The following is a 69,798-nucleotide window of genomic DNA, read 5'->3' as shown; positions in this document are numbered from 1 at the left end:
AGTGGAGCTCAGGACACGGCCGAGGTCTTGAAACACAGCCTTTGATCCCAGACCCACCAGCAACCCTGTCCAAAATCCACTGGGAATTTTGTGTTTCTGGAAGTGATCTTGGAGCTGTAGCTTCCTAGGTGGGGGATTGTAGGGATGTGAAGGAGCTTTAAACAAAATTGCTGGTGCTGGTGGGATGTAAATGGAGCGTGAGCACCAGAAGAATTTGGATCAGGCAGAGCTTCAGAACAATGCCTCATTCCTAAAGTCTCCCTGATCCACAGGTATTAGTTTTTCCTGGGCTGAAATTTAGTGATTTAAGACCAAGCTATGCAGGGTTCTCTGTTCCAAAAGTAGATAAAAGTAGATAAAAGTAGATAAAAGTAGATAAAAGTAGATAAAAGCCCTTTCTTCTGACTTCAGGTGAGCCTGGAGTAACCAGTGTGGTCTGGAGGAGAGAAGAGGGAATGTCCTGCAGGACAGGAGCAGAGGCCAGGTTCTGTAATTTCCCAGTCCCAGGAGTTCCACCTTGTTTATGGTGCCAATCCCCCCTCTCACCCTGGTTTATAAGTGTCACACCTCAAATGAGAGCACGGGGAGGTGTCCCACCTGACCCTGCTGGGGGTGCTGCTCCTGGCAGTGCGATGGCAGAGCCCTGCAAGGGCAGGGAGGGCTGGCAGAGCCTGGGAAGGGCCCACCTGCCTCCTGGAGCACAGGCTCACACTTACAGGTGACCATGGAAGAGCTGCTTAATCCAGAGGGGTCCCCAGCACATCCACCGCAGGCTGCAGGCCATAAAACACTTCCCAACACCCTATAACAAATTTAAGACCCTCAGTACAAAGGACCAAAAGCCACAAAACCTTGAACGTGCAGGAGAGATCAAGGGCATTGCCAGTGTCCTGGGTCCCAGCAGTAGCAGGGAAATTGTGAGGTGAAAATGTCCAGACCATCTTAGGAAGTGGACCATGGCCCACCCTACAGAGGAAAAGCAAGAAAACCCCATCAGTCCCTGCCAAATCTGACCCGAGGGGAAATTCTTTCCTGAATACAGGCCAAAACACAAAGTAATTGCATATGTACTCTTTAAAAATGGATTTTATTTAGGAGAAACACATTGTCATCATCATCCTGTAAACTGCTCCAAATGTGTGCTGAGGACTTGCCATGGAAGGAGGACTGGAAAGGCTGCAGAGCTTTGCAGAGATGCTGGGATGAGTGAGGGACCTCCATCCTCCTCAGCCTGGCTGCTGCTGGAGGGAGAACCCCTGCAACACCCCAGGTTTTTTTGGAAAATGAGGTTGGACTTTGCTGTAGCTGCTTTTTTCCCTTGCAGAAGTCCCCCACCAGCTGTGGTGCCTTGGATTGATGGCTTAGAACCAAAGTCAGCCTCCTGGGAGTGAGACAAGGCTTTGGAAGGGATCCCTCGAGGTCCCGGCCTGAGGAACCTCGCTCAGGGCTGCACATCCATCGTGGCTGGCTGAGCACAAAGCAGCCACTCTGTGCTCTGCTGAAAGCCTCTCTGCTGCACAGGGCTTGTAAAGCCCCGAGCACCACTTCAGCCTGCCTAAGGAGCCTGAAGGACTTGTTCTTAAGGTGAATTTGCTCCTGTTTCCTGCAGTCCCAGGCCCGTTTCTCTCTTTCCCACCCTTTGATTGCACTCCCTGCTCTCAGCTCAGGCAGCAGTGGCAGTCAGAGCTATCTCAGGCTGCAGTTCCACCGTGTCTGTGGAAGCAGATGGATTTTAGAGCATTTGCCAGAAAGATTTATCCAAATTAGAGCTTCCAGCCTTGCTGAAGCAGCCAGCTCTGTGCTCTGGATAGAATTAACAGGGGCTGGGAGGGAATGGATAGAGGCTGTTTTGCTCTCTTCCTGTCCTTTTGCAGAGCTGTGTGATGCTCAAATTCCTGGTTTTCAGAGAGGATGAGCTCACCAGGAAATCTCGAAGCACTTTTCCCACACAAATGGTACCACAAAAGACATCAGACTACTCTGTCATTTTACAGATAGGTTCACAACTGTTAAAAAAAGGGCTCAAAATCACACAGAGGTGCTGGAATTTTCTGTCAGAGACCCTGAAATATTGCCTTTCCTAGGAAGGGAATCAGGGCTGACATGGCTGGATGCTGATTTGGGGAGCTCTGGAAGTGTGGGATGTGCTGCTGGCCCTGAGGACACACGTGTAATAAGGACATCATGCACTAGGGACTGCACAGACACCACTGATCCATTTGGGAATCTGCATTTGGGATGAGCAGCAGCTCTTGCACCCAGAGCTTCCCAGACTGTCTGAAATGTGGGGATTTGCATCCCACTGAAACTGAAGCGGACACCAAATCTTGATGTTTTCTCACAGCTGTGTCCTGACACTGGTGACACCTGCAGAGAACTGACATGTTCAGCTCTGTATTTTCAGCTCTGTGGGACATGGACAAAAATTTGGGGCAGGATGATCCTGGCTGCAGACTTCCTTAGGGTGAGGTCTTGGCCCTGCAGCCGCGGGGTTTGCCATGGGGAGATCTGTCCTGGCTGTCCATCCCTGGGACCTCAGGGAGCTGAGGAGCCTCTCTGGCCACAGGAGGTGTCTCACAGGCAGCTGGGGCAGCAGCTGAGCTCTGGAATCCCATCTGCCCTGGAGCCTGGTGGCAGGAAAGCTTTGGCAGAGGGAGGGCTGGGACCAGCACGGTGTGCAGCATCCCTGCCTGTCCAGCAGTGACATCCAGGGCAGGCACCTGGCCCAGGCAGCTGCAGCTTCACAGCCCTGCCTGCCCCCAGATCTGCTCTGGGTGGGCACCCCCACTCTGAATTCCCTCTCAGGCTGATTTCTGAGCGTGCTGAGCCTGGCCTTGCTGCAGGCTCCCTTCTGGTGCCAGGAGCAGCAACAGCAGACCCGGCAGACCCAGCTCTCACTGGGCATTCCCAAATCAGCCTTCTCTCACCCAGCAGCTGCAGAAAATACAGCAACAGGATCTAATGCCAGCTCACCTGGTAAAGCTGGAGAGCCAAGTGTTGTGGAGAGAGTGTTGGCATTTATTTTTAGGTTTTTTTAATAGGAGGGTTTAATTTCTGTGTATCTGGAAAGAGCAGGTTAAAAGCACAAGTCAATGTTAAGTTAAAGCGTGCATACAAGAAATAAAAATAGCCCCTGCTGGGCTTCGTGGAGAGAAGGAGATCTTGCACCATTTCCATTAAAAATGACATTTAAGTGGAAGGTGAGCTTGAGACTTTGACAGGACCATGTCCATCCCCTTTGGAGCCTGCTCCTGCAGAGCCAGGGTAGAGCAGCTTTCCCTGCTGATGATCCCTCACTGATTTTTGTGTCCCTTTTGAGTGTGAGGAAGGTCCACTGAAAAGAAAAATAACCAGATTTTTTTTCCTGAAATACCCCTATCAAAATCTCCTCCTACAGACAAACAACTCTCCTGCTGGAGATCTCATTTAGGAATAATTGATGTGCTCCTCTTTCCTCCTTTCTGTGATGGAAAAGGGCATTAAAGGCTGTGCTCAGGTGCCATCCTCAGTCTGAAGATGACACGGGATATTTGGGCTTTAGTAAAACTCAGTTCCTGCATTTTCCAGCACCTGCTGAGCCTCAAGGCCGGGCCTGGGACATTGTCTGGGATGTGAGTCCCAAGTCCCCAGGGTGGCTCTGAGATTTGGCCTTGCCCACTCAAGGGACATCAAGGGAAATCAGACCAAAAAAGTCATGGAAAGGAAAAAGGCATGAAAAGAAAGACAAATAAACAACAACAAAAAAACCCACACCAAAATGACTGAAAAACCCTGTAAGTCCACACCTCCCTTCCTGTTCTCCATGGTTTGGAGGGGATGGTTTGGGGGGTGGGAGATCTGTTTTCACTCAAGAGCGGGGCCATCCTGCCGTGCTGGGTCCATCCCCACGGGCCCTGCACCCCTCTGGGCTGAGGTGGCTGCACCCCAGGGGCTGGGCAAGGCCTGGGCAGGCACCAATAACCCTGGGCAAGGTTCACCCTGCTCTGCCCAGAGCCGAGCTCCCAGCCCCGGCAGTTGTAGGGGTCAAGCTAATGCTGACACTGGGGCCTTTGATTGCGTTTGATTCATGTCCCAACACCACTGGTAGGTCAGATGGGCTGTTAATCCAGATTCCCTTCCCCCTTCCACAGAGGAAAAAAAAAAGGAAAATGAGAAATAAGTTTAGTGGGTGACTTCCTAGCTTGCTTCAAGGCTTGTGGTGCCAACTGGCTGCAAGCTCTGGGTGCTCAGAAATGCATTTCCTCCTCCTCAGTTTGTTTGGCTGGGTTTTTTTGTTTGTTTTGGTTTTGTTGTTTTTTGTTTTCGGCTTTTGGGTTTTTTTTCATATTGGTGTTTTTTGTTTGTTTGTTTATTTTCTTCTTTTGTTGTTTTGTTTGGTTGTTTTTTTTTTTTTAGTAGCCTGCTGACTAAAATGCATTGGAAGGAACAAAAAAAAATCTCAGCTGATGTGTGGAGAAGAATCTGGTGGTGAGGTGGTTGTAGCCTGTTTCAGGGGGACCTGGGCTGCCTGGGAGGCTGTGGTAGAAATGGGGTCTCTCTGCTTTGCAGCTTGCATTTAATCCCAGGGATTCCATTTCCATCTAATCTTGGCAGCTGGAGGCTGGAGGAGGAAGGTTCGCTGCAGAGCTCAGCATCACCACCCGTTTTCTGTCTGTGCAGAGCTTTTGTCTGCTTGAATGTGCTTTTGCATGTGATAGGGTTTTTTTTTCCCCAGCTGATAAAATGTATTTGTGTGATAAAATGTACTTGGTGTCGCTAAAAGGCCGGATAATCAGACTGTGGGTGTGCTCAGCCGGGACACGCAGGGTGGTCAGGGCACAGCCACCCCGGCGGGCGGTCCCGGGGCGATGCTGTGCGGCAGCCGGCCTCTGTCATTCCCGGGATGCGGGATTTGGGATTTCCCCGGTTTCCCCGGCCGTGCGGGCGGCTGGGAGCGAGCAGGAGCTGCCGCCGTGGATTTGGGAAGGAAGAGGCCGGGGAGCAGCAGCCCAGGGGGTACCTGGGGCGCGACACCCCCGCTGGAGGCTGAAAATAGCGCCGGGAGGGCCCTGGGCTGGGGACGGCTGCTGCGGGCAAATGACCAATTAGGGAATCTTTGTCAGATTCGGGAAAGCCGAGATAAGTCCCTTTTATCAGCCTATAAAAATACCACTTTCACTTATCTGGAGCTACCTACGCCGCCCAGCTGCGGGAGCCGGGCGGGGGGAGCGGAGCCGCTCCGCAGACAGAGGAGGAGTTTCGGATGCGCCTGACAGCCAGGGGGGTTTGGAAAACCCTTTTCTGCCGCAGAACGAGCCCTCTCCCCTCAGCTCTCTTCCCCCCGGCTCTCCTAGCCGCACTCTGCCTGCGTGGGGAACACAAAATTTCCCTTTTCCTCTTATTTTCTCCCGTTTTTTCCGGTGTGATGGCTCGGCCAGGGGGCAGAGGAGCCGAGGAGTTCCTGGGGCAATGAGGAGTGAAGAAGGGGCACCCAGGGGCACGGGGGAACCGCGGGCTGCTGGGTGGGTGGGAGCAGCTCCAGTCCCCCTAGTGCACTGAAATTCCCGTATTTACATGGAAACGCTCAGATCCACGGGGATCCATCCTCCCCGCGAGGCCGTGCGTGGGGCTGGGTGTTTTCTGGGCACCCCAAAAGTCTCCCCCTGCATCTGTGCCTGTGCATCTGAAGGCGTCTCCGCCCGGATCCCCACACGCGAGCGGAGGATCAAGACGTGGAGAGAGTGCTAACATGAATTCCTACTGTGGGAAAACATGCTGCACTTTGATTATTTTTTCTGTGGTTTCCAGGCTGTTTGGGCTGTAGCAAAACGAGCAGATAGAGCGTGGAGGGGGAAAAGAAACCCATCAGGCAACCCAGCTCGCAGCGCTGCTTTCTAGGTTTTTGAGAGGCTGCTGGGGAAGAGAAAAATGCGGAGAAAATATGGTTTTCGTTAAAAAAAAAAGCCAAGCAGATTTGCTGGGTTGGAAAGAGGGCAGAGAGGCAGCTGTTCCCCCCTCGCCCTTCATCCCCCGGATCCAGGCCCGCAGCACTCCCTCCTATTATTGTTTTTTGGGCAGAACAAGCAAATCTGGCTGGCACCGAGTGAGAGCCTTGGCCGGCGTGGGGTGAAGTCGCCTCTCTTGGGGCTTGGGGAGGCAAAACTTTGAGCTGGGCTTTTTGTGGAGCGGTTTCTCTTTCGAGGAATAACCTCGGGCAGGGAGAGGAGCAGGACGCTGCCTGCTCAGCAGCGGTGCCGCGGGGCGTGGGGCGACCCTTGGGGGGGCTCGGGGAAGGGGCCCGGTACCTTTGGCACAGATTTGCTGGAAGAGCTTCCAAATTCTTTTCCAAATATAGCCCCGGGGCGGCCGCCCGGCTCGCAGCTCCTGCGGGTGCCCTTCCCGCAGCCCAGGGGGACAAGCGCGACCCCGCAGCCGGGAGGGAGCGGGGACGGGGTGACCCCCGTGGCAACACGCGTGGAAGCTGCAGGGCCCATCCCCATCGCTCTCCGTTCTCCCTGGGCTCCGAGCAGGCTTTTTTTTTGGCGAGAGGATGGGTTTTGTGGTCCCTTCTCCGCGCTGTCACCTCCGGTCCTTCCCCGAGCGTGGCACCGTCCCCGCCGCCCTGGCCCGGGCCAGCAAGGAGGGCCGAGGGTTTCTGTTCCTATCCTGACCCAAATCTGGGAATTCACACCCCAAAAGGCCCTGGCAGGAGGGGCTGCGTGAGGAGAACAGCGGTGTGTCCCCAACCGTTCAGCTTTGGGGGGACACGCGGCTTTGGGGACAGACCCCCCCTTTCCCTCAGAATTCCCGTCCTGGAGCGAAACCCGGGCTGGGGGAAGGAGGCAAAGCCTGGGGGGCATCTGGGGTGAGGGGAGCCCTCCCCGCCAGGCCTGGGAGCCTTCAAAGATCATTTCCCCCGCGATAAATGGGATTTCCACCCGCACCCCCCGGCCCGCAGCCCCTGGTTCCATTATAAAAGGCTCCGCTTGGGATATTCCTCCCCCATCACGTTTTTATAGCGAGATCAAGGACAAACTTGTTGCGGGTCTTTGGAATTTTATTTTCTGTAGATTTTTTATTTTTATCTATATTTTTTTCAAATTCTTTTCGGGGTAAAGCTCGGAGAAATTTGCGGTTCTCCCGCCGCAATTAAGAGGCAGAGGGAGCGCGATCTTGATTGCTCCTGCTCGTTCTGCTCGCTTCGGAGGTGGGGAAGGGGAGGGGGAGACGGGACGACGGGAGGGAATTGATTTTAGATTTCTCTTTTATGTCGGGTCTGGTTTCTGGTGATTAAATTTCTCTCTTCTGTGGACTGAACCTCGGGATAACTGATTAATAACATGCCACTTGGCGCCAACACGGGGTCTCGAGGCCTTTAATCGGCAAGATGCACAAGAGAACAGAGAGAAACACAGAGCAGGACAAAACTCCACCGACTATTTCAGCCTGCTGCTCTCTGCCTCGGCGGATTTTTTTTTTCCCTCCCCCTCATCTTTTCAGTATTTCCTGCTAAACTCGTAAACTTTATTTGATTTACAGCTATTTCATGAACCTGCTTAAACTAACATGTGTTCCGTCTTGTCCGACTGAATCATAAAAACAATCTTGGATCCAAACGAGATTTTTTTTTTTTTAAAGGAAGAAACGAGTTATTAATGACAGAAAATAGACATTGTCTTGAGCGGCGGCTCCTCGGGCCCCCGCAGCGGGGAGGTTGTGGCTCCTGTGCCCGCAGCCTGCGGGGGGACCCGGGCTCGGCCCCGCAGGTCCCGCCCGGGCTCCGGGGCAGATTTTTTTTTATGCAGAGATTCGAGCGCTCCTTTCCCCTCTGCAGAATTTTTCGTTGGAAATGAACGATTTTCAAGCCAAAACGAGCTGGTAAAAGCATTAACCCGCGGCCCCTGCGGTGGCAGCCTGGCAGACACACACGGGGCAGGTAAACACGCCTGGCTGCCCCCCAAAAATCCCAGGCAGGAACGAAACGAGCTCCTGACATTTTCTCCAGTGGGGTGAAAGCAGGAATTTTTGTGCCCAAAACCACAGGGAAGCAGGTATCAACAGGAACTGTTGATATCCATGGAACAGGTATAAATCTATAGGATTGGATGGATGGAAACACACGCGGGCTTATTAAAAAAAAAAATCAGATTTACCACACGGAGTAGCGACACCACCCAAATATTCACCCCCGATTCCCACCTCTGCTTGTGTGGAAAAGCTCTCCAGGGAAGATACCTGCTACCCTCAGGATTAACTCCCCGACACTTCGGGAAGCAGGATGGGGCATCCCACTGCTCCCAGATATCGCTGATAACCCGCGGGCTCTGCCCCTCCAAAACCGATTTCTCTGCTGCTCTTGGGTAGCTCAGGGCCTTAAGCTGCAGTTCGGGACCTCACCCGGCCCTGGAACAAGAGAGGAAATGCTCATTTTTTTTCTTTTCTATTCCTCCTGTGGTCATTTTTTGGTATTTAACTTTTTCTGGACACGCACACAAAAGAGATCTCAAGAACTCTTTGGGTTATTGATATAATCTGTATTTTTCCTGCAGAGATAAAAGTGAATTTTAGGGACCCCGTGATACCCGTCCAAGGCCGAGCTCACAGCCACCCCCCCGCCTCCCTGGGAGCGTCTCCCGCTCCCAAAATTCGTGGATAGCGGGAATACAAAGGATAATGTGGATATCCAGAGCGGCCGCGCTGTGCTGTCGCTCGGCGTTATTTAGGGCAGGGGAAGAAAAGCGACCGGGGGCGAGAAAAGGGGGGAAAACGGAAAATGGGGAAGAAAAGAGGTGAGAGGGCTTGGAAAGGAGAAAAGAGAGGAAAAAAAAATAGTTGGAGAGAAAGTGAGGAAGAAATTCGGCCGGGATGAGGGAACTGGGGATGCCCGGGTGTTCCCCCGCCCAGGGCTGCTCTCCCCGGGAGAGCGAGGGAAGGAAAAACATTCTCAGGTGATGCTTTGGGGCTTTATCAGACACTGAAAAGATCCCAACCCTGCGGGATCGGGCTCCTTCTGCCACCCCCGCCCGCCCCCCAGGGTCAGGGCAGGATCGCTCTCAGGGACAGGCACGGGGCGCTGAGGATTTCCCTTTTTTGCCCCCATTTCGTTTCTTCCCAGGCAGCGAAGGGAGCCAAGGCCTTATCAGCTTTTATTTTCTCCTCGGGGCCGAGATAAGGCCCTGATTGTCGCCCTGGTTGGGCAGAGCAGAGCAGTTCAGCCCGGAATGGAGTGGGGTTGCCCCGTGCCAAAAAATCCCCCACGGCGATGGCACGAAGAGAAACGCAGCACAATTCCCTCTTTTCCCGGGCAACACTGGGGAAAAACCGGGGAGGGGGTGGTGGACCCCTGTCTCCCCGGACTCCCCTCCCTGAAAAACGCCTTTTGGAGGGATCGGGAGAAAGAGAATGGATCCCTTCTGCTCCACTGGGGATTAATTTGTGGATCCTCAGGCTCTGCTTGGCGTCCAGGAGGAAAAGGGATCTTCACCCCACGCGTGGGAGGTGAGGAAGGAGCGCTGTGCCCGCGCCTCGCCAAGCCCTGCCTCTGCCCCGCTCCTTCTTTTTCATTTTCCTCACTGTTTCAAAGCCTGCAGCTCGCCTGGGAAATTAATGGGCTCAGGGAGGGGAAAAGGGTTTTAATTGCAATTTTTTTTTTCTTAAGGTAGCCAGAAGGGCGGGAAAAAAAACCCAACAAACCAACAAAAACCAAATCCAAAACAGCCGAAACCATAAACTTTAAAAGAAAAACGCTATTCACCTGTAATTAAAAAAGAAAAAAAAAAAAAAAAGAAAAAAAAAAGAGAAAGAAAAAAGCTCGAGCCAGGTATCTACCCCCGAAGGCTCGTCTAAAGCAATTCTCCAGCACTAAAGGCAGGATTTTGTAATGGAAATAATGACACGACAGAACTGTATTGGTGGGACTTTCATACAAATATTTTGTTGATACCAACTCTCAGATCAGCGCAGTCAGTCCCTGCCCCCACGACTGAGGGGAAAGAAAATAGGAAACAATTGGGACAAAAAACCCAACACATTTAAAAAAAAAACCCAATAAGTGAATGGACAAAAATGCTTCCAGAGAGGAGGATTATTTTAAACACTTGTTTGCTCCCAGGTGCGTATTTCGCCAAAGCGAAAAGCGGCCAACAAAAGGGAAATAAAAGCAAAGACAGAACTGGTCCGAGAGGGGAGGTAAATTATCTAAAAATGGAAAGGAAAAATAATAATCCCTGCTAGGAGGGAGCTGATTTTCGCTGAAAATATGGCAAGGAGGGAGAAAAGAGCGTGGGGAAGGCACGAGCGCTGATGTCTCTGTATTTCACAAGCCGGGCGGCCGCGCTGCCCCGTCCTGGGCAGGACGAGGAGCCGCGAGAGAAACGCAAAATCCTCTTCGGTTTGGTTAAACCGACCCAAAAAAAGTGATTTTAAAGGGGTGTGGAGGGCGGGCGGGGGGAGAGCGAGTTCACGCTCGGCACTATTTCTTACTGCTGACACCTCGACCCCACTGCGAGCCAGCAGCCCGGCCACCCCCCTGCCTGCAGCTGGCCGGGAAATCCCGCAAGGAGAAAGCGCCGGGGCCAGGGACACCCTGCGGGGCCGAGCGGGGCTCCGGCATGCGGGGCTGCACAGCCGGGCCCTGCCCGCCCGAGGGGCTGAAAAGCCGCGAGGCAGCCCCGAGGGGCTGCGGGGACTCGGGGGGCACAGCCACGGAGCCGCCAGCCCCACGGAGGTAAGGGCTCCACGGTGCTTGGGGCCGGGGATGCGTGTGGGGGGTTCTGTTTCTGGGTTATATATAAATATATATGTATATAGGGAGAGTGTGGTGCATAGGCGGCGCGTCCACGCTGCTCACTCGCCCTCCTTCTGCTGGTGCGCGGGTTTGCGCCCACTCCCACCGAGCTGCGGGGAGGGTGGGGGCAGATTAAGGCTTGTGTGCGCCCAAAAATCTGCCTTTAAACCCCGGGTGAAACGTAAATATCCATATAAAACCCATAGCGGGTGGGGCGGGGATGGCTTGAGCTGGAGGAAACGCTGTTGGGCAAGTGTTTGTGAAGATCTCGTCACCTGCAAGTCCACACGCGCGATTTTTGTGCTGTGCCTGGGGGTATTTCCGTGTACAAACAGCCACGTTTATTCACGAGGAACTCTTGGGTCTCAGCACTGGTGTTTTAGTCTAAAGATATCAAATAAATAATACATGGAAGAGCCGGGATAGAAAAATCGCTTAAAGGCTTGAGCGAGGAGGCATCGTGTGTGGGGCGTGCTTGCAAACGGGGTGTCCGCGGCCATACACGCACATCTGTATTTAAATACCTGTATTTACGTGTGTCTGTCTGCATTTCTGCGTGTGCCGCTCCTGTGCCCCCTCATCCTCGCCGCCGGCTCTGTCTGTCCTTCCCCGGCAGCAGCAGCGGGATCCGCGCTGCTCCAGCCCCCGGGGCCGAGAGCTTCCCTCGGGGCTGCGGGGGGACCTCGGAGGACACCGGGAGGTGATGCCGGCTGTGGGGGAAGATATTTTAATTCTCATTTCGGGCGAGGTCCTATCCTGCTCCGCTGCCAGCACTTTGGGCGCTCGGTGCCAGCTGCAGAGCCATCCTCGGTGGGTTTTTCCCTTCTCTCAGGGATTTTTTCCCTCCATCCCGGACATTTGGGAGGACTGACAAGCACGGCCAGATCCAGCAAATGGGGGCATCAGGGTTAAGGGGGCCTTTTCCTCCCCAACCCCCTTCCTTTTTATTTTTTTTCCTCCATCCTTGCTGGTGCTTTCCCTGCGGGCCTGGCTCCCCCGGAGCGCGCAGAGCCGGGCCCGGGGAGCTCGGGGCAGAGCAGGCAGGGCTGGGGGGCTGCCTGGGCCCGAGCAGGGCTGGGATGCCCGCCGGGAACTCACCTGGGCAGCCTCCGGCTCCCGCGCGTCTCCTCGCTCTTCCTTAGTGTTTATTTCCTCGCTCTCCGCTTCTCCTCCTCTCTTTTTCTGTTGGAGGAAAAAACGCTTTAGCACCTTTTTCTCTATATGTGTGTGTGTATTTTTTCCTTTTATTTTTTCCTTTTATTTTTTATTTTTCTTAATTTTTTTATTTTAATTAGAGTGAAATTTTCCTTCTACCACCCTGTGTGCATCCCAAAATTCCTCCACATTAAGGGAGAGCTGGGACACGGGGCAGCGCCAGCGGCATCTCTGCAGCCACTGGCTGCACTTGGAGGGATCTGAAGGTTTTTGATTTTTTTTTTCCCCCTTGTCAATCTCATTTGGCAAATAATCGCCTGGCCTTACTACTTTTTTTTTCCCCCTTCCCTTTTCCCCCCCTATATTTTTTTTTTATTTAATCAGAGCAAATAATTGGTTCCCGAAGCACACTTGAATCCGTGCAAATAACCAGGTTATCATTTACTATATATAGCCCGGCGTGCTGGCTTCCAGAGGCGCCTGAGCGTTCATTGAGCAAGTTTCCCTCCCTCTCTCACAGAATTATTTATTTAGAAAAAGAAATTCAGCTGAATAATGGCAACCCCGTTGGATTATTTAACTTGTGGCGGAGAGGGAGTTTTGCTTCCGCTTTCCCCCTTTTCTGCTCCGAGCACGGGTGGGTTTCCCTGCCGATTCCAGGGGCTCCGTGCCTGCTCGGGAATGACACAAACCCCTCACACCCGCATGCCTAAGTCTGCCTCGTGAATATCTATATTTATATGTATAAACATATAGAGGTCGCACACACCCAGCCACGGTTATTTTGTATTTCACCGAATGGATTTCTTTTGGGGAGAAAAAAAAAAAAGGGGGGGGCAGGAATCTCCCTGATAGAGCTTTAAAAAGAGGAGAATAATACAAATTAACCTTCCATTACTGCTGCAGTCAACCATGACAGAATAGGCCAGTTGCGTGGTTGGTGACGTCTCCGTGTCCTATAGGAGCAAAGCTCGTGAGATAGCAGCTATCGCCTTGAACTCGCTTTATTTTATCGGAGTATGGCTGGTAATAAACAGTAATATTTAATTTGTCTGAGACCACAAACCGGCTTCGAGCTGGAAGGCTCCTCGCCTTGCCTTCCACTCCTGGGGGAGCCTGAATTTGCCGTTCTTTTTTTCGCCAGCTGCTTTTTTTTTCTTTTTTTTTTTTTCTTTTTTTTTTTCTTTCCCTCCTTGTCCACTCCTCCCCCCCCCAACCTGCAGACGGAAATAAATTCGATTTATTTGCATCGTTTTCAACTTGTCTTCAAGGTGTTTGAGAGCTAGTTTGGCACTGGAGAGGTGAGTGCTTTTCTAGGCAGCGGCCGTGCTCGGGTTCGCTCTTCCGAACTTCAGCATTTTCACTTCTCCCTTCCTTTCCGCCCAGGGGAGGGAAGCTCTTGCTCTCTGCGAGAAACCTTTCTCCTCGTTGCTTTTGCTTCTTTTTTTTTTATTATTATTATTATTTTTAAGGAAAATCCCGCTGTCCTTTCGGGGATGCTCGCAGCACACGTGCGGCGCGGGGCCGGCCGCGCTCCCCGCGCGTTCCCGCGGCTTCCCCGCACCTCCTGCCCCTGCCCCGCTGCCTTCCCGCACCTTCCCCCGCGTTTGCGGCCCTGGGAGCAGAGCCAGGGCCGGGGAAAGGCCCCGCGGAGCCTCCGCTGCCCGCTCGCCCCAGGCCGGGGCCGCTCCTGCGGGGAAGGAGCGCCCGCTCTGCTGCCTCGTTTATTTGTGTCTGGAAGGGCTCCACGGCTCCTTTCCCCTCGAAAATAATGAAATATGGGGCGAGCTTCGCTCTGTTTGTTTAAGTAGCGTTCTCTGGCTGATTCTCTGCGGCTACAAGTGCAGTTATTTTATTATTCTTATTTGCGAGCGTTTACTGTTGGCTGTTTATCCTCAAGTAGCTGTTGGGACTGGCGTGCACATGGGAAGGGTTCGGAGATGCCAAACTGCAGCCGCGGACTCGCCCCCCTCCCCGAGAGCAGCTCGCCCCCAGACTTTCCCCTTCCTCACCTCAAACTTTCAGAGGGCTCCGCTGTTATCGCGCCCTGCGAGAGCTGGGAGCGAGGGTGGGTTTGCTGAAAACTTCCTCGAAACGCCAAAAAAAAAAAATATAAAAAATAGAAGAAGAAGAAATTGTCTGAGAGGCAGAAAAGAGTGAGGGATTTTTTTTTTTTTTTGGGGGGGGGACGGGACAGAGCAGAGGGTGGGGGCAGCAGCAGCAGCAGCAGGAGGAGGAGGAGGGTGGGCAGAGCAGATCTGAACCATGCCATTTATTCCGAGTCTTATCAAAAATCCGCCTCGCCAATCTGGTTCTCTTCAGCCTGCAGAATGCGACAGGGAGGCTGTTTACCCTGCGCTGACCTATTCAACTTTACCCTCCCAATAATACATTAAAAAAAAAAAAAAAGAGGGAGCGAAGGAAGATGCAGATAAACCCCCAGCCCCGCTCCTCGCTGACGGCTTGATTATTTGAGCTCCGGGGGGCTGCGGCCGTGGCAGCGCGGCGAGGGGTGAGGAAGAGGATGGCAGAGGGCAGGGGAAGGAGCCTGGATGCGGCCACAAGCGGGGACAAGGGACACAGCCCCGCGCACACAGCCCGGGGCCTTCGGTCCCGCTGCGCCGCGTTTTTGGGGGGTTTGTACTCATTAGGAAAATCTATTTTAGGGGAACACCCCGCGCCCCCCAATAAAAGGCCTCTGTGAGCACCAGCGAATTTAGAGCTGGGTTTAAATCCACACCTCCGGGCTGCCTTGAGGGCGGGAGGGGGAACTGGGGGTGGTGCGAGCTTAGCGGAGCCAGCGATTTATTCAGGGCTGGGGGGGCAGGATATTCCCAGCCGCTGAATTTTCTCTTTGGTTGGGAGAGATGGATGGAGGAGGGAGGGAGGGAAGGAGGGAGGGAGCGGGGAAGGAGGTAAAGGAGAGGGGGAGGGTTGCTGCGGAGTTTGATGATTGTCTTTGTGCCTTGTTCTTGTTTGCCGGCCAGAAAAATAGGCTGGAAAAGGAGGTTTGGGGGGGAGGGGGCGGGAGGGAGGGCTGTGGGAGAGGGAGTCTCTCCGGAGCAGGATCCCAGCTGGTTGGGCAGTGGGTCCCGGCACTTGGCGAGCGGAGCTGGACGAGCCCACGTCACCTCCGCGCTCCGCTCGGCTCCTCCGCGCCCCGCGCCCGGCTCCGCGCCCCGCGCAGCGCCGCGAACCTGCCCGGAGGAGCGGGGGTTACCGCCGCCCGAAACTTTTTTCTTCTTCTTCTTTTTTTTTGCCGAGAGAGTGCCGCTTTCTTTTTCTTTCGCCCTCTCGCGCTGTCTCTCTCTCTCTTTTTAAATTTTTTTTTAATTACTATTTTTAATTTTTAAATTATTTTTAGCTGGGCAGCAGCGAGAGTGGCCTGGGGAGAGCTGCATAGATCAGGCTGAGAAAAGAGTGGGGGTGGGGGTTTTATCTTGGTCTCAGGATCCTTTCTAGCGCGTCTGACAACCTGGAAGTGTTTGGAGAGAGCAGGAGAGAGAGAGAGAGAGAGAGAGAGAGAAGCAGGCTTGCATTGGATAGATTTTTTCCTTCCAGGCTGTGTTTTCACATGCTGATCCGCAAATATAAATAAATAAAAGGAAATATGCACACGAGAAGCCTGATCCCATTGTAATTTCCATTGCAAACGGGGGAAATAGAGCCACACATTATATATGTGGAGATGCATTGATTGCATGGAACTCAACGAGCAAGGTAACGGCTCTGGCATTGCCATGTCTGTCCGTCGGGGTCTGTCCGTGTGCGCGGGTGCGTGAGCTGTGCACAGCCAGGGGCTGAGGGGAAGCAGCGGGGGCTGCTCTGCCCAGCGCTCCGAGGGGCTGGGGGGGCCCGGGGCGAAGCCGGAACAAAAGCAGAGGGTGGTGATTTTATTTAATTTGATTTTATTTTTTTTTAAATTCCCCCCTTGTGTTTTTTCCCCCTCGCGAACCCACTCGGCGCTACTTTAGCAGAGAGATGCATTTTTCATCCAGCCACCGCGGCCTGGTTCTGTCAAGCTCCATTTCTTCTCAGAAGCTCTTTTAAGGGGAAAAAAAAAGAAAGGAAAGAAATTAGAAGCCACGGATCACCAAATGCTCTTAGTTGTGGGGTTATTTTTTTGTCGTCACACCCTCTGTTTTTAAAATTATGAATATTTTTATATCTGATTAATTATGTCTGGGCGCGGAGAGCATCGAGGAGGCTTCGCTGGGCTGGGCTGGGCTGCCATGGCTGGGTCCTTCTTTGTTTTAATAAACATGCTTTAGGGGTTTTTATTATTATTTTCCCTCGCTCTACCCCCTAACCTTGCCAGCTCTAGGGGAATCATAGCTCCAAGCTGGAGGGAAATCGATTATAAAATGCATAAGCGGCACTTCCCAAGGAAAAAAAAAAAAAAAACCCAAACAAACAAGACACCACAAGAGTCCAGGAGGAAAAAGAAAAAAAAAAAAAAAAAAAGGAGGAGGAGGAGGGGAAGAGAAAAGCCTTAAATGGTCTCTGGAGCTGCGGCTCTGCCCCCACGGGCTGGGCCCGGGCCCGCGCAGCGGCTCCCGCAGCGCCCCGCGCACTTTCCGCGCTTTCGCTTCGCCCTGGGCTCTGCGGCGGGTGCGAGCTGGGAAAAAAACCTTTGGGAAGAGAGGGAAGGAGGGAGGGAGCGGGCACGGGCCGTGCCTGCACAGCTGCAGCTCCAGAGGTGCGGACCTGGAGTCCCCTCGCTTTTTGTCCTTTTAAATTATAAATCCGTCCGTGTGTGCCTTACCCACCACCCGCGGGAAGAGCATTTTCTCCCCCCTCCTTTCCACTCCCAATTTTCCTTCGCTTTTAAAGGAGAATTGCCTTTTTCTCGCTCTCTCTGCTCGATTTTGAACAGCTTTCAAATACCGTTGCAGGGCGAAGAACTCATTGAAAAACATTCTCATGTATTTAAACCCAATATTGCCTCCATATGGTTGGCCTTTCAAAACGGAATCCCCTTCGTTGAAACATGCAAGAAATATTTTTTTAAAGCAGCTAAAACTCCCAATTCCTTAAGAACAATAAAAACCTAACAGATAATTCAACGGCTTTTATCTTTTTTGGGTTTTTTGGTGTTTTTTGTGGTTTTTTTTTTTTTTTTTTTTTTTTTTTGTGTTGCTATGAAACTTTTACCATTCCTGATAGAGCCTTTAAAGCTAACTCAAAATACAGTTTTAAAGCTCACTGCGGTTACTCACGTCAGATATAAACCTTGTAATTTTTAAGCTCGTTTTCTCTGCTGGTGCAGTTTTATCCTAAATGTTCTGGCTTCGTTCACTCCAGCCCCAGTTCCACCAGCCCGAGTCCTCGTTACCTCGCACAGCGTTTGTCCGATTCATTTATTTGCACTTTTATATTGTCATTTTCTCGTCCATCCTTTGCTTTTCTTGTAACTGCCCGGGGTAAGAGAAGAACAGGCTTTTAACATTTTCCCTGTTTTATGAGAGGTGCAAGAAGCTGAGTTTTCCTTGGCAATTGGGTGCTAGAAGCGGCCTCGTGTGTCAGTGGTGTTTTCCTGCTCCAAACCGGAGCGGGGTGAAAGCTTCCACTTCCCTGCGAGGAAATTTGGGACTTTCAACCCCCGGGGCCGCAGCGAGCCGGGAGGAACTGGAGGTGGCCGAGCCTCGGGGGGGGGCTCTGGAGCCCCCACCTCGAATCCCCCCGACCTCCAGAGCCATTTGTGTCGTCCCGCAGCCCCTCGGGTGCCTCGCTCCCCGCGTGCTGCTGCCAGCCCTAAAACGCGCTGTTTACCTTCCCCAAAAGATGCATTCAATAATACCGCCTCCCCCTTCCCCTCCCTCCCCACCCCCCCGAGCCCCCCCCAAATCCTATCATCCCTTGCGGGCTGCGATAATAAATAAAAGTCTTTATTTCTCCCTGTGCCAAAGTTAAAGGGCCTCGCTCGCTGCCTGGGAAGTGAGTGTCGGGATGGTCGGGGCAGCCCCGGCCGGCGCTCGGAGCCGCCCCGCTCCATCCGAACCGAGCTTTTATTAAACGCCAGCATTGCCTCGTCTCTTATCTGTGCTCTCTCCGATGTGTGCCTGCAGTGGGGGATCCGGCCAAGGAAGCTCGTAACATGGCGGATGGCGAGGAAGGCTTCGGGCTGCCCAGCACGCCGGCCGATCCCGAGGCCAAGGAGCTGCAGGCCGAGGGCAAGCAGGACACGCAGCTGGGGGCCAGCAGCAAGCCGCCCACCTCGCCGCAAGCAGCCTTCACGCAGCAGGTGAGCACCCACGCCGCTCCCCGGGGCTGTGCCCTCGCTCAGGTCCCCTTTCCCCACGGCTCGCCCCCGCCCCAGCCGCCTGGGTGGGCGAGCGCTGCCCCCACGCCAGGGCAAAGCCTCACCTGGCCGTGGGGCTCGCCCTGCCGCCCTGGTATTCCAGGCCGTGCTCGAGCGCCGAAGCTGCGGGGATGCGGCCGTGAGGGTTTTGGGGGTGTGGAGGAGCAGGAGGGGAGCAGGAGCCCAAAGCACAGCGAGGGGAGCAGCCCTGCAGCGGCACCCCCACACCCACCAGTGTCCGCGCCCGAGTGGAAAAATGCACGGGCGAGCACCCCCAGAGCCGTCATGCCTTTATATCCACCTTTATATCCCTATATAAATGTATATATTGTGTACATGTCCACATCTGTGCGGCCCTTGCACGCCCGGGCGGGCACAGCTGCTCCCCGCACCCCCAGCGGGCACTCAGCGCAGGCTGAGCCACCCCAGAGCCACACTCGGGGTGTCCCCGATGCCCTCCCTCAGCCCTCGCCCCCTGGCACTGCGTGTGCCGGGACACGCGTGGGCTCCGAGCCACCCCTCGGCCTCTCCCCGTGCTGGGGGCTCCCAGCCCCGGGAGGGAGGAATGCGGGGAAAGGAGATTTTCCACGGCTGGGGGTGCCCCGGCAGGGACCCCCATGGACCCCGCTGCCCACGGGCGCGGCAGGAGGCTCGGCAGGGCCAGGGTGGGCACCGGGGCTGTTTGGAAAGCGACCCCCGAGGTTGGACGGGGCGTTTTTAGTGAGGGGGAGAAGCGCTTGGCTGGGCTGGGGGTGTCCCCCGTGCCCCCCAGCCCGGGTGGGGGGATGTGTTGTCCCCGCGGTGCCTCTGCCCCAAGCGCAGCTCTTGGGTGGGAAGAGAAAATCAGGGGGCGAGGGGAGCAGGGTGACACCCCACACCGCTCCAGCCTGTGAATCACTCGTGGGACGGTGCAAATCTGCTCTGCTGGGCTCTGGGGGCAGCCGGGGCATTTCCCTGGGAGGATGGGGCTGGAGCCGGCCCCGGGGGCTCCCTGCCCTCGCCCCCAGCCCCACGAGCCCCGCAGGACCCCGCTCCAGGCCTGCCCCAACAGCATCCCCGGCCTGGAAACCCCTCTGGCCGGGGTTATCCCGGGAATGGCCTGAACTCCGGCCCGCAGAGCCCGGCCCTTCCCCGGCGAGCTTCCCGGAGAGGCCGTGCGGGGCCCGGCTGCCCTGGCAGGGCTGTCCCCGCTCCCCTCGGGGCTGTCCCCGTCCCCTCGGGGCTGTCCCCGTCCCCTCGGGGCTGACGCTCTGTGCCTCCCCGCTCCGCAGGGCATGGAGGGCATCAAGGTGTTTTTGCACGAACGCGAGCTGTGGCTGAAGTTCCACGAAGTGGGCACGGAGATGATCATAACAAAGGCCGGGAGGTAAGAGCAGGGGGGCTCCGCGGTCCCCTCCGTGTTTTTGGGGTCGGGGGGACTCCGGGCACCTCCCTGGCACGGGGACGGTCGCAGCTCTCGTGTCCGAGCCCCCCCCGTGTGTGTGTGTGCCACTGGAGAGCCCTCCCTGCCTGGAGAGAGGCGGCAGGAATTGTTTCTTCTGGCTTCTTTCTCAACCAGAACAGTCGGGTCATTAATTCCGACTTCAGGCCTTTGGAAACTTTCCAGGCGAACGCGAGTTGCAACCACTTGGCCAAAAAGCAAACTTTGTTTAGAGCAGCTCGGTGGCCCACTATTATTATTATTATTATTATTATTATTATTATTATTATTATTATTATTATTATTATTATTGGAGCAATTTGGCTCTTCTGCTCTCCCAAAGTTTTATGCCGTTTTACAGAGTTTTTTATTTATTTTTGCTCACTCTGGAGCGAATATTCCCATCTCAGCCACTTCACCCCTTTTAAAAGTCTAGGCGGTCTTAAGCTACTGTTTATAGAGAGATAACAAAGCTGTTTAGATGCAGAGATAGATGCGTCCGCAAATAAATATCATGTGGGTGTATTTCTACGCGGGTGTTTATCTGCGTGGGTGTGCGGAAAAATATGCAGCCTTGCAAATCCAACTTTATTGGGGCTCTAATCGGTTCCATGAGCGGCTGTGTAAACCTGATCCGCAGATATTTTACGTGGACGCGGGTGTTTTTGAGGAGATTTAATATTATCCTGGATATTAACGTGGTGGAGGGTTGTTAAATGGAAGAGTGGCCAGCGAGACGCAGTAAAAAAGTCTCTCCAGTCCTATCAACAAATTGGGGGCAGCCCCAGGGAGGATTTTTCGTTGTGATTTTTCAGTTAGAATCCTTGGAGAAAAAGGGAAAAAAGCCTCCACGTGTAGGAATAGTTTCAGATTGTAGGGACACAATCAACAAGGCGGAATGAAACTTTCATTTTGCTCTGTCAGCTGATATTTGTTGTGGTCTTCCAAAATTTGCCTGAAGAGGGAGGGGGAAAATAAATTTCGAACGGGTTGGATAAAGTTTTAGAGAATAGATCTCGCCTTCCCCTTGAACCTCGCTGCTGCGAAAATGGATTTGAAAGGGGTTTGTGGCCAAGGGGACAGGGGATGGAGTCGGTGATGGGATCTCCCGAAAAAATCCGGTTTACAGGGACCAAAAAAAAAAAAATCCAACTCTGGAAGGGAGACAGAAACCACCTTGCAGAAATTTCAAACAAAAATCTCTGTGGACAGAGATCTCATCCGGAGAGCAATAAAAGAGACATTTACAGGCAGGGGCTCGGGGGGAGATGCGGGCTGGGTTCCCTTATTTCTATCATTGCCCGTGGTTCCTGTTGAGGTCCCTGGTCCTGCTGCTCAGGTGCTTTCCGTGGAGTTACAGATCAATCTCCAGGTGGAATTTGGTTTCTTCTCCCTTAAAAAGTTTAAGTTCAACACCCGCTTCCTTCGTTGGGCGCTTTTCGTCCCCCTTCAACTTTTTAGAACCGAATTAAAGCCCAGCCCAGGCAGCGATAGGATCCCGAGCCTCGCAGAAGAGCGCGGTATTTTTACCGGTGTGGGACTTTTTCTTTTTGGATTTTTTTTTTTTTGTTGTTTATGTGTGTTTTAAGTCCAGGGCTCCATTTTCATCTGCTTTATTTTTAAATATTTGGAAAGCTCGAACTAAAATAACAGCAGTGGTTTAAGTGCCTGCCTTGCAGTAATGGAAAATATTTCGAAAAGCCCCTGCCTTGTGTGTATGCGAGGGTTTCCAGGGATTTGTCAGGTGTGTTTGCTGCTGTCTCGGGCTGAGCGCACGGCTGGTCACGGATTTTCTCTCACACCTGAGTGCGTGCAGGTTTTTTGCTCCATATCTGTCCCTAGAACCTCAAGGTGTTCATATAAATATATTTTAAAATGTTTTTATTTCTACATATGTAATATATGAGAACATATTTCTATAAATATATACATTTATAGAAAGACATATAAATATAATTTTTATAGGAGTATCTATATTATAACTTTTATTTTAAAACTATTTTTTGGCAAATTTCCTCTCTTGTTCCAGCGGTTTATGGAGGGAGGAAAGTAACTTGCTTCCAAAAGTTCTCACGTGCAGATTTGTTCAAAAAACGAAGATTCAAAACTTTGGTGAAATAAATAATTAGTAAAAACACAAATAGACGAGCAGACAAGCGAGGAGGTGAATAAACAAACCCGCCAGCCTCGAAATTCCGATTTTGCTTTGATAAATCACCCGGTTCGCCTCGGATGGGACCCAGCACCACCCAAACTTGTCCCACACGCCGGGGAAGATCCACCCGGGAACGTGGTTTAACCCTTTTGTTAAATGTTCCCCTCAAGATCTCCTCTCACACGCACACGAGACCACCTTGGCAAACTTTTTTTGCATTTATTTATTTATTTATTCAACAGGCGAATGTTCCCCAGTTACAAAGTGAAGGTCACTGGACTCAATCCAAAGACGAAGTACATCCTGTTGATGGATATTGTCCCGGCGGATGACCACCGATACAAATTCGCGGATAATAAATGGTAGGCACGCGTGGGGGAGAGGGACGGGACCTCCGGGCTGCCCGGGGGGGAGAAATCCTTCAATCAGCGCCTCGTCCTTCTTTTTCCGTGCAAAATGTTGGGCTGCAGGAGCCTCACCTGGGCGTAATGGGGTGTTCCCACAGCCCCTGGGAGAGAAATGCATCCAAAAAAAGGGAAAAACCGCAGGAATTCTGTCGCAATTAACGAATCCTGTTCGACAATGAGATTATTTGCTATTGTGGAGCTGATGGTTTAATTACACTAAGGAAGGAAATATCTCCGGGCAGGAAAATCTTTACGGATTGATTCTTTGCTCCGGGCCGTCAATTAGGGCCAGGGGAAGGATGGGGTTAAACGGGCGAGCGGCGAGAGCCATCTCCGACGGGAAAGGTGCCAAAGAGCTCAGCAATTCCCGAGCCAGCCGTGCTGGAAATGCCTTTTCTCCCCGGCACGGGGTACCTGCCTGGGAGGGGACGGAGGGGAGCTGGAACCCACGGGAGGAGCCCGGGGAAGGGATGGAGGGGAGCGGGAACCCCAAGAGGGGATGGAGGGGAGCGGGAGCCCCAAGAGGGGATGGACGGGGAGCGGGAACCCACGGGGAGACAGGGACGAGGAGCAGGAGCTCCAGGAAGGGACGGATGGGGAGCAGGAACCCCAGGACGGGACGGAAGGGAGCAGCAGCCCACGGGAGGGGATGGACGGGAGCAGGAGCCCCAAGAGGGGATGGATGGGGAGCAGGAGCCCAGGAAGGGACAGCTGGGGGAGCGGGAGCCCCAAGAGGGGATGGCGGCGGAGCAGAAGCCCACGGGAAGGGACGGAAGGGAGCAGGAACCCCAGGAGGGGTTGGATGGGAGCAGGAACCCCAGGAAGGGACGGAAGTGAGCAGGAGCCCACGGGGGGCTACGGCTGGGGAGCAGGAGCTCCAGGGAGGGATGGAAGGGAGCGGGAACCCCAAGACGGGATGGACGGGGAGCAGGAGCCTCCAGGAGGGGATAGCCCGCAGCAGGAGCCCACGGGAGGGGATGGCCGGGAGCAGGAGCTCCAAGAGAGGACGGATGGGGAGCAGCAGCCCACGGGACGGGATGGATGAGGAGCAGGAGCGCCAAGAGGGGACGGACGGCAGCAGGAGCCCACGGGCCGTCCCCGGGCGGCCGCAGCTCAGCCCCGTGTCCCACGCAGGTCGGTGACAGGCAAGGCAGAGCCGGCCATGCCCGGCAGGCTGTACGTGCACCCCGACTCCCCCGCCACCGGGGCGCACTGGATGAGGCAGCTGGTTTCCTTCCAGAAGCTCAAACTCACCAACAACCACCTGGATCCCTTCGGACATGTAAGTACCGGCGCTGGGACAGGGGCATCGTGCTGTCCGGCACCCAGGGGTGTCCCCTGCCACCGAGGGCGTGCCAGTGTCACCCACCCCCAAATCCAGGTGTTGTTTCACCCCTGAGAGAGCGGGATGAACCCCCAAAAAATATAGAAACATTGATGACAGACTCCCAGGGCCTGGAGTTGGCGAGTGGGTGAAACTCTCCTGGCTTGGCTGAGTATTTGGTCACCCTGATTTTAATCGCATGGCGAGTCCCCAATCGTTAAAATCCGCCCGCTGCCTCCGGGAATTTGCCTAACAGGTAAAATCAATGAGGCATAATTAGCGGAGGAAATAGGACCTAAAACGATGTGGATCCCTCGATCAGAAAAAAAGAAAAAAAAAAAAAGAAAAAAAAAGAAAAAAATAAAAAGAAGGAAATGTAACAATAATTAAAGACAATTAGAGAAATTGAAGTCCCGCTAGAACTTCTTGGGCATTAAAAAAGTTTTTGCGAGACTCGTGGGGCCCTGAAAATTTGTGTGAATTCTGCAGCCAGGAACAGCCCTCCTTCGAAGGTCTCCAAAGATGTGAGTTCTTCTGAGCAAATATATATATATGCGTGTAAGAATAAAAAAAAATATATATGTACATATATATATATAATATATAATTGAACGAATATGTGACTCCAGATCCCGCCAGCCCTTTCCAAGAGTGGATTTTTCTCCAGTCTCGTTTCAACACTTCAATTTCATTTTTTCCAAGCTGTTTTTTTTTTTCTTCTTCGCTTTTTAATGATAAATTTTGTGCTATTAAATCCTCGCCCACGTGGTAGCCAAGAAGTGAGAGGGCTTTAGGGGAGAGGAGGCAGCAGAGTCCCCAGCCCACCCCAACGCTCAGCATCGTTTACAAGCTCTCCTTTGCGCCTCCATTTGCGGGGGTTGATTTCCTTTTTCTTTTTATAATTCGAATTTTATTTTAAATCCAATCGAGCTGGTGCAGAAGGGGTTGGCGAGGGCTGCTTCCCAGGGATCAGGACCTTTCCTGCGGGAACAGGGAGGGGAGCAGCGCAGCCGGGGGACCCCATCCCACCCCCGGGGTGCTTTTGGTGATAAGGGGGGGATCCGGCCCGGGGGGAAGGGGCCAGGCATCCCCGCTGGGAACAGGCGGCTCTGGGGAAAAAGTCCCTCCAAACAAACCCAAGACGCTGAGGGGACAATAAGGGACTTCAGAGGAGGAGCTGCGCCAGGAGCCTCTCAATTAGAGTCGCTGTAATGAAATTAAAAACCATTAGATCGTTCACCGTTGATGTCTACGACTTTCCTGGATGTCAAAGCAATTTGCTTAAACCCCCGGGACGGGGGAGGCGGCGGCGGGACGCGCTGCGTCTCGCTGTCGCCAGGGTCCGGCAGTCATTATCGGGCCCGAGCGGCCCCCCGCCGCCCCCCATCCTCCCCCGGGATTAACCCGGTACCGAGCAGGGCCCGCTTTTTATCTGGAGCACCGCGACAGCCCCTCCCGGCTCCGCCACCGTCCCCTGCGGGTGGCTGGCGGGGGGGATGTCCCTAAAGCCCCAAATCCCCCCAGCTCTCTTCCCTTTCTTCCCTCTGTACCCCCTGCGATGGGATGGGGGTGTTGAGATCCCCCATTTGCCCCCATCGCGTGTTGGGGGAGCAGCTCTGGCCCCTCAGGGGTTTGTGTGGATGGAGCAGGGCTGGGAGGGGGGAGCAGGTGAGGGAGCGCCTTTGACAGCACCGCTGGGCTCCCGGGCGAGTTTCTGGAGTGATCAGTGCCCTACCCCAGCACCTCCATCTGCCCCTCCAAGGGGCTCCTGAAAAGAGCAAACATTTTGGGGAAGGGGCTGCGGGTTCCTGCTGGTGTGTGTCCTTTTCCTCCCGTGGGAAGGCGGGATGCGCCGTGCTGTGCCCCCTCCATTCCCACGGGATGTTCTCTCCTTCTCCCCTGCCCAGATCATCCTGAACTCCATGCACAAATACCAGCCCCGGCTGCACATCGTGAAAGCGGACGAGAACAACGGCTTCGGCTCCAAGAACACCGCCTTCTGCACCCACGTCTTCCCGGAGACCGCCTTCATCGCCGTCACCTCCTACCAAAACCACAAGGTGAGGGGCTGGGCCCCCGCCCCGCAAACCGCACCCGCTCCTCGCCCCTTCCCGCTGCTCTTCCTGAGAGGCTCAGCCCCTCTTCCCTCCCTACTTCTTCTTTCAGCCCTTCTTTTTCTTTCCACTCCTTCTTTCCTTCTCCCTTTTCTTTCCTTCCCTCTCCTTTCCCCTTCTCTATTTCCTTTCCCACTTCTTTTTCTTCTCTTTGTCTCCTTCCTTATATTTTCCTTTTCCCCTTGTCCTTTCTTCTCCTCTCCCCTCCCTGTCCTTTTCCTTTCCTTCCTTCTTTCTCTTCTCCTTTCTTTGCTCTCCTTGTTCCCTTTTTTTCCTCTCCTTGTCCTCTCTCCTTGTCCTTTCCTCTCCCTTGCCCGTTTTCCTCCTCCCCTCCCTTCCCCTTTCCTCTCTCCCATCCCCATCCCATCCCCTCTGTTATTCCTGGCCGCACAAAGCATCCAACGCCGGGCTCGGGGCGAGCCGGGGAGGGGGAATGAGCTCACCAGGATGCTTTGCTCACATGGAGACGACCAACCGAGGAAGTTTGCTTTATCTTCCCCCCTCGCCGTGGGTCAAAGGCTCCTAATCTGGAGGAGGGAGCCGGGCGCTCCCCTCCGCGGCCGGGCGCTGATAACCCGGCTGCCCACGGGGGGCTGCGGGCTTGGCAGCCCGGAGGCCCGGCCAGGAAAGGGAGGCTCAGCTCCCGGGATCAGGCAAACAAAGCACGAAAATGTCGGGATGGGTTTGTCTTCTGCTGGAGTAGAAAAGGGTTGGGTGGAAAAAGGGTATTTTTGGTGCTGTCGTTGCCCCTCTGTGAGGAGCCCGCTGCTCCCGCGCCTTTCCTGCTTGGGTTTGGGCTTCCCCACCCAGCAGGGAGGAGGAGGAGGAGGAAGGCTGAGTGTTGAAGGCAGGGTGGTTCTCCACAGCGATGTCTTTCACCAACTGTCCCCTGCCACAGCCCCAGGAAAACTCAATTTCTTTCAGCAAAAAAGCAAATTCCTCTCCTAATCACATAAAAAGCACTCGCTGTAAACCTGTGCTTACAGGCGGGGAGGATGGCTCCTTTCTTAAACAGAGAAAAGTCTTTTAGCACCCTAAAAAAATCCTGGACACTTTCCTGGAAATACAGGTTCCTAAACCTGTGTGAAATTATTGCATTTCCTCCATCCAGCAGCTGACCAGCAAGATGCAGAGAGCAGAGCTGGGCTGGAGAAGAAAGAGTGTTCCACCATAACTAGGGAGAAAGGAAAATACTTCCCTGCCCTTTAAAATAGGAGCTGCTGGCACGGCTGGGACAAGCAAACCGAATCCAAATTGAGTCCTTGCCAAATTATGCCTTAAATTATAACTCCACTGTGGATGCTATAAAATCAAGTTTAACTTCTGCTTGATGGATTTGCAGAAAGAATATAATATTAATAGAAGTGGGAGTTAATAAAACAGGACACACTGCCTGCTTTAAAGGCATTTCCCGAGCAGAAAACAGACGTGAATGGAACTGCTCTCCTTTGAAGAAAAACGGGGCTGGTTTATAGGAAAAGAAATGATCATGCAAATAAAACGAAAGCAAAGCAGGAACATGTAAGTACAGTAGTTTGGGAAAACTGCCATGCTAGGAGGAGCAGGAATATTTGATTGTAAATCAGCAACATCTGTGTGATAAGAAATGACATCTGCGTATCTGACACAGGCAGGAATCCCCACAGACACACCAGGACACATTTTACACACCCCTGACACGTTTTACAGGCTCTGACATCCCTCTGCCCCCTGACACACGCATTCCTCCCCGTGCTGCTTGCAGTCAGGGGGGGAACAGGGGAAGAGTGGCTGTAGCCCCAAGATAAAATCCCAATTGGAAAAGATTGAGCCATAAAAATAAACCAGGGGATGATCTTCCCTGAATGGCATCTCCCTGCAGGGAAGGGAATAAAAGCTGTAGCTCCCCCCAGTGCAGACAGGGAATGATATTGGGGTTGATGCAAATGCCAGGGAGAAACTTCCTCCAGCTGAGGGCTGAAAACTGGGTTGGGGTCTTTTCCACCAGCTGAAACCTGAGCTCAGCTTTCACAGCTGAGAGGTTGCTTGGAAAACCAGATTTTGCTCTTGTAGCACAGGCTGCGTTTCCCCCTGCCATAAAGGATGGCAGCCCCCACATGTGGGGCATCCCCAGCTCTTGCTGTCAGTGCACTGCTGATTTTTTCCCATTTTCCTCTCTCAGCTTCACCCCTCACCTGTAGCTCATCCCTCATGCAGTCTTTCCCATCCACCCCACCCAGCCTCTGACTTATTTTACACAGAGTTTTAAAAGTCTGTGTATTTTCCACACACACAAATTCATCCCTGCATGGGGTTTAGGTTTCAAGAGCTCTGTTCGAGCTGAATTCTATTACAGAATGAATTGTGTGACCCACCCCAAAAAGCATTTGAGTCCATGCTTCCACAGCTTATAGAAATACCTGCCTGCTTCCAGATAGGCCAATTTATTTCAAGAGCACAGCTGCAATCCCAATGTATGGCTTGTGCTTATTTCCCCTGACATTTTAGACAGCCTGAAAAGATATTTAAGCACCCTGGGAGCTCCCTCTCCTCAGCCCTACTCCCCAAAAAGAGGCTTAAGCTATGAAGAGAGTTTTGGTGAAGTTTTCAGGGTGGTTGTCAGCAGCTCCATTGGTCACCTCCCCCCTCTCTGCTACCCTGAAAAACACCCCAGAAATATGGAGGTGTTAAAAAGGGTCACATGCACATTTCATTTCCTTGCCATTTACACAATGGGTGCTTGCAATCAGGTTGATTCCCAGATATTAACTTTCCCTGCAGTTAAGCACCATTTTGCTGTGGCTTAAATCATTGTGTTACTGGCTCGTATTTATTAGGTATGAGCTCTCTGCTTAGGACCAGGAAATGAACCTAATAGACAGAAATAATTAAGGTGCTGCCCTCACGAGGGTTCTTTCAAAAGCAAGAATTCACAACAATTATTCTCATTAATTTTTACAACCTACTTTTCCCCCTTAGCTGGACTTGGGCTTTATATTTGTTCCCCCCACCTCAGGATATCCGGTTTTATGCAGATTTTTTTCCCTCCACCCTAAGTTATTTAACATTCTTGGTAGCCAAAATTCTTTTAAGGAAACGTTAGCCCCAGCTGGGACATTTCAGGCACCCAGAAATGCTGTGTGTACCAGGCAGGAGCAAAGCAGGGCATGGCCAAAGTCTGGATTCACTGCCAGGTATCTGCTGGGATTTCTGAATAGAGAGGTTCATCCTTCCCCTAAAAAGTGCTAAAATCATGCTGGTGAGTCACTGGTGCTCCATTCTGGGGGTTCTGGAGAGCTGCCTGTCCCCTCTGAGCATGTGGCTTCTTGTCACGGTCTTTGAGGGCTGGAGGTGGGCAGGTCCTTGGGGGTGGGGTGATTTCTCCTGAGAGCTCCATTATCCCTGTCTTAGGTTACAGGTGGCCACCTCCACCACTGCAGCAGAGGCCACCCTGCCCTGCCTGGGGTCATTGTCCCTGTGTGGGCAAGAGGGGACAGCCCCTCTCCTCACCCAGGGCAGACTCCTCTCCAAAGAGGGGTCCCCCAGGTGCTGGCAGAGGCAGAGCTCCCTGGGGCTAAGCAAGGTGAGACAAGCAGCTCCTCTTCATCACCAGACCTGGTGGCTTCTGTGCAGCCCTGGGGCACCTGAGGATGGCAGGGCTCTGCTGCTCTCTCCCTGACCCTCTCTGGGGCTCCTCATGATCCTTACTGCTGGTCCAGCCTTGGTGGGACAGTGCTTCCTTCCAGGGGTCTCATGCCCTTCACAACTCTGGCTGAACCAACCTCTTCTGTCCCCAGTCTTGTCCCTGCTCCCTGCCAGCCCTGGGGTGGGGTGCTCAGCCAGCCCCGAGCCCCTGGACTCTTTTGGTCCCCCAAGCAGCCCCTCTCCTCAAGCTTGGCCAAGAGTACCTCTGGATCTGGCATCCATCCTGCCTGCAGCCTCATCTCCTTCCCCCAAAACTCCATGCCAGGTCTCTCTTCCCATTCTTGGCCCTTGTGTCCCAGTTCAGGCAGCAGCCTCCCCACTGAGCCCCTCTGTCTCACCCCAGTCCCTCCCATTCCCTTCACTGCCTTTGGGTTCAGCATCTTCTCCCCTCTGCCAGCAGCTCCCCCCTCCCTTCTCCTGGCCTTTACCTGGGGCTCTGAGTCCCAGCTCCCCACCCAGCCCCTCTGCTTGGCCAGCCCTCCCTGGGCTCAGCAGCCACTGTGTCTGCATCTGTTTCTCTCCTTCCCCCTCCTCTGGTCTGGCTTCCTCCTCCACCCTGCCCTGGTTCCCAGCTGGGCTATGTGGGAGCCAGGCAGAAGAAGTCTCTGTGCTCTCCAGCCCCAGGGGAGCCTCCCGTGGCTCCCAGCACTGCCAGCTCCAGCTGTGGCACAGCTGCTCCAGGCCCCTCTCTGCCACCCTGAGCAGGACCACAGGCACCTGCAGGCCAGGGAGAAATGGATCCCCATGGAGAGGGGAGGTCCATGAGTGCTCTGCACTCTCAAGGGTGATCACCTGCACCTCTTCATCACTAAATGGTGATTTTTTTCGCCCTCCTACAATCAGTTTTAAGTTCTCCAAGTAGACCTGAGTGAGAATTCAGAAATTAAGGATTCACATTCCTTGCAGAACATTCCTTTCCAGAATGCCCAACCTTTCTTAGTTTCAGAGGAGCCCCAAAAGATCAGGGTGTAGGATTTTCCCTTAGCTTAAGTGTTTTTTTTTTAAAAAAAAAAAGTTGATAGAAAAAAATGTAAATAAAATAGACCCCAGAGCGCCTGGTTAGGGAGTGCTCCCCCCTAAAAAAATTCTTAACTTTGTTACAACTTCTAAAGTGAGAAACAATTGAGAAAAATCTTACCACAGCAAGTTCTTGATAAAAAATACTATAAAATGGTAGTATTGATTTTGGCCATAATGCTATTCATGAGCCCTTAGGCACAAATCCTATATAAATACATGTCTGTGGAAAAGGAAAAAGAAGTAAAGCATCTTTCCTCGACCTAACTCAATGCAAAGCTAAATTTTGCCATGCTGGAGCTAAGGAAGCTGTTGGAAGGTCTCAGCAGAAGAGCTTTGTGGCCAATTAGCCCAGAGAAAGGAGAGCAGGGGAGCAGCCCAGGGATTCCTTTGGGATTCCCAATTCCATTGGGAACTGTCACTTCCCATTAAAGTGAAGATGAACCCATAGGTCAGAGAAGCCCTGAAAAGTGGAAATCTGGGAGGCTTCGCCCTGCAAAGCTCTGCTCTCCAAGGGTCTGTGGCAGCCTCAGAGCCAGTGAAGCTTTGCCGTCAGTAGCAAACACACAAACAAAGCCCTTCAGTTTTATTGAACCTGTGCTGTACAATTCAGCCCTGGGCACTCTGTCTTAATGACCTCGCAGGACGTTGTATTTTGTTTTATTTTTCATGAGGTAATTGTCATTTGACTTTCTGACAGCTTTTCTCCCCCCTGCCCCCCCCCGTGAGTTATAGTCAATTAAACTCAGTTTTGCTGTGGCAAAGCTGATCCAGGTTATTTCCACCCCTGCGTTTGCTTTTCCACCTCTGGAATAGTTTGGAAGTCAGGCAAAAAGAAGTGGCCAAATGAAATATCTTCCACAGGTTGTTTGCTAAAGCAGGGATCCACCAGCTTTTTCTCTGTTTTCTAGTTTGTTGTGTACAGTTTTGTTAAATCTGGCTTGGGCTCTCCTGGCTTTGTTGTGGTTGATGCCATGAAGTATCACCTGAGGAAACTTTGTTCTGGGAGCTCCAATCCATCTGAAGGACACCAAAGGTCTGAGAATTAATTCTAAACCTGTAGTCCCTGGTTTTCAGATGCCTTCAATCCAGCAGATCCTTAATTTTAAGGAGGCTGAAGTTGGCTCTGATTCTCTTGCGGCTCTTGGCCACCAGCACCAACACCTTTGCTTGTAAGTGTGTTCCTCATGTGGGTTAGGGGACTTCTCAGAATCACCAGATTTGCAATATTGAGGTCCCTTTTTGATATTTTGGCTGCTATTTCGTGGGTCATTAAAAGCTTGAAGAATCAAACAGGGCATTCAACTGAGGGGCTTAAACGAGGGGCTGGAGCACTGCTGGCTCCTCCTCCAGTGACCAGAGTGCACTGGGGACCTGTGAAGGCACTGCCACCCAGCCCAGAGCCCTCTGGCAGTCCCCGTGTCCCTCCCTTGATTCCAGCAGGGAGCTGAGGCTCCCAGTGCAGGCGCCTTGGTTAAAATGCCTTCGGTCAGGTTGGGATGAATCCGGCCCTTTGTGCCTTTGTGTGCTGGTGCCAATCCTGTAAATCCTCACTCACTGAAGGACTTCACTTATGTGAGCAAATATTGCCATTGGGGTCGGCGAGGGAGGACAACTCCTACATTTACAGGGCTTCAGGAACATTCAAAATGTTGAATAATGCCTATTATTCATTCTAGAAGAGTCACCACCTTCAAACCGATAGGCAGTTGCTTTGCAAAATACACAGCTGGTTGTGTAATAATTCAGGGCTTTTAATTACAAAATGCACCTCTGTTTTATTGCTAGAGAATGGCTCAACTGGCAAATTGACCCCAAAAGATTGTTTGTTTACCCTTCTCTTTGAAATCTGAAATGAGGGACAAAAAAAAAAAAAAAGTGCCAAAAGTGCCAAGGGCTTGTTTGTGTGCTGAAGTATGGTCCTGATTTACTGGGAATGCCTGTGGAGATAAGTGAAAGTGTGGTGGGGGGCTCAGTGAGAAGTTTGGGGCTGAATGAGGCAAAAATGGCACATAAACAAGCGGCCCTTGGAAAAAAAAATGCAAAAAAGACAAGAAAAGAGCAAAATAATCTGGTTGTGCATACACCTGGCGAGGTTTGCTATTGACACTGGGCGAGCCAGATTTTTCCTCTTTGGATTTTGGCAGGGAGGTGGGCCTGGTTGTTTGTGCTTGACTCGGTGAGCATGAACCTCTCTCTGTTCTCCCTCCGTTGATCCTGAGCTCTTTCCTTCCCCTTGGCCAGCTCTCAGTAGGAAGGAAGGACGGGATTTCCATAAAACGTGTGAGAGAGCGAAGCTCCTCCAGTGGCAAACACGGGGTTTCTTCCTGGGCAAGTGTCTCTCCTGATTCCCTGCTGAGAGCTCACACTGCCAGGCAGTGATGGAGAAAAGAGGGAAAAAAGGGAACTTTCCCCCTTCTGCCCAAATTTTGGGGCTTTGCAGCAATATCACACCTGGTCCAGGCTCAGTCCTCTTCTGCCAAGGCACCAAAGCATTTGCATCAGATTTGGCACAGCAGAGGGAGTTTTTACAAAATCCACAGGGCAGCTGAGGGTGTTGCTGATCCACAATGAATATTGGCTTAAATGACAAGCCCTGCTCACCAAAACCCTCAGGAAAAGTAGTGTAGGAGGAGATTGAACCTCTTAGAGCAGCACAGTCCCTTTGGGTAAGGGCATGGTCTGTCTAGAAGCTGTTTCAAATGTTAAATTTAGATGTTTTAAGAGGACCAAAGTTGAGTTTGAGGGGATTCATTTGGCTAAACTTTAGACTAAAAGGTAGCTCACTTAGTGAGCAAACTGGAAGTGATGGGGAGATAAAAAATCCTCCAGGGTTTGATGGTCACAGTTGAAGTTGCCCTCGAAGTAATTTAGGTAATGAGTCCATGCAGTGCTGCCAGCTGGGGGGCAGGATGGCAGATGCAGAGCACCTGGAGCACATTTAGCTGGTCTGAAACAGCCTAAAGATGAGATTCACTGGGCTGGGAGAGAGGGCGTAGGGTCTGAGAGGAGAGGCTTTGGTCTTGCCTGTGCACTGGTGAAAAATACTTGGGATTTGTTGAGACCCATCCCTGGTTCTCTGAGCAGTGAAGCCCTTCCAGTTCCAACAGCAGAATGAAAGTAAGAAATCTCAGAAAGCAGATTTTCTCCAGAGAAAAATGTGTGTGAGCAGTCCCACATGTTAGCTACGGGACAAGCCTGGGAGAAGCGAGAGCCTGTTGACAGGAGATATTTTTCCTGTGGAGCATTCCAGGGAAAGGCCCATCTGGAGTGGTCAGTGCTTGAGCTCAGGGATGGCTGCAGTTCCTGCAAGCTGTATGTTCCCTCCCATCCCTGCCTTGGGTTTAATAACCACTGTCCCCTCTGTCCAGGCCGTGCCTTGGACTGGCCATGACCCTGTTGTGTTTCGTCCCTTTCAGATCACCCAGCTGAAGATTGAGAACAACCCCTTTGCCAAAGGCTTCCGTGGCAGCGACGACATGGAGCTCCACAGGATGTCCAGGATGCAGAGGTAACGTGTGCCACCCTCATGGGGACCCTCCTGGACCCAGAGCCTTGCTTGGCACGTCCCTCGTGGCCTGGCCTGCGCCAGGACATGGTGCCACTCCCTGCCTTGGCATCTGCATGGCTGTTCTACATCAGGTTTTGAAATATTCCCAGGACGTGGGGCCAAAATCCTGGACCCTTTGCTCCCAGGGGAATTCCTTAATTGCTGGGGGGCAGAGGCAGGACCTCACTTGTGGGATGCTGTCTTGGCCACAGGGACTTTGCAATTCTTTCAGAACGTCCCCATCCAGAGCAGCCTTTGGCTTTGTGCTAAACTCTCCTCTCTGAGGCTGCACGTGCACTTAGACCCACTAAAAACTTGGAGCAGCTGGGAGAAGCTCTGGCCACCAGGCTACTGTGGAAGAGCTCCTGAGCGTTCCTTTCTCCCAGTGTTTTAAAGACAAAGCTCCCAGCCTTGGTTTGGGAGTAGGGTTTTTAATCTTGCTCCAGCTGCCTGTGGAGGTGGTGGTGGAGAGTCCTGTGCTCTGTTGTTACTGGCTTTGGAGGGGCTTTGGCAGGAGGAGAGTGTTTGCCTGCTCGGTTCTGGATGTGCAGAGCAGGAACAGAGGTGTGGTGGTTTCAGGTTGAAGAAGGAAAGGTTAGAAAATGTTGGGATCTCCAGGCCCAGGTGGCTGAGGAGACCTTTTCAAATCTCGAGTTTGGCTGCAAGTACTTAAGCTGAAAAGCAAGCCTAAATCTTGTTTGAAAATCCTGTTTAATGTCCTTTTCTAAATGTCAGGCCCTGCTGGTAATTAACTTCGTGCTTTTCCCTTCACTTGGAACTTTCTCCATGTGTCAAGCTGCTTCCTGGTGCAAATGTTTTGCAGGAATGGTGCCATACCCAGGATCGTAACTAAGACAGATGGAGATTCTCAACAGAGTGTTTTCCAGGAGGGCAGGAGCCACTCAGATCCTTTATTCTCTGGCTCCTGCTGGAGGGACCTGCTTTGGGACCTTCTGATGGGAGGGTTTTTCCCACTGCCCACCCAGGAGCCAGCTGTAGGTGGTCACTTCTGGTCGTTGTAGTTGATGATGTGAGCATGGCTCTCCATAGAAAGGAAAAATTGTGCTGTCAGGCACCAAATAATTCCTTCAAACCTGCAAACATGCCTGGAGCCCACCCAAACTGGGCAAATGTCCTCCTGTGTACAAACATGTTCAGACTCAGCCCCAGAAAAGCCAAGATAGATGTATAAAAAAGGTATAGGCAACACTTAATCTGCACCATCAAAATCATCTCCGTGGGCTCCTGAATGTGCCCTGTGTTCCCTGCCTGCCCTTTCCAACAGATCCTGGCAGGATCTGTCAATATTTATTTATTTATGGTGGCACTACCCCTTGAAATAACTCCCCCCACCTCGTGCCAGTCGCCCAGCTTCTCCTGGAACTTGAGTGATGATGTGTTCTCCCCCGCAGCCAATATATTTTTCTGCTGCCAAACCACCCTTTCATTGCAGTCACTGGAAAGATTTGAAGGTTTGGATTCACGGGGGGGTTTTTTTGGAGCAGGAGGGAGGAGGTGGAACAGGGAGGACTCTTAGGAAGGGCTCGGTGCCATGTGAAGAGCATGGCATCAAGCCACGCTGAGCCCGTGCTAAAAATTGATTGGCATTTTTATGCAGGGGCTGCGGTTGATGATCCAGGGAACAGAAACACTTGGGATATATAAATACACCCACGCAGGCCTGGCAGGGCTGGAAGGGTTAAAATCCTTGCCTTTACTGGATAATTTCTGATGTTCATTTTAATAACTTAGCAGAGGAATGGCTGTGTGCCTTTACAAAGGTGGCATTTTTTTTAAGGGAGGGCAGGAGAAGATGATTATAGTAAAATAAAGACCCATTCAAGGTTGCAAATATGTGCCCACCTTTGTGGGTTTTTTATGTAGATATATGAATATATTCAAAATTATATATGAAAATATATAAAATCAGTTATGTATATAAATAAATTGTAGCTATAAAAAATAGGTTGTGTCTATGAGATAAAGAACCATTCAGGATTGAGAATGTTGCAGAACTATGCCCTGCCTTTTGTGGGTTTATATAGAGTTAACATATAAATATATATTAAAATGTAATTAAATTTATATGTTATATATTTTAATATACAAATGTATGTTTATGAGGTTGTTTCCCAGTGATGGACCAGTCAGTCTGTCCTGGTTTTAGGGGAATGATGTCCATTTGTGCCCTTGGAGAATATGGTGGGATGCATTTTTAGTGCTATTTCTTCATTATGAAAAAGTAGCTGGAAAACCCCACATTTTATAACAGTGCTGAGCCTTTTGTACCAGAAACTTCTGACCTGACATTCATTCACCATGGCCTTGAGTCCATCCCTCTCCATGGCTTTCTCCTTTCCAGGGCCTCCCATATTGGTTTTATTTCCTCTTATTTCCCAGAAAGATGTTAACAAGTCTGTCCAGGCAGAACTTCATTCAGGAGTGGTGTGAAGACTTTCAGCAGGGGAGGATTTCATTGAAAAAGAGGAGCCACGAGCTCCAGAGATCCAAATTCCAGTGAATGTTCCTTTTCTTCCCACTATCTTTCTTTCCTGAAGCACAGGAGGTGCCTTCAGCAGCTTCTTTGGTAGGATGGACCCTCTGGGAAGAGGAGGTTTTTCAAAGCTTTCAAGTTTCTGAGCATGAGGTTGAGTTTTTTATTTTATTGATTAGAGAAAACCCCCCAGACATTAAAAAGGAAGGAGAATGCATAGAGGGGTGTGAGTTTTACTACATGTCTGGGTCTGGAACATGGTGAGGGATCAATTCTGGCCAACCCAGGCTGCTCATCTGCAGCTCCCATTGTTTGTGGTGGTTCTTATGGGGCCTGAGGAGCTTCTGGTAGTCTGGAAGGCCCTGGTTATTTTGTAATTTAATTAATTTTGTAAATTGATGCAGTTCAGCCCTTGAAGCTTCTATTGAGAAGGTTTTAAGGTGCATGATGATGCCATGAAATGGTGGCTCTTGGCTCCTTCAATGGGTACTCTGAGCCCTTGAAAAGTGACAAAAAAATTCAGATTGCTCCATGTGACAGGGAAGAGTGACAGCGTGCTCTGACGTTGTGACTGTGCTCTCTCTGTCAAGGATCACGAGCCAGTTTGCTGCCTTTGGCATTAATCCACAGCAATCTGCTTGGCTCCAAAGGAATTATTCCAAAGATTCCCATGTGTCATTGAGAGCAGAAACAGGGCCAGGCACCGAGGACATAAAATCAGTTCCATGAGTCAGAGCCAGCGTGACAGAGATGACAGTGCATTTTGGGGTGCCAGCAGAAGAAATGGATGAGCTCTGGTGTTGCCTGGCATTCCAACATCCTGTTGGGCTGATGGGCACCAGGCTGACTCAAGCATATCAGTCTTGCTCTGGTGCAAACCACGTCATCCTTCTTGTGTCTTCTCACTGCATCTTTAATCAACTCCCATTTCCCAGGTTCTGTCACTGAAATCTCCCAGGGGTCACCCTCTGTCTGAAATGTTTTCAGTGTGAGACTTGGCATTATAACCTCTGCTGGGGAGGGGATGCTTTCCTCCACACGCATCCCCCAGGAAATATTTCTGTTCCTGGCTGAAATGTGTTCTGTAGAATTTGACAGAATTCAGATGAAATCCAAAAGGAAGCTGGGCAGATCTCACTTATTCACAGCTTTTTTGAAGTGAGAAAGCCTCTCAAGAAGCACAGGGTAGCTGCAGTTTCTGTCACTGACCTTCCTCTGGGGATTTGGGTTTGATCAGCAGAAGCTCAGCCCAGCACAAAGGGATGAGGTGCTGCCTCTGGCCCACATCCATTCTCCAGCTCCTCTTGTGCTCCTCTTACTCCAACATCTTTTTCTGGAGAAATTAATCTTTTTATTTGCCTGCTAATGAGAGCTCTTGGTCTCCACCTGGTTCTTTTCATTGCTGGTTCTTGGGTTGGTTGCAGTGATGGCTTTGGGCTGCACTGCTTAGAGGAGTTGCTAACAGACTGCAGGGTCATCATGGAATGGTTTGGGTTGAAGGGACCTTAAAGATCATCTCATCCTGCCACATGCAGGGACACCTTGCACATCCCAGGTGGCTCCAAGCCCTGTCCAGCCTGGCCTTGGACACTGCCAGGGATCCAGGGGCAGCCACAGCTGCTCTGGGCACCCTGTGCCAGGGCCTCCCCACCCTCACAGGGGTGGGTTTTTTTCAAATATCCCATCTAAACCTATTCCGTCATTGTGAAGCCATTTCCCCTTTTTCTGTCACTCCAGGGCCTTCTAAACAGTCTCTCTCCAACTCTCTGGTAGGTCACCCTGGAGCCTTCTCTTTTCCAGAGACAAATTCCAATCCCAGTTCTGCCAGCCTTTCCTCCCAGCAGAGCTGCTCCATCCCTCTGCCCATCCTGGTGTCTCCTCTAAATTTGCCCCAGCAACTCCAGGTCCTCCCTGTGCTGGGCCCGGGGCTGGGGCAGCTCTGCAGGTGTGGTCTCACCTGAGTGGAGCAGAGAAACCCTCCCTTGCCCTGCTGCCCATGATGCTGGGGAGGCAGTCCATGACCTGGGAGGTTTTTCGGGTGCTGGGGCATGTCCAGCTCTCCCCCACCAGCACCCCCAATCCCCTCTCCCCAGGGCTGCTCCATCAAGGATCTTGGAGCCCCTCAGGTCCTGGCAGGAAGGTCAGGACATTTGCTGTGTTGGAGGAGAATGGGCCACTGAACAGACTCCAGTATTCCTCAGTGCACATTTTGGTTTGTGCTGCTGCACATCCAGTCTCGGGTGTTGTTCCCTGTGGGCTGCTCTGCAGTCCCCATGCAGAGAGGGGTCGTGGTTAATCAGAGGCTGAGACTGCAGGAAGTCCTCGGTAATTCCTCTCCGACCTCGTCCTTTCCTGCTGTAGCTTATCCACTTCCAGACAGCCTCTTGAGAGTGCTTCAATTTTATTTCAATATGCTGGAAATCAGCTGAAATGAATGCACACTGACAACTGGGTTTGGTTTGATTTTTTTTTTTTTCCTGGGAGATGATCTGTTTATTCCAGGCACTTTTCTTCCTTTCTTCCTTTTGCTGTGTCTGTCATGGCTGACTTCCACTTCTTCCCTCCTCTTGAGCCTCAGCAGGAAGGACAACAATTGGTGGCCTGGGAACTATAAACCCCAAAGCCATTGAGTTGTGTTTGCACATCTGGAATTGGGGCTTGATTCTGTGCTGGGTAGAGGGGACAGCACTGATGGGGTGACAAATATTTGTCCTTTTGTTGGGACTGCCCAAGGAGGAGTTAAAATCTCCTGGAAATTTGGAAAGAGTGGAGTGGAATCCCTGTGTTCATCCTTGGGTCAGGTTTTAGACTAAGATTTGATATTGTGAACAAGATTTAGACAGTTCAGGGATTTCCAAGGCTGCTGTAAAAACATGGAAAGGAAATCCTTTCCCATGTCATGCTTCACCTTGACCTCCCACAGATCCTGGGGATCTGATATTATTTAATAAGTCTTTTGAAGCCTTGCTGCCATGAGCTACAGCAGCTCTGGAAAGCCTTGAGGTATCCAATATTTTGTTGCAGAAATATCAGGAACATCTTCTATAATAACTTGTTTAGGGCCAGTAGGGGTTGGATGCTTCAGTGCAGGAGCTTCCTGATTCTAAACTGTGGATTTTTGGAGAGGTTCTTAACCAGGTTTTTGTCTGGCAGCTTCATGTACTATGCCTTGGCTGGTACATCAGGAAACTTCACGTCTGCACATGGAAATATATGGAAAACTTTTATGCTCTTAGAGTGTAGCAATAAGCAAGAAAGTGAACTGGATGTTGCTCTGTGCAGGTCTGTATTTATAACTTTTCCAGTTTTTAGTAATTTGCAGTGGCAAACAAGGTTTCTGGTTCTGAGATTGCAAAATCATTTTGAATTTGCTCCTTTGAATTCTTTGCTGGCCGTGAGTTTGTGGCAGAAGTGATCTTAAAAAACTCTTGAGTCTGTCGTGGTGAGAGCATCACTTGGCCACAGAAAGGGGAAGTTTCCATGAGAGAAAATGAGAGTGAGTTTCTAATTCCACCTGGCAGAGGTGGGATTTGGGATTGCAGGAGGGATTCACTTGTCAGGCCTGATCTGTAGGGTGGGAGTTCTATGAGGAATTTGAAGTGGAATGTGGGTGCTGCTGGGAAGTTCTGCAGAGCTGCTGTCCAACCCTGTGGATTTGGGAAACCTCTGGCCAGGTGGGAGGCAAGGACAGAGTCCAGACTTCAGCACCAATAGTCTTGGACCTCATCCATGATTTCTTTTCCCATATTTTAACAAAAAAAATAAAATATTACAGTACCTTTGCTGCTCCTCCCTCTCCCCTTCTGCTATTTTAATATAGTAACTAAATATTCATCATTAGCTTCCAACAGACTTTAAATAGACCAGGGACAGGTTTTTTCCTTGTAAATTCTTTTCCCAATCAACTTTTTAAAAATTTCTTTTAGTTTTGCAATTTTTAATGCAAAAAATGAAAGTAGCTCATTAACACCCCAAGTAAAACTAATGTTCTGGCCCAGGAGCATCAACAACCTCATCCTTGCTATGTGGACAATTTCTTACATTGCTTAAGTCAACCTTTAATACTCTTTCCCCCCATTGTTACTTCACTGCAGATTTTGTTTTGGACAGCAAAATTTCTGGATATGACAGAAACCATTCTATTAAACTATAGCTCAGGATGACAACCACTACTTTGGGAATAGTGACTTTAAGAAAAAAAAAATAATTTGATCAATTTCAGTTTGTCCTTCAGTCTTTAAAAATGATAGGTGTGCACTTTATATGTTGAGTGGGCTCAGGAAAAAATAGAAATATTTTGAGATGATTGCTGCTTTAGAAGACGCTAAAGATTTATTTCAGCTCAGCTCCTGTAAGAAGGAATATGCAGAATTACAGAGATAACAGCCTTTGTGCATTGAAAAAACATCAAAGTGAAAGAAAGAGAGTATTTTGTATATTTAGTGAGAAAACACTTTCCTTCATCTCCCTCCTCCAGTAGCTGAGTTTTTGGCAAAAATAGCACCCAACATGTTTTGACTGAAATGGAAATATTTCAGTCTGGAGAGAAGTTATTGCGATACCTCCCGGGAATTGCTGTTTGGAAACTCGGTGTGCCCAACCTGTTCCCTCTCCTGTGTGACTCCCAGCTCCTGCTGTATCCCCCAGAGCACCACAGTCCTCTCCTCTGGCCATGGAGATTCTCCTGTGCTCTGTGAAATGCCGTCTGGAAGGAATCTGGAACCCAACACCCCTGTGCTCTTGCACCTGGGATTGAAGTATTGCTGTTGCAGACAAACAGCTCCTGCTTGGCCTGAAAGGAGCTGAGCTTCCCTTTGGCCAGCAGGAGGAATTCCTTCCCTGGAAGGGTGGTCAGGCCTTGGAATGGGCTGCCCATGGAGGTGGTGGAGTCTCCATCCCTGGAGGGGCCCAAGGAATGACTGGACATGGCACCAGTGCTCTGGTTCAGTTGACAGTGTGTTGATCAAAAGTTGGACTTGACCTTGGAGGTCTCTTCTGGCCTTCGTGATTCTAGGAAAATAGTTTTCCATCAAGAAAGAAAAGCCCTAATCAGGTTGTTCAGTTTTTCCTGCTCTCAGCGCTTCATTGAAAGAGAGAAAAGTGCTGGTTAGGGTGAGAAGTGTCTGGGGTGGGGATGGCTCCCCAGTGCTTGTGTGGGGCTTGGCGCAGTGAGAGCCTGACCTTTGTGGGGTCCCACTTGGAATTTATGGTCAGAAACCCCCATGGAGATTGCATTCCAAAGAGATGTCCTTTGAAAAGGGTCATAGAATCACTGAGGCTGGAAAACACCTCTAGGATTTCATCCAGATTTACCCACTATGGCCAAATCTACCAGTGAAAGATGTTCCTCAGTGTTCCTAGTTTCATGCCATGAGATGTCCTTCTTTGTCCTCCACCAGAGCTCTCAGGTTCCCAGTGGGAAACGAAGCAAAGCTGTGTCATTTTTTGGGAATTGGATGTTGGTTGTGTGGGGCTAAGAGAGATGAAACCCGTCAATCCATGCAGCCTCTCCTCAGGAAGGAGAGCTAAGGACACATCCAAGAGTCACCTCCTTGCAGGAGAACTCCTTGGAAGGGAAATAAGGTGAGGATGCAGCTTAGGGGTGTCATGTTGTACAGTTTTCATTGAGGATCACGGGGTGAAGGTGGAACAGGCAGCTCAAAACTATCACCTGGGAGGGGTGGAAGATCCCTTAGAACCCAGAGATTTGAGGGCCATCCCTGAGGTTTGATGGCCACAGTTCTTGACCTTCCCCAGAAGCCACCAAAGCTGCCCTTCAGATAAATCTTCTGATGGAATGAAATGCTGGGTGTCCACAGGCAGGTTCCCTGAATCCCACCACATACCCTGGCATCCACTGCTGCCCTGAATATCCGAGGGATAAATCTCTATTTCCTCCCAGTCCATCTCTCTTCTGTTCCTCATGCACAGCCTGGGTTTTAGTTCTGAGCAAATGCTGCTTCCAGGGGATGAAAACCCACCTTTGGAGCAGGCTGTCCTTGGCAAGCCCCCAGTTGCTGGGCTTGGGAAAGATTTCATGACCCAAACAGAGCCACATTTCTTTGGGTTTGAGCTCCTGGGTGAATTTCCCTTCCATTCCAGCTCGGTTGCTGATGTTTCTGGCAGCCAGCACAGCAGTGGTTTGGATGAAAGCTCCCTGCTGGCGTAGGTTTATATGATTGCTATTGTTAAATTTTGTAAATAAGTTCTGAGTTCTTCGGTGATAGATCCTCCCTGAGGGGTGTCACTGCAGGTTCAGGGCTCTTCCTCTGCATGGAAGAGGCCAGGTGAGCCTGTGGATGGCATTTAAGGAGCTGTCCTTGCTCCAGCACAATGATTTTGGACAGGTGAGCGGGGTACCTCAAAGCCAGCTTGGCCCAATGGCTACAGACTCCGAGGAGAAAACTTGTGTTGGAATCAGCACTTTGTGGCTGCTCTGAGCCTGGTGACACTTTGGGGAGCTGTACTACCTGATCTTAATGCATTTTAGCAAGCCTCTGGGTTCAGGAGGAGACACATACCTCACCTGAAGTGTCTGAGACCCCCTGTTCAGCTTCAGCTCTCCTGCAGAGCAGGAATCATCTTTGGGGTTGTCACATTGCCAACGTGTTTGGAGAAACATCTCCAAAAAACATTGTAGGGTCTTTGAGGAGAGGGGATTTCCAGCCTGTGTTGGCAAAGCATCTCAACTTCAAATCAGATCTGGGGGCAAGGGAACAATCCAGGCTTTCCCTCCCATCCTGCCTCTGCTGAGGCTCTGGTGTGCATCAAATCTCAGTGATTTATTTATTTCTCTTTTCTCAGCTTGGTCTGTGGTGCAGAGATATCCCATCCAGCACAAGCAGGCTGACAGACTCCAGGCAAAAAGAATGGGGACAACTACTATAAGGGAAAAAAAAGTAGACCTAAATATTTAATCAATTTCCAAGTCAGCTTGGCAGAAATTATGTTTCTATTTACATGCATGTGCATATTGCAAATACATTACAAACAGTATACAGCCTATAAATGCTGCAATATGTAAATAGAAATCTTGTTTATTTTGCTGAAACTGCATTTATATGTTTTATGTGTGTATAAAATAGTGGTGGTTTAAAAGGCATGAATTTAAGGGGACTAAAAGGAAAGGGAATAATGAGTTCTGCATGGATAAAGTGTGACAAGGCTGCAGCCTCCAGGGAGGGATATCTCCATTTCCCTGAAAGCCAAAACAAACTCCATGACACTAATGTGCTGCCTTCATTTATTAATCTGCTGATCTATTTATTAATTGATTGCTTTGCTGACTTGTTTTTCTTCTGTTTCTTTGCTTGTAGTAAAGAGTACCCAGTTGTTCCCAGGAGCACAGTGAGACAAAAAGTGTCCTCGAATCACAGCCCCTTCAGCGGCGAGACCAGGGTCCTTTCTGCCTCCTCCAACCTGGGCTCCCAGTACCAGTGTGAGAACGGGGTGTCCAGCACCTCCCAGGACCTGCTGCCTCCTGCCAACCCCTACCCCATCTCCCAGGAGCACGGCCAGATCTACCACTGCACCAAGAGAAAAGGTCAGAGCTTGCCTGCTCCCTGCTCCGTGTTTTCCCCCTCCTAACACGACTGTCAGCATTGTTTCCTGATGTTTCCCCTTGGACAGCTCCAAGGATAACTGCTTTTGTGGGTAGAAAAACATCAAAGTGAAAGAAAGAGAGTATTTTAGATATTCAGTGAGAAAATTCTTTCCTTTGTCTCCCTCCTCCAATAGTTGATTTTTTGGCAAAAATAGCATACAACAAACGATGCTGGAGGATGAGCGAGGCATGAGGGTTGTGGGCAGCTCCCCCAGGCTGGGCTGGAAACTCTAAAATCCCATTTCTGCTGGGTTGGGAATGAGCTGTTTGGAGGGCTGGCAGTGCCTTTCACCCACCATGAATCCACATTTGGAAAGATAGCCGGTGCTGGAGATAAAGATGACTTATCTGCAGCCCCTCAGACAGGGGTAATCTCCAACTGGAGATACCTTGACAGTTTGTATTTTGCCCAGTTTTCAACTCAGGGCTGTCTCTCAGTTGGGAGACAGTTTTCTGTCTGCAGAAATGCTCAGACTAATGAAGGGTGCCTGGATTGAAACCCATGATATCCATGGTCCTTCCCTCCTGCTGCCACTGAGCTGCTTTGACAGAGCTTTAGGGATCAAACTGTGAGGGCTTTCCAGTGACTGCTCAGCTCATCCTGGCGTGAAGAGCCCCCTGATAGTGATGGGATAATTGTTCTGGGCAGGAGAGAGGGGTTTGTGGTCTCTGCCCTCTTCTCCCAAAGCTGTGGGAACGCTTCAATGCAGCACCACTTGTAGGACTGAGATAGCAAAAGCTTTAGAACAGTTTTACTTGGAAACAAATCGGGGATTTCCAGGGCTGGATGCAACAAGGGGTGGGCAGGAGCTGGCTTCTGCCAACCCTGTTGCCTTTCTCAGGATTTACTCTATGGATCTATGGAAAAGCTACCAGAAGGCAGCAAGCACCAAGGCAGCAGGAATTTCTCCCCACAGCAGAGCCGTTCCCGCTTCCCTGCACGACCCTATCAGGCAGACACATGTCATTATTTTTAGCAACATAACCCCTGGAGCACTGGGATGTGCAGACACACAGTCTAAGGTAGGGAGGGCTGGGAAGTGCTGGCAGAGGAGGCAGAAGGGCAGCTGAAATCTCTCCCATGTCCCTGGTGAATCCCCTGGATATTGTAGGAGCACGTGGGTTGTGTAAGGTATGCAAAGTAAAAAAAAACAACCCTGAGAAATCCTAATATTTTGCTGAGATTGAGGCAAACAGTGGAAAACAGGTGGCATTTTCTGTCCCCTTCAGCTGACCAGATGACTGTGCTCACATAGAATGTGTCAGAGCAGGGATTGGAAATGAGGATGCTGGCTGTAAGGCAGGGAATAAGGAGATGCCCAAAGTGTCCCCCAGGTCAGAGGGGGTGTGTGGCCTGTTTTACCCCTGCACTGCTGTGGGGGTGAAGTGTTGGGGTGCTGCCAAGTCCCACTGCTGGTGGTGGAAGGTGATCCCTGTGATCCCTGCTCAGTGCTGGGAGCTGCAGCTCCTGGGAGTTCTTTCTTTGCTCTGCTATCCTGGGAGCTGAGCTCTCACCTCTGCTCTTCCCCCTTTTCCAAAACTAACCAAAACAAGCTGGCCCAAATGACAAGCAGCCCTTGGGACAATCCCTGACTGCTCCGTGTCCCTGCCCCGCGGGCAATTCATCATTCGCCTCCGCATTGTAACGTGATAAGGAACCAACAGAGGTTTCCTTCCAGTTTTGGGATTCCCGCTAAGTGGTGTCTCCATGGGTGGTTTCCCTCAATCCCCCAATTATCTCACTTCCTCTTATTGTCACAGAAGACACGGCTATCTGCCCTGGAATAAAGCTCCCCGGCCCGCTCGGCCTGCGTGGCACAGCGCGGGGGACAGGCCAGCGAGGCCTTGTCTGCAGGGCCCATGGCCCCTCCTTATCTCTGCCATGCCTTGAGTGGCACAAGCAGTTAAGGGCCTTTTATCAAAGCCGCCAAAGGCTTTAATCAAAGAGGAGCAGCGTCCTGCCCGATAGCAGCGGCTTCTTCCGCGGGGCTGGGTGTCCCGGCAGGCCGAGCCGCTGCTCTCCTCCCTGCGCCGCCTTCTCTCCCCTCCCTGCGCCTTTGGTAAATCGAAAACAGCCACCAGGGCTTAGAGGAAAGAAACGCAAAGTTAATAGGAACCAGAGAGCCAGCCTGAGCTGCCAAGCAGCTCTTTGCAAAGTGAAATTAATTAAAAGGAAAAAAAAAATCATTAGAGATGAGCGATTCGGGTTGGATAAATCGGAGCGTGATCCAAGGTTTCCTGTCACTGAGCGTGGATCTTCCTTCCAGCACCAGCAAGGATCTTTGTTGGACATGGGAAAATAATCCTATGTATGATATTCCTCTTTTTTTTTGTGCTGTTCCAGCCTCTCATTTCTGAGTTTCCCCTCACAGTTCTCCTGCTTTCCTACATTTGTGCTTAACAGTTAACAAGCCTCACCATCTCAGAAAACTCAAAAGCAAGAGTTTGTCTGCTCCTACTGTCCCTCTGTCCATTTTCTAGACTGGAAATCTTATTGATTGTGCTGGACTATCCACTCCCCAAGCATTGACTCCTCCCCAGGCAGTTTAGGATTTATCTCAAGCGGATTGTTTCCTTTCCCAAGGCTGTGGTTATGGATAAGTGCTCTCGGGGGCAGAGGGCAGTTCAGCTGGCTTTGTGACCAGCTGCTGTCTGCATCTTCTGGGGTGAATTCCAAGCCAGTCTCCTTCCAGCTTTGACATCTCCTGAACTTTCTCTGCCTCCTCTTCAATCAGAGCCAAGCCTTGGGTTAGGCTCACTTAGGGACAGGTCTGTGTTCACCCAACTCAAAAGAACCTTGTTCAACTTCTGCTTTCCTGGTGACCTAAGACAAGGATAAGTCTCTGTGGCTGGCAGTGTTGTTCTTAGCTGTCAAGGCAAGATGGATTCACTGTGGAGATCTGATATGGAATTACATTAGGGGAGAGCAGCAGGGCTGCCAGGGGATGTTATCGCTCAAGGCTCCCCTGCTTCAGGGAGGTGATGCTCTCCTGGCTGAGGAAGGAAGGAAGGAAGGACACATCCCAGAGCTCCTAATCTGGTGATTCCTGGTGTGCAGGTGGGAGGGCAGAGTCACAGCATTGGGAATGACCCCGGTGCACTGCAGTGGGGTCACTGTTCCAGGAATGGGGAGAATGGCAAGGATCATCCTGCCTTGTATCCCAGCCCCACACTGGGATTGCTGATGGCACATGACAAAGTCACTGGTCTTGAGAAGATGGACTACCTCCAACCCTGGATCTCATCAAGGAGTGGCCTCAGCTCTTGATGTGGATTTTTAGGCTGACACAAAGAGCAGTTGGAGCTTTGTCTTTTTTTCTGGTTGTTCTCCACCTCTCCCTCTCCCATTGTTGTGCTTGGAGAAGCCCAAAAGGCCTCACCAGCAGGCAGCTTGCCTGGTGTCTTTCATTTAGCCCCACATCCCAGTTAGGATACTGGGCCTTGTTTTCCCTTGTATTATCCTCTCTCTCAGATATCCTGTGGACTAAATAGTCATCCCTCCAAACCTCTGCTCCCTCCCAGCCTTACACAATCCCAACCACTTGGCAGATTTCTGGGATGCTTGTGATGCTGAACAGGAGGCAACTGGAACAGCCTCTCCCTGGGGAGGTTATAAAAGTTGTCAAGTTGGCACTCTGAGGGAGAAGGACGTGGCAGAATGCACTGGCTCCAACCAGTGAGGACCATGTCCTTCAGCCCCCTAACATGGAGATCCCCCTGGGGAAGGATTTATCTTTCATCACCTTCCTGCTCTGATGAGGTCAGTGCTGGTACAGCAATGCCTTTCCACCTTCTCCTCAAGAAGAGGCACTGTCAATGTGCAAAGACCTCTTTGTAGACTGAACCAACTTCTCCCATGTCCCACCCAGCTTTGTTTTTTCACTCAAAGAATCTGTAGGACAAAATTCAAGCATGGTATGTCTCCTTGGAGGATGCACTGCTCACCTTGCTGATGTCTGGAGATGTGATGAGCTGGCCAAGGCTCGGGCTGTGCTGCAGCTGGAGAGACACAGTGGAGCCCAGGGCAGGGTGGCTGTGGGACACTGAGGGTGAGGAAGGGACTCCCTGCATGGGGAGGAGATGTTCAGGGAGCTGGGGTGCACCCAGCTCTTGCTGAGCAGCCGCACTCTTGTGGCACTGTAGTTTGATAATCCCTAATGAGGAAAGGCTGAGGGAGCTGGGCCAGTCTTGACTAAGAGGGGACCCCATCAGTGTCTGCAGGGAGGTGCCAGGGGATGGACCAGGCTCTGCTCCATGGCGTCCAGCAGCAGGACAACAGGCAGGATCTGATGCTTGGGAGGTTCTACCTGAACATGAGGAAGGACTTCTTTCCAGTCAGGCTGCCCAGGAGGGTGTGGAGTTCCCTCTCTGGAGATATTCTAGAATTTTCTGGACACAATCCTGTGCCGAGTGCTCTGGGGTGACCCTGCTGGAGGAAGGGGGTTGGACCAGATAACCCACTGTGGTCCCTTCCAACCTGACCCATTCTCTGAACCCCCTCTCCTGTCAGAGGTGCCTCTGTGCCTCTGCAGAGTGCTGGCAGCTTGCTGCCTGTGGAAAAGATTCCAGCTTTTGGGGGTTGGATTGTCCCTGTCCCACAGCCCTGTTGTGTTCAGTACAGCACAGCCATATCACAGTGAGATATAGCTGGAATGGCTGGCTCTCTTAGGTTCCATGTCCTAGGATTTAGGACTTATTTCCCCTTTAGAAATGTTCATTTTGGTTGGATCTGCCTTGTCCTTTTCTTCTTGGACAACCTTTGTCACTCTTGCAGCCTGGTATTGGCTCTTCAGGCTCGTGTCAGATCCATGCTGGAATCCAGACTGGATAAAACAACAGTTAGTGATAATCACCCATTGTGTTTCTCTCACATAGTCAGGATGAACCTCCTGTAACGCCCTGGAAGTGTGGGTGAGCTCTGAAAACCAAACGAGTCGTGTCCCATTCTTCATTGTCTTCCACCCTGGGGAGATGAGTGTCATGTGTGGGGAAGGAGCTCTCCTCATTTACACCAAGGGGCAGAGGGAGCCCAGCACACCCTGAAGTCCAGAGGCTTTCCATGTTTGCATTTCATTCGACGTGGCCCGAATCTTGGAATTGGGGAAAATTCCATTTAAAAAGCCATTTGCGTGGTATTTACAACCCAGCTGGAAGTAGTAAATACCGGAAATCTTGGAAGCGCTCATGCTCTCGCTCAAGCTCCTTCATTAGATAGATCATCAAATTCCTTGTGAGGGAGCCAGTTTCCACCCCATTCTTCAGGCTCCGTTTTCCTTGGATTCACTTCAGAGCAGCTTCTCCCTGGTGCTGGCAGCTCCCCCTGCTTGGCAGCACCTCCTGCTTTTTGAGGTTTGTGCAGCATCGAGGGGCTGCTCCCTAGAGCTGATCACCACCCTTGGCTTCCAAGAATAGCAGCAACAGGGGAGGATGGTCAGGATATCTCCCAGGATAGCCAACAGCTCCTCTGAGGGCTCAGTGGCACCTGGAAAAGGACAAGGAGCTGCTGTCAAGGAATCAACACCAGGAATCAAACCCTGAGCAGGCAGTTACCTCTCCAATGTCCTGCTTACATTGATAGGAGGAGGTAAGAGGACCTTCAGGGACAGGATCATCCCTTGAGCTGCACTGTCCAGGCTCCAGAGCCCGTGAGGATGAATTGAAACTGCAGCCTTTGGCATTGCATGAGAGACCTGTTTGTCTTGAGCTCCTTTTGTCATTGAAGATGTCCTTTCCACCCTAAAGCTGCTCCACACACCTGGGGATGCCCTCCAGCTGCTCTGTGCTGGCTCTGTCTCCTCTGTGAGGAGTGATGGGACAAAACCAGAGAGCCTGGACTGCTGTAAATCCCTCAGGCAGCACCAGCTGAGGCTCCCTGCTCTGCACCATCCCACCTCAGCATGTACATGGACCATTCTCTTCCCTCTTTAGCACTTTGAGGCTCCATAAATGGGAAAATTACTGGGAAGAGGAGCAGGAGGATGGGCAGAAGCTGTTAGGGCAGGCTGGAATCCTTTGTTAGAGCCTAGGTCCCATTTGAAGGTGAGAACAAGGTCTTTACACACTTTAAAATCACTTTCCACATAAAACATCAGTGAACCTGGCTCTAGAGAGACCAGCAGAGTGATCCTGAGAGCCTACAGAAGAACAGAGGGCACTTATGGGGTTTCCACTGAAATCCTGGTTGGCTTTGTTTTTTCTCTTCACCTGTGATAGATTCTGGAAGTGGTTCTGTGACACTGCAGCTCTGCCCAGCTGGGCTGTGGCAGGCAGTGAAATGTCTGGGCTAAATGGAAAAATCAGCAAGCTCAGGTTGTAAGTCAGGCTGTTTTACACCATGGAAAAACAGAGTTTGACTGGTTTGTGTTGTATATTTAAAAAAATCAAAATAAAATAAACAGTCAAACCCCAAGCCAATGATTTCTGGTGCCAGCAGAGTGATGCGGTTTAATGCTGAAAACTTTATTAGCAGAACAATGCTGCATTTTACAAGACATTGTTTTTCCACCCCAGTGTTCTTATTACTCAGCGGTGGGTCAGGAATCCAAACTTTTTACACTGTCCATAAAAGCTCCAGCTCAGGCTGTTCTTCCAGATGTAGCTCCTGTCATGGAGCTGAGATCAGGAGAGAGGTTAGACCTGTGCCTCCAGCTTTAGGCTTTCAGGGGACCCCATCCTTTCCCCTGCTCCTACAAAAACTGGACCTGAGCTGGATTGAGGAGGATGACAATTCCTGCATCTCCCTGCTCATTGTTTCAGCTGGTTTCAAAAATGGGATGCAATTGCTCATTTATCTCATCCTGCTTCCCACCCCGATGTACAGGGAAGGCAGAGGAGAAACTTGATCATCAGGGCTCTACATTGCATTGCTGAGGTGAAGGAGCCAGGCTTTGGTGTTGTCAGGAAGAATGAAATGGGACTGTGGCTTTCCAGCTGAATGTATGCTATTACAGAGCCAAAGGCCACTGTGGGGATGTCCCCATGGTGTTCCTCAGAACACCATGATGTCCCCAGGTGTCCCACTCTCTTTGTGGCATTGTTGGACCAAGATGAACAGCAGCATTTGTTCCAGCTGGACTTGGAAGACCCCTGGGTGGCAACAAGGGTTTATTTTACATGCAGAGAGGGTGCAGCTTCCAGGAGAGCCCTCGTGGCTGTTCAGGGCAATAAGGGTTATGTTCATGTGTGTGTTTAGAAGAAACAAAAGATGCCTGCACTGCCCACCTGCCCCTCCTGAAGGTGTGACATGAGCATTCCCCTTGGATCAGCCTGGCAGCAGCACCTCTGTGCCTCTTGTGGGGCAGAAGCTCTCAGTCCTCCTTTCTGTGCAACTCTTCGGGGTTTATTTCCCCACCGTATTTTGGGGGTGGAAAAAATTACAGCTCAAAACACGTTGGTGGAGAAAAGTTGTAAAGGGTAACTTGTTCCAAATTTCTTTCAAATCTGACCTCTGTTCAAAGGGTGCAGCCAGGACAGCTCTAACCAAGTGGGATGTTTTCCTGCCTGCACCAGAAATCTTGTTTTTGAAGCAGCAGCAAAGTTAATCCATGTCAGAACAGCTCCCCTTCCCTTGCCACACTGTCCTTAAAATCTCTTGGTGAAGTCTTCATCCCTGGGAATTTTGCCATCCATTCCAGCAGAGCTGGATTTCATTTGATGACCCTGTGAATGAATAAATAAGTGCACATTCATTTATTCATTTGGCCTCACCCTGGAGATTTCACCTAAATTGTTTATCTCCTTCCCTCTGCTGGCTTGGGATGCCAGGAAACAAAGGGCTCTGCAAGATGTGCCTTGCTGTTTCTAGCTGTGAAATTTACTTTTCTCCTTTGTTCCCCTTGGCTCCAGCACACGTTCCTGTGTGGATTTATGTGCCCACAGCCCTGTGTGGATTTATGTGCCCAGCTGCCTTGGCACAGCTGAAGGCTGGGGCTGTCAAGCTCCAAATCTGATTGTCCCAACCATGCTGGTGCTCTCTTGGGAGGATTTTTATTGTGATCTCCTTTTTTGTATCTTTTTATCATTTCTATTTTATCATGGAAATATTTTGTTGTAAAGGATTTGAGTTGACAGCATCAGCTGTGAGCCTCCTGTGGGAGAGGGGGGATCCTGGTAGGTGCAGAGGTCACAGGCAGATGTTATTCCTCAGGTAAAAGTGGCAGCAGGAAGGAGATGGGGAGCATGTGGGGGGGATCACCAAGCAAGATAAACCTCAGGATCCCTCCAGAGTTCCTGGCTAATCCCTTCTCCACTCTAGCAGAGAAGGCCAAGTACAAGGCTTGGTTTCCACAGGATAGATGAGATCAGTTCCAGGGCAATGATGGGGATTTACACCGAGGGAAGTGTCAGCTTGTCCTCGGTAAAAGCAGGACTGCAGAGAGGGACCTTCAGCTGCGGGTGCATTACCATTGGTGGCTACCAGGACTTTTCTCTCCCAACAGATGAGGAATGTTCCACCACCGAGCATCCCTACAAGAAGCCCTACATGGAAACCTCTCCAGCAGAGGAGGACCCTTTCTACAGGCCCAGTTACCCGCAGCAGCAGGGACTGAACACGTCGTACAGGACTGAGTCGGCGCAGCGCCAGGCCTGCATGTACGCCAGCTCGGCGCCGCCCACGGAGCCCGTGCCCAGCCTGGAGGACATCAGCTGTAACACGTGGCCCAGCGTGCCCTCGTACAGCAGTTGCACAGTGTCTGCCATGCAGCCCATGGACAGGTTACCCTACCAGCATTTCTCTGCCCACTTCACCTCGGGGCCGCTCATGCCCCGCCTGGGCAGCGTGGCCAACCACACGTCGCCCCAAATCGCAGACACCCACAGCATGTTCCAGCACCAAAGCTCTCACCAGCCCATCGTGAGGCAGTGTGGACCTCAAACGGGCATCCAGTCCCCTCCCAGCAGCCTCCAGCCGGCGGAATTCCTGTATTCCCACGGCGTGCCTCGAACCCTGTCGCCCCACCAGTACCACTCGGTGCACGGCGTGGGGATGGTGCCAGAGTGGAGTGAGAACAGCTAACCAGGGGGGCAGGGAATGCCAGAGCCACGGGAAAATCCCAGCAAACGGGAGAAGGAAAAGGAAAAGAATCCCCCTGTTGATAGCAGAGCGTTTTGCAAGACTCCTTGAAGTGAATGTTCACCGCTAGCACTCAAGAGGGACGGACACTGACTGAAACCACGGCTGGAAGTCATCGGCCTCCGTGTGACTTGCCCTGACCCCCCTTTTGTTTTCTTTGGTTTCAAAAGAAAAGCCAACAGCCCAGCACACTTCTGTCCCTCCACGGTCCCACCCAGTTTGTTTTGCTGCCACCACCCTCGTCCCCCCCGTCCTTCTGCTCTTTTTGTTCTCCAAGGGACACCAAACTCCTGCTGCCTTTCTCACCACGGTCAGAATGCTTGAATGAGAACAATTAGGATGTTACTTTTTTTTTTTTTTTGTGGTGTTGATGTTGACAATGTTATATAATAAATAATAATATATATTTTTTTTCTTTCCATTTTCTCAGAAAAAAAAAGAAAAAGACACCAGCCCTTTTTACCAAGGGTGAATTTTGGAGTGGTGTTTCTTTTTTTTTTAGGTAGTGTTATCTTTACTTTTCAACAGAAAGAGGTACTGAGAACCCCCAAACAAATAAATCCAGTACCTATCTCACCCAGGCATTGTACCAAGAGTGAAATTACTCCCACAAGGAGCTGTGTTTCCTTACAAATTCCCCAAAATTCTCTCCAGGAACCATTCCATAAACCATCCCCTCATCTCCTTTCCCACTTGTAATTCTCTCACTCCTCTTCCCTTCCCAACTTCTGGTCTTTCCTGGTCCCTCAGCAGTCTCTGACGGAAGCATGGGGTTATTTCCAAGCTTGCAAACATCCCCAGCTTGAGTCCTGCTGGATTTTTAGCAGCGTGTGGAAAGCCAGGCTCTGAGCCAGCTGCCACAGGGGGAGAGGGGGGAGACGATGCAAACACTGAGAGGAAAAAGTTTGCTCACCAAAATGATGATGACGCTTGTTTGCAATCCCAGGCTTTCATTTTCTCCTGTGTTCCTTTGCTTCCTCTCCAAAAGAAAAAGGAAAAATTAAAAAAAAAAAAGGGATACCAGTCTGGGTGTGTGATGTGAGATATTAAATAAATGTGTTTAAAAGGGGCAGAAAGTGATCATGAGAGGCTGGGAGTGGTGGAGGCAAAAAGAGAAGGAAAAGCAAATTTGTGCAAGGAAAAATGTCTACTGCAGAACCTTTCAGGTGTAAAATTTCCTGGTCCTATTTATTTATACGTGGGAGTTCCAATAACTCCAAGGATGTCACAAAAGCAGCTGATTCCAAGAGGTTCAAATTTTTATTGAAATGGAAGTTTGCTTTCTTTTCTTCTTTTTTATTTCCTCTCCAAGCTGTGCACACTCTATATAATTTACATATATTTTTAATTAAAAGTAATTCTAATTAACTAAAGAGGTATACCTGCGTGTCAGCCTCTGGGAATGTGGGTGGGAATTGTGGGAATTCTGATGTGGGAGGGAATATAGACAAGTACCCAAAGCCATGAAGCTAAGGAGAAAAAAATAATCACAACTTAGCAGTGCCCTCCCATTTTTGTGTGCCAATTTATGGCTAATAAAAACCACACACTCACTGGCAAGGGAGTGCCCACCTATTTTTAAAGTATTTTTGGGTTTGGGGCAGTTTTACCTGATTTTTTTTGCACCTACTTGATGCCTTATAATTGAATTTTTATTGATTTCTGCTGTAGCAGAGGAGGTGCAACACCACGGGGGGAAGGTAGGGCTGGGCTGAGCTTGAGCTGAGTTTGGGGCTGTGGCCTTGTCTGCTCCACAGCTGCCTGGGTCCCCTGCTCTCCTGGGGTCACTGTCCCATCCAGGCAGATTCACAAAGTGACCTTGGGGTGGCATTGGGAATGCCCAGTGAGGTGGAACTTCCACCCTGTTCCCAGGGAAGTGAGGCTGGTGGCAGGTCTTTGGCCCAGGGGAGGTGTGGGGTTGTGTCCCAGCCTCGGTGAAGGAGGGGACACGCTTTGGGAACTGGAAACCAGGTGGGAAAATCAGCTCCAGGGCAATGAAGAGATTGCAGTTGGGAAGCCCAACAGAAAAGTTGGCTCTGTGCAGCTGCAGAGCCAGGATCACCTCAGGAAGAGCATGGAAGGAAAGGAGCCCAGGAGGTGTCCCCAGCCTGGCCAGGATCACCTCAGGAAGAGCATGGAAGGAAAAGAGCCCAGGAGGTGTCCCCAGCCTGGCCAGGATCACTGCAGGAAGAGCATGGAAGGAGCCCAGGAGGTGTCCCCAGCCTGGCCAGGATCACCTCAGGAAGAGCATGGAAGGAGCCCAGGAGGTGTCCCCAGCCTGTCCCCAGCCTGTCCCTTGCAGGGACACCGAGGGACTCCCTGCAAAGGCACAGAAAGGCAGCAGGATTGTTCAGACACAGAAAGACGGGGTTGGCTGAAGAGGTGTTTAAAAGAGGCTTTACTGCAAAATCAGTCTCGTGGAAGGGTGACACTATAAGGTTGTTACACACAAAACCATCACTTTAGAAGCTATATATTAGAGGCCTTGCATCAGAAGCTGTTATAATTGTAGTTACAATGTCTTTTACAAAGTTCTTATCCAATCAGCACCTTCCACAAAGCTCGCTAGCATCTTCATTACCAATTGCTAATTGCTAATTTTTATACAATTTACCCCAATGCATCTTTTTCTGTCCAATCATAGAACTCTACAGAAACTTATTGCTGTATCTTCTACCTTTTATCAGCTCTATAGCAAGTTCTGTTGCTAAACTTTGATTGTATTCTACTAACTTGCTTATTTCTTCACTTATATGAGGCCTAGATCTACTTGTTTAAAACATATTTCTGCTTAAACTACAAATCTTTATTCTTATTTTGTGTCTGTTTCACTGTTCCATTCTCAAGCTCCAAGCCTTCTCCAAGGTCTTAGGCCAAACGCTGTGTCCATCTCTGTCTCTGAGCATGTATGCTCGAGGCCTTGGGAGCTCTCTGTGCTTGCATTTCCCACCCAGGATCAGCAGGGCCACTCCACAGAGATATTCCCACCTTGCTGTCCCAGGGATGTGGGGCACGGAATCTTCTGGGTCTCTCCCAGCACTGCCTCCAATAAAACTTTTTTTTTGATGTCTGCTTTTACTGCCTCATGCCTGCAAAACATTTTGGGATCGTTGGGTTAGACACAGCCAAAATGTGACGCTGGAGCTCGCTCTGGGTATCAACAACATTTGTGGGCAGGAGGAGATGCAGGCACCACATGTGGGCAGGGCTGGGACCTCAATTCTTGCAAAGCTTTTTGTCTGTATGGAGCCACCCTCAGGGAATCCCCCAAACATTGCATTAAATCACACAGAACATGCAGTGCTCCAAGATTGATGAGTAAATTGCATTTTGAGTTAAGGAACACAACAATTACACTGTATTTAGCTGTCATCTACGTTGTCCTTTCCCAGCTTCACTGTCCCACGGCTGACCATGTAATCATCTAATCCCCATCGAGTGATTCCCATGTAATTTGAGGGGCAGTGGTTACCCTGTAAGTAAAGAGGTCTCCCCAGAAATGCCTGCCAGGCACTCAAAGAGGATTAAGGAAAACTAAACTCCCATGGAAAATTACTTCTTAAGCATTGGGAGGAAAGCCTCAAACTTCCAACTCCACTCATTTCCTCAGAGCGCCTCAGGTTTGGTTTTTGGCTCTTTGGGGTTATGCTGAGATTCTGTGATGGGTTTTGGGGTTGGAAAACCAGGCAGATCCCTGAGGATACAGCCTTGTGGAGCCACACTGGTATGAGGAGCAGGGAGGCCATCAGCAGCAGAATCATCACTCGTCACAGCAGTAAAATCTGGGATCAGGGCAAAGGAAAGGTGGTGGGAGGATCCAACACAGCCTTTTCCTCCTCTTTTGAAGCAGTTTGTCAGCGTGGCATTTCCAAATGGAATTCCTTTTCCATGGGTAGGACTGGGAGGAGTCAGGAGGTGAAGGGAAAAGTGATCCCAGCCTGGATGTGGAGGTACCTGCTGTACCTTGAGCTTCTACTTTTCCCCAAGTGGTCCAAAACAACACCAGGAGCTGTCGAAGAAGAAGGCTGTCCTCTCCCTCTGATTGTGATTTTATGTTCCAAATATCCTGATGTGATTTTCTTTTCTTATGGATTTATTTCTTAGCCAAGAATAATAATGCCGACTATAACAATAAACAGCAAAATTAGGGGGGAAATTACATTTGTCAGAGGAGGAATTGGACAAAAGAGCTTGCAAAATTCACCCTATTCAGAGCTAAACTGGCAATTCTTCCCTGTGAGGGTGGTGAGGCCCTGGCACAGGGTGCCCAGTGAAGCCCCTGGATCCCTGGCAGTGCCCAAGGCCAGGCTGGACAGGGTTTGGAGCAGCCTGGGACAGTGGAAGGTGTCCCTGCCATGGCAGGGGTGGTACTGGATGGGCTTTAAGGTCCCTTCCCACATAAGGGATTCCTTAATAAGGGATAATTCTTTAATAAGAAACCTTGAAACGTGAGGAGGACCATCCCCAAACAATCCTCTGGTGTTTTCCACAAACCCCACTGAGGGTGTTGGGGTGGGCTGGGGCTGGGCTGCTCAGGGACAGGGATGATGGAGCAGAGTCCAGCAGAGCTGCACCCTGGGGGGAGGAGGGAACTGGGCTCCAAAGGGAGCTCCAGAGGAGGAGGAGAGCTGCTGAGGTGGGGGGAGAAGGCAGTGGAGACCCCTCCTCCCCAAGAGCAGGGAATGTGCTGAGGAAAGGAGCCATGGAACATCACCAGGCAGGAGGCAAACAGGCGTGTAGGGATGCAGCAGAATAAACAAGGGCAGGCTGAGCAATTCCTTGGAGCACAGAACCCAGCCCACGCTGAGAACACCTTTGAAAGAGTGAGCAGCAATTCCAGCCTGTGGTCACAATGCTGTTTTTCCAGCTGCCTCCCTGGGCTCAAACACTCCCTGCCAGGTACCTGAGAGGATTTTGATGCCCTGAGAGGCACAGAGAGCTCTTTGTCCGCCCCTATCAATCACTCCACATTTCAAGTTTCACCAGCCACAGTGCTGGGTGGGTTTTGAGATGATTTTCCCCACCAGCTGCCCCCAAACCTGCTCTGGTGAAGCTTTTCCTACAGGCAGGGATGCTTGGAAGGGGCAAAGTCACCCCTGTGCTGCTCAGGCTGCTCCCACGGCAGAGCCAACCTCCTAAAAATTGCTGTTGTGCCTCGAGGGCTGAGGGAAAAAAATATCCCAAAGCCTCAGGATTCTTGTCCATAAATCCAGCCCACAATATCATAGATTTTACAGTGCTGCCAACTCTGACAATTTTATGATGGGTCTCATGTGATTTGCAAAAGTGTGGTTTCGTTTTTTCTCTTAAAATTTCCAGCTCCTGGACACCAGTGAATATATGAGGTTCTCAAAGGATTCTGAGTCTTTCCCCCACTGCCCTGTTTTTGATTTTTTGTTTGATTTTAGAACATACTCTAAAGTTGGAAATTTTACTGGAGAGAAAAGTGAGGCAGAGAAAACATGACTTGGGAGGTGGAGCTGGAACTCATCGTGGGCCAAAAAAAATTTAGTTTTCGGGCCTTTTTAATTTGTTTGTTTGCTTTTTAAAATTGTTTTTCTCTGTTAAAGTCAATGCCTTTGCTGTGCTATTTTTGAGTAACAAAAATGACGAAGTTAAACTGAGTGACAAATGTTCAGAGCGTGGTTTGAATAAATTCCCACCCCCAAAGAGGGGCAATATTTCATTCACATTTAGATTTTACTCCTTCAAAATTTCCATTTAAATTTTCCAACCTGAAGTCATTTCAGAGGGACACATTTCACTTGAACCCATCACACCCAGGGGCTCCAATATCTCCTACTTCCTTTTTTTGGTTGAAGCAAATCCTTCAGACTCAGTGCCTGGTTCTGGCTGTGGCGTTTGGAGATTTTGCCCTGCACCTGTAAGGACTCAGCTACAGAAAAGTGGATTTTAAAGTGTTCCTGAGACAAATAAAGGCATCTCCTGGAAGAGGAAGCATCAGAGCTGCTTAGTTTTTGGCAAAAAAAATTGCTGCTGGGCACCTCAGCATCCCAACTTGTTGCTCAGCTGTAAAGAGTGTTCAAAGAAGGAAAAAAACCATGGGGAAGTCAGGAACCAAAAAGGGTTAACTCATTCTTAACTGTGTTATAATACAGCTATTATATATTTAATTGTTATTTAATAACAATAAATATAGATAATATATTTAATAGAACATATAATTTAATAATTATTAATAATTATAATATTTACTATAATATTGTAATATAATCTATAATTTAAATAATAATAAAAAATCTTCCCTGCTGTCTTCCAGACACTGGGGTTCAGTCTATGCCTTTACCTGAAGGTTTTTACCTATCAGGACGGGAGAGCTGGGTCTGAGCAGGATTATCACCATCCCAGTGCACTCCTGAACCTGATATGGGATTATTTTTAAAGTTGGTTTGTTTGGATCTTTGTTCAACTGACACAGCTGTTAATAAAGCACAGGAAAGTGAGATGTGCTTTCTCACCTGGTCGTGGCTTTTTTAACAGGTTTTAGGGTTTTTTAACAGCCTGATCAGTTATTGATGGATGGGGGCAGAACCCCCTTGGATCATTAGCTGGATCCTGCTCTTTCCAGGAGGACAGAATTCCAGGAGAATTTCAGGACAGGTAACTCTGCCTGAGAGCTGCAGCAGGCTGGGATGGGACAGTAGCTAAATATAACCTAAATTAGGCCTTCATCTGGAGAGTTTGGGAGCCAGGAAATGTAGAACAGGCACTATTTAAAGAATGAATTGGCTGGAGAAACGCTCCAAGCTCAATGGCATTTCACTGAAGACCCTCAACATTCAACCTGAAACTCTTCTGGGTTTTTTTGCTGAAGGTGCTTGAATTAGCTTGTGAAGGTCCCAAAATACAACAGAAGTGGCACATTTCTTGAGGAAATTAAGCTGCTCCTAACTCCCTGCACCAACTATTCCCTAACCAGAAGGTTTTATCCACCACTCTTGTCCACAGCCAAGCTGCTATTGGGAATTCCAACAGGAATATTCTTTTAGACAGATGGGCCCATGCAGAGTTAGGTCAGACAAAAAAAAAGTCATGTGGGTTTTTTTAAATTTTTTTTTTTTTGCTTAATCCATCCTGATGAAGTTCAGTGTGGCAGAAATGTATTAATTGAACACTGTGCTGTGGGGATCTGTTCTCCTTCAGGACAGAAGAGTGGCATAACAGGGGAATAAGTGATTTGTACATTAGGGATGACAGAAAGCACAGCCATTGTCCAGACCTGGCTTGTGCAACTCACTTGGGATTCCATCAAGGACATGATCCTTGCCTGGAGGAGAAGGATTAAATGGTAGGATAAAAGGAATAAAATGGCAAAGCCAGGAAAACCCCCCCAGACTCCAGTAAAAGACAAGCAGACGCTGCTCTCTCCTCACACTTCGGAGTGACCCTGGCAGGGAGATGCTCCCTTGATTCCCAACCTTTCCAAAGCACTCGTGGCAAGGAGCAGCTCAGTGGTGCCACGACCCTGAGCTGTCCCCTGCTCCCCTGGCTCGTGCTGGTGCTCAAGGGGCTCTTTCTCAGTGTCACTGATGGCCCTGACCTTTATGTTCAGTCGGTGCCGGAGCTCCCCGAGCTCCCCCTCGCCGGGGAGGGATCAGCCTGGGAGAGCTGGCACTGCTTCCTCCCCTTCCACCTCCTGGCTTCCATGGCATGGAAAAATCCTCAAGCTACCTGCCTCCCTTGAAGCCAAGGGGATGAGGGGAAATGGCAGAAAATCCCTTACATCGCTGTGATTTTTGGAGACATAAAAGCTTCTCTTTGAGAGCAAATACTTTTTTTTTTTTCTTTTTTCCCCAAACCCCCCCTTCTCCTTCTCATGGCATTAGGGCTCAAGAAATTCCTTGGAAAATAATTTGTCAAGGCCCTGCCTGATCAAAGACATATATAAAAGGACCCTTTTTTTTCAAGGGGAAAAACTCCCCCTCCGAGCTCAGAATGAATTGGCAATTCATTTACCAACTGTCAGATAAAGTAGCTCAATCCCTATCACGTCTTTAGCTGGAGCTGTGGCCAGAAGGAAGCAATTCCCGGCCCACTGTGCGTCCATGTTTGGGGTATGTTAGTGATTAGAGTATTCCTGCCTGGGGGATGCAGAAAGATATGACTCAGATTCACAAAAGAGCCATAAATCTCCCTCCTTTTATTCAAAATGTGTGTTTTATAGCCATTTCCTGGCCAATTTCTGCCTCGGATAAATATGTAACATATCTGTGTGTGTAGAGTTTTTAGGGCTGAGTGTTGGGCTTCCTCTCAAGAGCCAACTGTCTGCTCAGAGCAGCAGAGAGCCACACTCAAACTTTTCCTTTCATTCCCAGCAAATTCCCTCGTTGAGCCTCAATTGCCTGTCCCGGTGGCACCTGCTCCTGTTCTCCTTGAGCTGTGGTCCCTGGAAAAGGACTGGCTGGGAGATAGGCTCTGGAAAACCCCAAAAAGGTCATCCAGGCCCAAGACAGGATCAGCCAGGTTGGAAGGACAATGTAGGGCTGGAGAAAAAGGCAGGAGGAGATGGACAGCACGGCAGGAAAAGTCAAGGCAGGGATATTCCTTCAGCAGAAATGACCAGCATCTTTAACTGTGCCATATTTTGGCACTGATGGGCTGCAACCCTTCACTGAAATCAGCTGAAGTAGCTGAGAAATGCTCCCCAAGACCCATCTGCTCTTCATGTTCAGCCAGAGGATGAGTTCCAGGAAGAAGGAAGAACAACAGGAACAACTCCTGGAGTGTAACAGCACTCAGCCTTCCCTCGGTGTCCTGCTCTTCCAAGTCACGCAGAAAGCTGATTCCCCTCACTGAAACAACAGGAAAACCCATCCTCTTTGCAGGAAAGCAGTAAATTTGGGGGTCTGGCATTGCTGGTACTTTATTTTTAGCTCTTCCTTCTAATCCTTTAAGCCTGTAGTTCCTTTCTGTTTCCTTTTCCCCTAAACCAGGAGCTGCAATCGCTTGGCCCTGGTTCAAAGTCTCAAAGCCAAGGGCAAAGCTCCCAGATCCCAGAGCAGCCTGTGAGGGGCCTAAGGTTTATCTCCTGGAGGGTTTGATCTCAAAGCTGCTGGAGTTGGTGGGAATCTCACCCCTAGCCCTCAGGAGCTTTGTTTTACCATGCCCTCAAACATACCCAGCCTATCTGGCAGTACCCTGGGTGCACGTGGTGTTTAAAAATAACACGTGTGGCTGCAAGAAACAGCCTCAAAATGTTTCCTAAACTTTGGCCCAAGGTTAGAATTGATCTCAGATAGCCAGTGTGATGCCTTGAGTGGAAGATAAAGCAAGAAAAATGTGGATTAATGACAGAGGATGATGGGAATTTCTCCTAAAGGCGAGTGGCAAAGGAAAATATCACTTCTTAGAGTGAAATTTGTGTTATAGCTGTGCTTTGGGTGCTCCTCAGGAGGGAGGACTGCTAGGCTGCTCTTTTTCTGCTTTTTGCTGCTTTTCAGTGATTTCTAGGGGCTTCACATTGCAGGTTTATCTCCTTCCTGGAGCCATTCCCACCAGGTGAATAATCCCATGGCTCTCAGAGCCAGGAGATGTCAATTCCTTTGAATTCCCTCCCTCTGCATCTGGCACTGCTGGTCCTGGGCTCATTTATCAGCAGGGGAAAGAACTTCTGGAGATCCCAAATGCTGGGTTTAGCAATTCTCCACTTGAGGTGACACTTGGGTTTCAAACAAGGAACCAGCAGATCTGAAACCTTCCACACAAGTGTCTTTCAGCTCTGCCCACAGCTTTCAGCTGAATTTATTTTTTTTCTCCTCGTGGTATCTCCATTTCAGGCCCCCTCATGTAAACATTTTGAAGCACATGCTGGTTTTAACAATGATTCATCCTATTAAAGTCCAAGTGGCTCCTCACAGGATGCTTTCCAGAACTAGGCAATAGATATAAAAAGGGCAGGGACCACGACTTCCCTGGGCTATCTCAAGTGCCTGATACTTCAGACACAACAGGCTCGGCTGCAGAGGAGCTGGGCTCTCTATTAAAGCTGCTTAGAAATAGCATTTATAGGGTTCTTTTTCCTCTAGGAAATCCTCTTTGTTCAAACATCCTCAACAGGCTCAGATTGTTGGGGTTTCAGGCAGCTGGTTCCAGGGTGGTTCAGAGCAGGAGTCTCCTGTGAGAGAAGGGGAGTGGGATGTGACTCTGTGCACAGCAGGGTTCATTGTCAGCCAGAAAACAAAGGAGTCAAGCTGAGAAACACCAATTTTCCAGTTTCTGACCCCAACATTTGGTGTTCAATAGGTACAACACAAAAAAAAAGGGCTTTTCCTTCTAATCTGTGCCACTTTTTGTGTTTTACACAGCTGGGGAGGGCCTGGCTGGTCCCAGCTCAGCACAGGAATTTGGGAAGCTCCTGGCTCTGCCTGGGCACCACGTGCAGCCCTGGAGAAGGTCCCTGGCTGTGCTCAAGCACTTCAAATGTCACTGGGAAGTGGCCTCTGTGCCCAGGGGCTCTGTGAGCCTGGCTGGGACAGCTCAGGTGCTGGCACAGGGATGTCCCACCGCTGTGAGGCTTCTCCAGGAGCCTCTAGAGACAGGGAAAAACCAGGGAGGGTGGACAAGGAGCATCCCTGCGTCATGTCTTGACTTGTTTTTGTGAAAGACTCTCAAAGCTCTCTCAGGAATGGAGTTTTTTTTTTTTTTTTGTATCACCTTGTGTGTTTAGGCAGAGAAGCTCAGGGAATTTTGGGGGATGTCTCTGGGAAGTTTTCCAAGCATCCACGACCTTCACTGCTTGTCCCCTCTGCTGGCTGGACCTCAGCCAGCCCTGCATGGCTTTGTCAGGCTGCTGCTCAGCCTGAGCTCTTCCCTAAAATAGAAATTAAAAATGCTTTCATTGATTTTTAAAATGATTTTTTACAAGCTGAAATGGAGCAGGCATGTTACAAACAGTGTGTTTTTCATGAGACACTTGAAAGCCAAAAAAAAAAAAAATTTGTCCAGAAATGAAGCTATGACAAAATTAATCTTTTTCATTACAAGATGATTCAATGCAGAGAAGTGTTTTGCTTCTTTAGTGATTTATCAACTGTCTTCAAATAGACCAGGTAATTTAAGGTAAAAAATTATCATTCTGTTGAAAAATCACTTTTTCTTCCTGGAGAATAAAAACTATTTCAAGAAGAAAAGCTTTCTCTGGGTACCAGGGAAGTGCTCCTGGAGATGTTGTGGAGACAGGGAAAAGAAGTTAAGTGACCTGACTTTATATATTTATATAAAGTATTTTAAGCTGTCTATAAAAGATTTTTTTTTTAATCTGCTTGATTGGTGGGCAACCAAACAGAGGTAGAGATGCCAACATGATATTTTTGAGGGGAGTTTATAACTCATCAGACATTTGTAGAAGGTATCTGTGGACCCTTGAGGCTTCTGCAAAAAGCAAATTGATAGCAGGACATTACCAGGGAGAAAAGAGAAAATCCAAAAGCCCTGAGCATGCTTTAGGAAAAAAAATAATAATAGAATTTCCAGGAAAAGCCTCAAGATGTTGGTGGTGAGGTTGAGTGAGGGAACACCTGGGGAAGATTGATTAAGAGACAGCCAATGTGTGCCTGTGATTTATGAGGAGTGGGCCTGGCTTTAGTAGGAGTTTTTGGGAGATATTGCTGCTATGGTGCAGGACAGAAAGCTCCTGGATGCAATCGAGTTCCCAGACTGTCAAACATCACTTGATAAGGTTCCATGAGGGAGATTATTCACTCAGAGAGGGGGAAGCAGAGTAAGAGGTCAAAGAAGCTGAGGGGCAGAAACCTGCTTGGAGAATTCTCTCAGTGCATCCAACTCAATACAAACATGTGTGGAAAAATAGAAATACATGTCTATCTGTCTCCATCTGTCTGTCCATCTAATTATTTACCTGAAACAGTCACTCCTGCTCCTCCCTCCTGGCAGCAGGGAGCAATTCCCTGTCCTTGAATCCTGCCTGCTTCAGCTGAAAGAAGATTATTTTAGGGATTCGCTCCCAGGAGGCCCCTTTGAGTTTTGGGTTATTTTTTTTTGCTCCCCTGTGTATTGGATGGTGGAGCTGGGATCAGGGGGTGCTGCTGGGAGCTGCAGAGATCCATCCCTGCTCTTTTAAGTGCTTACACTGTGGCCAAGGCACTGAACTGCCCTTTTTAAATGTGATGAATAACCAGACCGTGCCTGAAGGATGCTCAAATGAGCACACAGTGTTTTCCAGCTGGATAAAGACAGGCAGCAGATAAGAGAAGTTGATAACTTTGGCTTTGGGAGTGATCAATGGCCTCAAGATATGCCTTATAAATGTTGGCAAAATGAAGGATTTTGAGCATCCCTGGAGCTTGCAGTGCTTGAGAGTCTGGAATGTGCAGCCTTACATGCACTGCCTTTCAAATGGCTCAGTGGAGATTTCTGAAATGTAATCTCTGCCTTTATTTGTTTCCATGCCATTTGGAATTCTCTGGGGAATCAGAAGGGCTGGGCTGTGTTCCCTGTCCTTTGATAAGGTTGTATCTTTTGGAATTTCACTTTTGGAGGTGGAGGTTTGAGAGATGTGTGCAGACGGGAGTGAGGCAGAGACCAGCACCTTTAGGGACTTCTGCTCTGACTCCACACCAGGTACCTGCTGCTTCCTTCTGCTCTGCTCCCCAGAGCCCAGACAATGAGAGCTCTTTAATTCCTGATCAATAATCGCTCTTTTTGGCACAAAAATGGGCACTTCTGGAGCCATCCAGTGAGACATCAGCATGGTTTTTAGGTCATATTGAAAAGCCAGGCTGTTAGGACTAAAGAGAAAGGAGGAAGGCCTAACACTGCCTCAAAAATCCCAGAAACCTTTTGATGCCTTCAGTTCTGAAGCTACAATGGGATAAAAACCACAGCTAGCAGAAGAACATGGGACAGTGCTTCCCTGGAGCAAGGAATCAGCTGGGAGCTTAGGCCAGATACAGTTATGGCATCACCTTGGCATGCCAAAAAAAGCCTGAGCCTGCCTTGGTTTGTGGTGTTGAGGGAGGATCTCACTGCCCTATGAACTGGGGTAAGCCCACTTCCAAAGCGTTCTCTTTGATGGGGGTACCTAAACCCCTAAATGAAGTTTTTCCATTTAGGAAGAGACTCCACATGGTCAGGAGCCTCTGTTCATGTTGGGAAGGTCCAAAGTCTGTGGGATCATTAGAAAAAAAAGGGAATTTCAGACAAAACTCTACCCTGGCAGCACAGTCAGATGGTGGAGGCAGTTGCCAAGAAGGCCACGAAGGTCTCATGCACTTTTAAGATGCAGTTAGACATTTTTATAGGGAAAGAACTGCATGTGGGAATCTCACAGGGAGAGGAGGGGAATGCCATGCACTAAGTGGGAACAGGGATGTGTTTTGGGGCTCACAGCTCTTTTTGAGAACTGCCACCTGTGATCTGTGTCCTGAACTTCTTCATTCCAGCCTGAAAGGGGCTTTTCCAGCAGATTCCTACTCTGGGTTGGTTCTTTTGAAGCTGCCTTGCCTCAATTCCTGGGCAGAGCAGGCCCAAACAGAGTGGGAACAGGGAACAGGGAACAGGGATGTGTTTTGGGGCTCACAGTTCTGTTTGAGAAATGCCACCTGTGATTTGTGTCCTGATCTGTATCCTGCTCTCCATTCCAACCTGGAAGGGGTTTTCCAGCAAATTCCCACTCTGCTTGGTCCATGTGAAGCTGCCTTGCCTCAGTTCCTGGGCAGAGCAGGCCCAGGGGAGCAGAGGCCATAAAGCTTTTCTGGGGGAATGGCCCTGGGAGCTGCATCCTCTTCTTGCATCCAGCTCCTACATTTTCCTACAAGCACGATAACCATCAACTTGCTGGAAAAGATTGTGAGCCCTCAAAATATACCTGGGAGCCTTTACCTTGTGTGTCCCAGGATTTGCAGTGTTCTCCCAGGGCAGAAGGGGCTGTCTGCAGTGTGACCCCATCCCCACAGATGCATTCCTTGAAAATTAACTCTATCTGAAATTAACTTTATCTGAATTAACTTTAACCCAAAAACAGCCCAGGGAGAGAGCTGTGCCTCTGAGAGACATCTGGGGTGCTTGCACTCAGGGCTGTGGGAGTCCTTGGCATCTAATTTTAGCAATTTAAAATTTCTGCCTCAAATTTAAGCTACTCATCCAGGCTTTTTTTAAAAATAAACATGTGTCCTTCAGCTCCTGGAGGCTCCACAGGTCAGCAGAAAACACAGAGGGAGCATGTGGTGCTTGTAGGGATGCCCCAGCAGTGCAAAACAATGCTCTGGCTCTGGGTGAGGACAGGGAGCTGGCACAGACTCAGATTTCTGCTCGGAGCCTCTCGTAGGCCGAGACAGAAAGATAAACAGAAATGGGAAACAGTGGCTGGAGCGACACAAATGCAGCTTCTCCTCTGCTATTTGCTCCTGGGGGTGGTTGCATTCCTTCAAAGCAGAGAGCAAGTCAACAACAAGACAATAATAATCACAGCAACAATAAAAAACGTGTCCACTCGGGCTGTTTCCTAAATCCTGCTCTGGCAGGGGCTGTGGGCTGCCTGCTCCTGGTGCTGCAGCCCTGCTGGGAAGCGATAAGGACACACAACCTCCTGCACTTGAAAGTGCACTGGAAATAGAAAGAGAGATAGAGCTCTACAAGAGGAACCCGAGCAGCCTCAGGCTTCCCCCAGGCCTGGCCGGGGGCTCCAAGAGCCAGGAGCCCCCTGGAGCAAACTGAGAGCAAATTCTGGGTTGTTTTTGATGGACAGAGGGGCAATGTGCCCCTCAAAGCTGGAGCAGCTCTGCTGTCACTAAACTCACTGGGACTGAGGCCTCAGGGGTGAACAGCACAGGGACCACTGGCACAGCCGGGCTTTGGAGCAATTTGGGCCAGCCCTCCCTTTCACTTTAGGTGTAAGGAAGCTCTGGAGTCACCAGTGTCAGAAAAATGATGGATATTATACAGAATGTGCAGGAGGAATTGTTCCCTGTGAGGGTGGGCAGGCCCTGGCACAGGGTGCCCAGAGCAGCTGTGGCTGCCCCTGGATCCCTGGCAGTGCCCAAGGCCAGGCTGGACAGGGCTTGGAGCACCCTGGGACGTGGAAGGTGTCCCTGCCATGGCAGGGGTGAAATGAGATGGGCTTTTAAATCCTTACCAACCCAGTTCATTCTATGGATTCTTGAGCAGAAAGTTCCATGATCATCCAGGTGCAATGATAAACACAAACTCCTCTTTCTGTTGGGAAAACAGGAGCTTTGGGTGGCTTTTGGGTCATCACGTGTGGCTCTTCTTGGGCTCTGTTGCTTTTTCTTACTGTTCATTTCAGATGACAAACCCCTTCCAAAGCAGCACCTGGAGAGACTGCTGAGCCAGCTGCTGGATGGGCAGGGAGCTTCTCCAGCAGATGTGGCTTTCCAGACTCTTGGCTTTCCCTGCTCTTGGTGAGACACTCAGGAGAGGGAAGAAGCTAAAACCTTTGCCCACAGACCAGCAAAACCCCATAATACTGAACATCAAACATTTGTTTCGACCTCAAGGGAACATCCAGACCTTGGCCATGAGATAGAATGAGATCATGGTGTCTGTCTGCAACAAATTTCAAACCATCTCTGCTGTTGGGCATGTGCTGAGCATCAAAGTGAGCTCGCTGTTCTGAGAGATGTCTTCCCCAGAACTGCTCCTGTGCTGGGTGGAGCTCATTCTCCCCGTGCTTTTTCATTTCCCAGCAGTGAATTGAGTTCTGCACCTGCTCAGCTGTTTTCCAGAGGTGAATCCAGCAGCTCAGTAGCTACATGAGGATATCTAATTCCTTCTCCACCCTGCTCCTGCCCTCCAAAGCAAACAGCAGCAGGCAACACAAGCACTGCTTTCCATGAATTGTTCTGCTCTGTTTTCGAAGAAGAGACCTGGGAAAATCTGTGGAAACTTTCTCGCTGGCCCAAGTGAGTGAAGAGAAAGAAAAACATTGCTCCAGAGTCAAAATTGAAATGGTTTTGGTTTTTCTTGCATTCAAAGATGAACAGGAAAGGCAATTCATGAGGGAAAAGGGAATGGCTGCTGTAGAAACCACAAAAAAGCTTTCGAGGACCTGGCTCCAATCCTGCTGTGCTTGGATGAGCTGCTGGTTCACAACCTGGATGTCACCAAGAGTCAGGCACGATCAGCTGCTCTGCAAAACATAAAACTGTGGGACACAGAAGGGTTCTACAGGTAAAATTCACTGCTGGATGGGGCAGCAAAGAGCCAGCTGCTGCTTGATCAGAAGTGCTTCAGTCTGGAGCTGAGCTTCCTAAATCTCTGCTACAATCCAAGCCTTGTTCTTCCTCTTGCACCCCACCCAGTATCAAAGACAGGAGAATAAAATAAAATCAAGTGGTTGAAATGGTCTTGAAAGAGGAAATTCTTGTCTAATTCCAGGTCGTGGCAGAGGCTGTGTGCTCTGTGTGGGGAGACTCTCATCTTCCAGGCCTGGAAAAGCCATTGGCAGTTTTGAATCTAGAACTAAAGACTTCCTCCCCTCTGGCCCCAGAGAGGGAGAAAAAAGAGGAGAGTTTTTGTGCATGGAAAGGGTGGCTGGTTCCACAGGAGGAATCCTGTCTTGGCTTATTGGGAGGCAGGATGTCAGCCTCGGAAGGCCAAGAGTTTATTTTGGAAAAGCAAGCTTCAAGTTTCTCATCTGCAGCACATGGATATGCTGCACCTCCTTCTCCTCCTCCTCTCTGCCCTTCCTGCCAGGGTGTTCCCAGCCCTCCTGGTGGCCCTGTCCCCAACCCTGGGGC

General features: G+C 50.3%; 1 protein-coding gene across 3 annotated transcripts; it reads left to right on the top strand.

Annotated features, from left to right (window-relative positions):
• The first annotated feature begins 17,993 nt into the window (after positions 1-17,993).
• Positions 17,994-53,417, top strand: TBX5 (T-box transcription factor 5). Of its 3 annotated transcripts, XM_064392607.1 has the most exons (8): positions 17,994-18,164; positions 19,493-19,587; positions 22,039-22,158; positions 23,338-23,485; positions 25,435-25,587; positions 33,762-33,853; positions 43,703-43,929; positions 52,428-53,417. In XM_064392607.1, exons 1-8 carry the CDS (start codon positions 18,018-18,020, stop codon positions 53,003-53,005), a joined length of 1,560 nt encoding a protein of 519 aa, XP_064248677.1. In that variant the 5' UTR covers positions 17,994-18,017; the 3' UTR covers positions 53,006-53,417. The 3 variants fall into 3 exon arrangements, 1 of the variants encoding a protein (XP_064248677.1); XR_010348719.1 differs by lacking the exons at positions 17,994-18,164; positions 19,493-19,587; positions 22,039-22,158; ... (2 more) ...; positions 43,703-43,929; positions 52,428-53,417 and adding exons at positions 33,032-33,615; positions 34,716-36,640; XR_010348718.1 differs by lacking the exons at positions 17,994-18,164; positions 19,493-19,587; positions 22,039-22,158; ... (2 more) ...; positions 43,703-43,929; positions 52,428-53,417 and adding exons at positions 33,032-33,657; positions 34,716-36,640.
• Positions 53,418-69,798: the final 16,381 nt, after the last annotated feature.

The sequence above is a fragment of the Passer domesticus genome, chromosome 17, assembly GCF_036417665.1.
Source record: "Passer domesticus isolate bPasDom1 chromosome 17, bPasDom1.hap1, whole genome shotgun sequence".
In the NCBI taxonomy this organism is placed as follows: domain Eukaryota; kingdom Metazoa; phylum Chordata; class Aves; order Passeriformes; family Passeridae; genus Passer; species Passer domesticus.
Note: the sequence above shows the minus strand (reverse complement) of the source record. Positions and strands in the feature narration are given on the sequence as shown.

Coding starts and splice junctions, on each gene's coding strand:
- TBX5 (XM_064392607.1), top strand. CDS start 18,018: ATGGCGGATGGCGAGGAAGGCTTCGGGCTGCCCAGCACGCCGGCCGAT. Junction 19,588..22,038: donor ATCATAACAAAGGCCGGGAG/GTAAGAGCAGGG, acceptor TTTATTCAACAG/GCGAATGTTCCCCAGTTACA. Junction 25,588..33,761: donor CCTCCTACCAAAACCACAAG/GTGAGGGGCTGG, acceptor CGTCCCTTTCAG/ATCACCCAGCTGAAGATTGA.